Source organism: Nicotiana sylvestris, chromosome 2 (genome assembly GCF_000393655.2).
Source record: "Nicotiana sylvestris chromosome 2, ASM39365v2, whole genome shotgun sequence".
Taxonomy (NCBI): domain Eukaryota; kingdom Viridiplantae; phylum Streptophyta; class Magnoliopsida; order Solanales; family Solanaceae; genus Nicotiana; species Nicotiana sylvestris.
In genome coordinates this window covers 12,930,943-13,003,031 of record NC_091058.1, presented here as the reverse complement: position 1 = coordinate 13,003,031, position 72,089 = coordinate 12,930,943, and the positions used below count along the sequence as shown (strand labels likewise).

The window sequence follows — 72,089 nt, the reverse complement described above, 5'->3', positions numbered from 1 at the left end:
AATTCAGTTTAGGGTTTAAAACCCTAATGCTGATTGCATGGAAAAGCTAAGTTTAGGGTTTAAAACCCTAATGCTGGCTGAATGGAAAAAAGTTCAGTTTAGGGTTTAAACCCTAATGCTGGCTGAATGGAAAAAGTTCAGTTTAGGGTTTAAAACCCTAATGCTGACTAAAGGAAAAATTCAGTTTAGGGTTTAAAACCCTAATGCTGATTGCATGGAAAAGCTCAGTTTAGGGTTTAAAACCCTAATGCTGGCTGAATGGAAAAAGTTCAGTTTAGGGTTTAAAACCCTAATGCTGACTAAAGGAAAAATTCAGTTTAGGGTTTAAAACCCTAATGCTGATTGCATGGAAAAGCTCAGTTTAGGGTTTAAAACCCTAATGCTGGCTGAATGGAAAAAGTTCAGTTTAGGGTTTAAAACCCTAATGCTGACTAAAGGAAAAATTCAGTTTAGGGTTTAAAACCCTAATGCTGACTGCATAGAAAAGCTCAGTTTAGGGTTTAGAACCCTAATGCTGATTGCATGGAAAAGCTCAGTTTAGGGTTTAAAACCCTAATGCTGGCTGAATGGAAAAAAGTTTAGTTTAGGGTTTAAAACCCTAATGCTGACTAAAGGAAAAATTCAGTTTAGGGTTTAAAACCCTAATGCTGATTGCATGGAAAAGCTCAGTTTAGGGTTTAAAACCCTAATGCTGGCTGAATGGAAAAAAGTTCAGTTTAGGGTATAAAACCCTAATGCTGACTAAAGGAAAAATTCAGTTTAGGGTTTAAAACCCTAATGCTGATTGCATGGAAAAGCTCAGTTTAGGGTTTAAAACCCTAATGCTGGCTGAATGGAAAAAGTTCAGTTTAGGGTTTAAAACCCTAATGCTGACTAAAGGAAAAATTCAGTTTAGGGTTTAAAACCCTAATGCTGACTACATAGAAAAGCTCAGTTTAGGGTTTAAAACCCTAATGCTGGCTGAATGAAAAAGTTCACTTTAGGGTTTAAAACTCTAATGCTGACTAAAGGAAAAATTCAGTTTAGGGTTTAAAATCCTAATGCTGATTGCATGGAAAAGCTCAGTTTAGGGTTTAAAACCCTAATGCTGGCTGAATGGAAAAAGTTCAGTTTAGGGTTTAAAACCCTTATGCTGACTAAAGGAAAAATTCAGTTTAGGGTTTAAAACTCTAATGCTGACTGCATAGAAAAGCTCAGTTTAGGGTTTAAAACCCTAATGCTGGCTGAATGGAAAAGCTTAGTTTAGGGTTTAAAACCCTAATGCTGACTAAAGGAAAAATTCAGTTTAGGGTTTAAAACCCTAATGCTGACTGCATAGAAAAGCTCAGTTTAGGGTTTAGAACCCTAATGCTGACTAAAGGAAAAATTCAGTTTAGGGTTTAAAACCCTAATGCTGACTGCATAGAAAAGCTCAGTTTAGGGTTTAAAACCCTAGTGCTGACTAAAGGAAAAATTCAGTTTAGGGTTTAAAACTTTAATGTTGACTGCATAGAAAAGCTCAGTTTAGGGTTTAAAACCCTAATGCTGGCTGAATGAAAAAGTTCAGTTTAGGGTTTAAAACCCTAATGCTGACTAAAGGAAAAATTCAGTTTAGGGTTTAAAACCCTAATGCTGATTGCATGGAAAAGCTCAGTTTTGGGTTTAAAACCCTAATGCTGGCTGAATGGAAAAAGTTCAGTTTAGGGTTTAAACCCTAATGCTGATTGCATGGAAAAGCTCAGTTTAGGGTTTAAAACCCTAATGCTGGCTGAATGGAAAAAGTTCAGTTTAGGGTTTAAAACCCTAAAGCTGACTAAAGGAAAAATTCAGTTTAAGGTTTAAACCTTAATGCTGATTGCATGGAAAAGCTCAGTTTAGGGTTTAAATCCCTAATGCTGGCTGAATGGAAAAAGTTCAGTTTAGGGTTTAAACCCTAATGCTGATTGCATGGAAAAGCTCAGTTTAGGGTTTAAAACCCTAATGCTGGCTGAATTGAAAAAGTTCAGTTTAGGGTTTAAAACCCTAAAGCTGACTAAAGGAAAAATTCAGTTTAAGGTTTAAAACCCTAATGCTGATTGCATGGAAAAGCTCAGTTTAGGGTTAAAAACCCTAATGTTGGCTGAATGGAAAAAGTTCAGTTTAGGGTTTAAAACTCTAATGCTGACTAAAGGAAAAATTCAGTTTAGGATTTAAAACCCTAATGCTGACTGCATAGAAAAGCTCAATTTAGGGTTTAGAACCCTAATGCTGACTAAAGGAAAAATTCAGTTTAGGGTTTAAAACCCTAATGCTGACTGCATAGAAAAGCTCAGTTTAGGGTTTAAAACCCTAGTACTGACTAAAGGAAAAATTCAGTTTAGGGTTTAAAACCCTAATGCTGACTAAAGGAAAAATTCAGTTTAGGATTTAAAACCCTAATGCTGACTGCATAGAAAAGCTCAATTTAGGGTTTAGAACCCTAATGCTGACTAAAGGAAAAATTCAGTTTAGGGTTTAAAACCCTAATGCTGACTGCATAGAAAAGCTCAGTTTAGGGTTTAAAACCCTAGTACTGACTAAAGGAAAAATTCAGTTTAGGGTTTAAAACCCTAATGCTGACTGCATAGAAAAGCTCAATTTAGGGTTTAAAACCCTAATGCTGGCTGAATGAAAAAGTTCAGTTTAGGGTTTAAAACCCTAATGCTGACTAAAGGAAAAATTCAGTTTAGGGTTTAAAACCCTAATGCTGATTGCATGGAAAAGCTCAGTTTAGGGTTTAAAACCCTAATGTTGGCTGAATGAAAAAGTTCAGTTTAGGGTTTAAAACCTTAATGCTGACAAAAGGAAAAAATTAAGTTTAGGGTTTAAAACCCTAATGCTGATTGCATGGAAAAGCTCAGTTTATGGTTTAAAACCCTAATGCTGGCTGAATGGAAAAAAGTTCAGTTTAGGGTTTAAAACCCTAATGCTGACTAAAGGAAAAATTCAGTTTAGGGTTTAAAACCCTAATGCTGATTGCATGGAAAAGCTCAGTTTAGGGTTTAAAACCCTAATGCTGGCTGAATGGAAAAAGTTCAGTTTAGGGTTTAAAACCCTAATGCTGACTAAAGGAAAAATTCAGTATAGGGTTTAAAACCCTAATGCTGATTGCATGGAAAAGCTCAGTTTAGGGTTAAAAACCCTAATGCTGGCTGAATGGAAAAAGTTTAGTTTAGGGTTTAAAACCCTAATGCTGACTAAAGGAAAAATTCAGTTTAGGGTTTAAAACCCTAATGATGACTGCATAGAAAAGCTCAGTTTAGGGTTTAGAACCCTAATGCTGACTAAAGGAAAAATTCAGTTTAGGGTTTAAAACCCTAATGCTGATTGCATGGAAAAGCTCAGTTTAGGGTTTAAAACCCTAATGCTGACTAAAGGAAAAATTCAGTTTAGGGTTTAAAACCCTAATGCTGATTGCATGGAAAAGCTCAGTTTAGGGTTTAAAACCCTAATGCTGGCTGAATGGAAAAAAGTTCAGTTTAGGGTTTAAAACCCTAATGCTGACTAAAGGAAAAATTCAGTTTAGGGTTTAAAACCCTAATGCTGATTGCATGGAAAAGCTCAGTTTAGGGTTTAAAACCCTAATGCTGGCTGAATGGAAAAAGTTCAGTTTAGGGTTTAAAACCCTAATGCTGACTAAAGAAAAAATTCAGTTTAGGGTTTAAAAATCTAATGCTGACTACATAGAAAAGCTCAGTTTAGGGTTTAAAACCCTAATGTTGGCTGAATGAAAAAGTTCAGTTTAGGGTTTAAAACTCTAATGCTGACTAAAGGAAAAATTCAGTTTAGGGTTTAAAACCCTAATGCTGATTGCATGGAAAAGCTCAGTTTAGGGTTTAAAACCCAAATGCTGGCTGAATGGAAAAAGTTCAGTTTAAGGTTTAAAACCCTAATGCTGACTAAAGGAAAAATTCAGTTTAGGGTTTAAAACTCTAATGCTGACTGCATAGAAAAGCTCAGTTTAGGGTTTAAAACCCTAATGTTGGCTGAATGGAAAAGCTTAGTTTACGGTTTAAAACCCTAATGCTGACTAAAGGAAAAATTCAGTTTAGGGTTTAAAACCCTAATGTTGACTGCATAGAAAAGCTCAGTTTAGGGTTTAGAACTCTAATGCTGACTAAAGGAAAAATTCAGTTTATGGTTTAAAACCCTAATGCTGACTGCATAGAAAAGCTCAGTTTAGGGTTTAAAACCCTAGTGCTGACTAAAGGAAAAATTCAGTTTAGGGTTTAAAACTTTAATACTGACTGCATAGAAAAGCTCAGTTTAGGGTTTAAAACCCTAATGCTGGCTGAATGGAAAAAGTTCAGTTTAGGGTTTAAAACCCTAATGCTGACTAAATGAAAAATTCAGTTTAGGGTTTAAAACCCTAATGCTGATTGCATGGAAAAGCTCAGTTTTGGGTTTAAAACCCTAATGCTGGCTGAATGGAAAAAGTTCAGTTTAGGGTTTAAACCCTAATGCTGATTGCATGGAAAAGCTCAGTTTAGGGTTTAAAACCCTAATGCTGGCTGAATGGAAAAGGTTCAGTTTAGGGTTTAAAACCCTAAAGCTGACTAAAGGAAAAATTCAGTTTAAGGTTTAAAACCCTAATGCTAGCTGAATGGAAAAAGTTCAGTTTAGGGTTTAAAATCCTAATGCTGACTAAAGGAAAAATTCAGCTTAGGATTTAAAACCCTAATGTTGACTCCATAGAAAAGCTCAGTTTAGGGTTTAGAACCCTAATGCTGACTAAAGGAAAAATTCAGTTTAGGGTTCAAAACCCTAATGCTGACTGCATAGAAAAGCTCAGTTTAGGGTTTAAAACCCTAGTACTGACTAAAGGAAAAATTCAGTTTAGGGTTTAAAACCCTAATGTTGACTGCATAGAAAAGCTCAATTTAGGGTTTAAACCCCTAATGCTGGCTGAATGAAAAAGTTCAGTTTAGGGTTTAAAACCCTAATGCTGACTAAAGGAAAAATTCAGTTTAGGGTTTAAAACCCTAATGCTGATTGCATGGAAAAGCTCAGTTTAGGGTTTAAAACCCTAATGCTGGCTGAATGGAAAAAGTTCTGTTTAGGGTTTAAAACCCTAATGCTGACTAAAGGAAAAATTCAGTTTAGGGTTTAAAACCCTAATTCTGATTGCATGGAAAAGCTCAGTTTAGGGTTATAAACCCTAATGTTGGCTGAATGGAAAAAGTTCAGTTTAGGGTTTAAAACCCTAATGCTGACTAAAGGAAAAATTCAGTTTAGGATTTAAAACTCTAATGCTGACTGCATGGAAAAGCTCAGTTTAGGGTTTAAAACCCTAATGCTGGCTGAATGGAAAAGCTTAGTTTAGGGTTTAAAACCCTAATGCTGACTAAAGGAAAAATTCAGTTTAGGGTTTAAAACCCTAATGCTGACTGCATAGAAAAGCTCAGTTTAGGGTTTAGAACCCTAATGTTGACTAAAGGAAAAATTCAGTTTAGGATTTAAAACCCTAATGCTGACTGCATAGAAAAGCTTAGTTTAGGGTTTAAAACCCTAGTGCTGACTAAAGGAAAAATTCAGTTTAGGGTTTAAAACTTTAATGCTGACTGCATAGAAAAGCTCAGTTTAGGGTTTAAAACCCTAATGCTGGCTGAATGAAAAAGTTCAGTTTAGGGTTTAAAACCCTAATGCTGACTAAAGGAAAAATTCAGTTTAGGGTTTAAAACCCTAATGCTGATTGCATGGAAAAGCTCAGTTTTGGGTTTAAAACCCTAATGCTGGCTGAATGGAAAAAGTTCAGTTTAGGGTTTAAAACCTTAATGCTGACTAAAGGAAAAATTCAGTTTAGGGTTTAAAACCCTAATGCTGATTGCATGGAAAAGCTCAGTTTAGGGTTTAAAACCCTAATGTTGGCTGAATGGAAAAAAGTTCAGTTTAGGGTTTAAAACTCTAATGCTGACTAAAGGAAAAATTCAGTTTAGGGTTTAAAACCCTAATGCTGATTGCATGGAAAAGCTCAGTTTAGGGTTTAAAACCCTAATGCTGGCTGAATGGAAAAAAGTTCAGTTTAGGGTTTAAAACCCTAATGCTGACTAAAGGAAAAATTCAGTTTAGGGTTTAAAACCCTAATGCTGACTAAAGGAAAAATTCAGTTTAGGGTTTAAAACCCTAATGCTGACTGCATGGAAAAGCTCAGTTTAGGGTTTAAAACCCTAATGCTGGCTGAATGGAAAAAAGTTCAGTTTAGGGTTTAAAACCCTAATGCTGACTAAAGGAAAAATTCAGTTTAGGGTTTAAAACCCTAATGTTGATTGCATGGAAAAGCTCAGTTTAGGGTTTAAAACCATAATGCTGGCTGAATGGAAAAAGTTCAGTTTAGGGTTTAAAACCCTAATGCTGACTAAAGGAAAAATTCACTTTAGGGTTTAAAACCCTAATGCTGACTGCATAGAAAAGCTCACTTTAGGGTATAAAACCCTAATGCTGGCTGAATGGAAAAGCTTAGTTTAGGTTTTAAAACCCTAATGTTGACTAAAGGAAAAATTCAGTTTAGGGTTTAAAACCCTAATGCTGGCTGCATAGAAAAGCTCAGTTTAGGGTTTAAAACCCTAATGCTGGCTGAATGGAAAAGCTCAGTTTAGGGTTTAAAACCCTAATGCTGGCTGAATGAAAAAGTTCAGTTTAGGGTTTAAAACCCTAATGTTGACTAAAGGAAAAATTCAGTTTAGGGTTTAAAACCCTAATGCTGGTTGCATGGAAAAGCTCAGTTTAGGGTTTAAAACCCTAATGCTGGCTGAATGGAAAAATTCAGTTTAGGGTTTAAAACCCTAATGCTGATAACAGGAAAATTCAGTTTAGGGTTTAAAACCCTAATGCTGACTGCATGAAAAAGCTCAGTTTAGGGTTTAAAACCCTAATGCTGGCTGAATGGAAAAATTTAGTTTAGGGTTTAAAACCCTAATGCTGATAACAGGAAAAAGTTCAGTTTAGGGTTTAAAACCCTAATGCTGACTAAAAGGAAAATTCAGTTTAAGATTTAAAACCCTAATGCTGATAACAGGAAAAAGTTCAGTTTAGGGTTTAAAACCCTAATGCTGACTAAAAGAAAAATTCAGTTTAGGTTTTAATACCCTAATGCTGATAACAGGAAAAAGTTCAGTTTAGGGTTTAAAACCCTAATGTTGACTAAAAGGAAAATTCAGTTTAGGGTTTAAAACCCTAATGTTGACTGCATGGAAAAGCTCAGTTTAGGGTTTAAAACCCTAATGCTGGCTGACTGGGGACAAAATTCGAGAACAACAACTGACCTCTTTTTTTTTTAATTTTCTTATTTTAGTAGAAGACAAAAGGGAGTTTCGTGGAAACTTACCTTTCGAGTGAATTCCTTATTGCCAAGATATTTCTTGTACCCATGTACCTTCTTCTTTGGGCGACACCTGCTTTTTGCATGGTTGTCTTGGATTAAACCTGTTTCAACTTTTCAGACAAAGAACAATTGTTAGTTCGGAAATGACGATCGGTTTGGTGACCTTGATCGTTTCCGATTTCTTTGTTGCGTCTTCATTTCTGTTGCGAAGTCTCGCCATTGATTTGATTCATATGTCGAAACCCTTTAGACTGCTCAGGCTTGCATTCCCAGATTCTGTGATGATTTGCCTCGTAAGGCTCTTTTCCTTTTCTCTCCTCTTTTTTGTCCCGTTTTGCTTGGAGGTTCTCAACGGGGATTTTATTGGAGGTATTCTGTGGGGATTTGTACAAAAGGAAGCCCTGTGGGGGAATATTTACAAAGTGGATTCTTTGTGTGGATTTTGTACAATGGGGGATGCTGGGGATTTGTTTCAAAGCGGGCTTTCTAGGATTTGTTGGGGTAAGCTTGTTGGGGAATTTTTACGAAGGGACTCGCTGGGGATGTGCTGGGGAAATTCCAATAGGGATTTTTTTATTTATTTTATATTGGGGGGGGGGGACTCTGTGGGGGATTGTACAAAGGGAGACTCTATGGGGATTCATCCGAAGGCGGACTTGCTGGGGGAAATTTCTCTTTTTCCTCTTTACTTCGAACGTCATCAAACATCACGATTCATCAAGTTTGGACAGACGTACCAACGAAACGGGGTGTTTTCCTTCATGAAACGGAATTCCATGAAAACCAACCTGCCACCTGCCCTTTCCGGTGTATCCTGAACTTGGGGTTAAAACATAAAAGGGATTCGAAGAGAAACAAAGAAAGGAGAGAACAAATTTCAGGAAGGGAGTGTCCCTTTTGGGACGAGAAAGACTTATCTGAGGAAGATAACACTGGCTTTAAAATGACATGACATGCTCTTTGGACTGGACGCCTGACCTTCCATGAACTTGCGTTTCCCTGAACCAGAACGGATCTGTGATTCCAAACCGGTGGAACTTTGCCGAGACCTCCTTGGGGTGGAGTCATTCTTTTCGGCCGACAGCGCCCTTTGCGGGTTTTCGCTGGCTGACCTCTCTCATTTCTTTTCCTGTCATCGCTTGATAGCACTCTTTGTGAGTTTTTACTAAACAAGCTCTCTCATTTTGGTTTCTTTACTCCCATCGCCTCGTGGTGCCCGAAGGTTTTCACCGACGAGACTCTCTCATTTTATCTCTCTCAATTCAGAGTGTGCCGGTCTCCATTTGTGACGCTTATTGGTTTCCCACTATCTTTGGTAATTGATCTGAAGGCTTGTGCTTGGTAAAGAGAGGTAGATGATACTAACTTCTAAACTGCTCGACGTGCCCCGGTTTCAATTTCAGGGTGAATGGGATTTTATTGTTGGTGTGACTGAACCTCAGGGAGAGGCTGCCTACGTATCCTTTCGGAATCAAGTCAAACGTAGTTCAGGCCTCAATCAATGTTTTGTTTTGTTTTTGTTTTTTTTTTGTTTTTTTTTGTAAGCGGCTCAAAGGTTTGTAGAGGGAATTGGGTAGTTTTTGGGGAGTAGTGGGGAATAAAACCTTCGTCATTTCAAATGTGTTAAGACTACTGGAGTATAATTCAAATGTAGTATCTCTTGACTGCATCCGCATTTACTGCTGTTTCGGGGTCATTTCCTTCGATATCACCTAGATACAATGCTCCTTTCGGCAATATCTTCCTTATGATGTATGGGCCTTTCCAATTTGGAGAAAACTTCCCTTTTGCTTCCTCGTGATGCGGCAGAATACGCCTCAGTACCAACTGACCTACTTCGAAATTCCTGGGTCGGACTTTCTTGTTGTAAGAACGGGCCATCCTTCGTTGGTACAACTGTCCGTGACAAACCGCGGCCATTCGCTTTTCATCAATCAAAGTCAATTGCTCTAATCGAGTCTTGACCCACTCGCTGTCTTCTATTTCTGCTTCAACAATGGTTCGAAGCGAAGGGATTTCTACTTCTGCTGGTATCACGGCCTCGGTTCCATAAACCAAAAGATAAGGAGTTGCTCCTACTAACGTGCGTACCGTAGTGCGATACCCCAACAATGCAAATGGCAACTGCTCATGCCACTGTCGGGAACCTTGGATTGTTTTTCTCAAAATCTTCTTGATGTTTTTGTTCGCCGCTTCTACAGCACCATTGGCCTTTAGCCGATAAGGAGTAGAATTCCTATGCGTTATTTTGAATTGCTCGCATACATCTCCCATCAAGTGACTGTTCAAGTTTGTTGCGTTATCCGTAATGATAGTCGCAGGAATACCGAAACGACAGATAAGATTTGAGTGCACAAAATTCACTACGGCTTTTTTAGTGACCGACTTGAGAGTGACGGCCTCTACCCATTTTGTGAAGTAGTCTATGGCAACCAGTATAAATCTGTGTCCATTTGAAGCCTTCGGCTCGATTGGTCCAATGACATCCATGCCCCAGGCGACAAATGGCCAAGGTTCAGACATGGGATGCAGCTCCGTGGGAGGTGCATGAATCAAATCACCGTGCACCTGACACTGATGACACTTCCGAACGAAGCTAAAGCAATCCTTTTCCATGGTTATCCAGTAATAACCTGCTCGAAGGATTTTCTTCGCTAAGACATACCCGTTCATGTGAGGTCCGCACACACCTGCGTGTACTTCGTGCATGATCTTTCTCGCCTCCTCGGCGTCGACACATCTTAGGAGATTGAGGTCCGGGGTCCTCTTGTACAACAATTCACCGCTCAGAAAGAAACCACTTGCATGTCACCTAATGGTTCTCTTTTGATCTCCAGTAGCATGCTCGGGGTATTCCTGCGTCTTCAAGAACCTCTTGATGTCATGGTACCAAGGCTGCGTATTTGATCCCGCCTCGATTACATTGCAGTAACCGTGTCTTTCCTTGATTTGGATTTCCAAAGGATCGACGTGGGCGTTGCCCGGGTAGGGTAGCATTGAAGCCAAAGTAGCAAGTGCATCTGCCAGTTCATTGTGACACCTCGGGATATACCTGAACTCTATTGATGTAAAGCGCTTGCTGAGGTCCTCCACATGCTGTCGGTAAGGGATAAGTTTGACATCCCGAGTTTCCCATTCGCCTTGGACTTGTCGGATAATCAGGTCGAAATTTCCCATAATCAGTAAATCTCCAACATCCTGATCGATTGCCATATGCATGCCCATGATGCAGGCTTCATACTCAGCTGTATTGTTTGTGCAAAAGAAACGCAGTCTGGCTGTGGCGGGGTAATGCTGACCAGAAGGCGAAATCAAAATTGCCCCAATCCCTACACCTTTGGCATTCACGACTCCATCAAAGAACATCTTCCAAACATTAGCGTCCTCCGAGACCACTTCTACAGTGTTTACTTCTTCATCTGGAAAGTAGGTACTCAATGGCTGGTATTCCTCATCGACCGGATTTTCGGCCAAATGATCTGCTAGCGCCTGGGCTTTCATTGTTGTGCGAGTGACATAGACTATGTCGAATGCAGTAAGCAAGATTTGCCACTTGGCCAGTCTTCCAGTAGGCATCGGTTTCTGAAATATATACTTCAAAGGATCCAATCTGCTTATGAGGAACGTAGTGTGGGCTTGGAGATAATGTCTCAGCTTTTAAGCAACCCATGTGAGAGCGCAACATGTCCTTTCCAGCAGAGTGTATTTGGCCTCGTAGCCGGTGAATTTCTTGCTCAAGTAGTAGATTGCTTGCTCTTTCTTTCCGGTTATGTCGTGTTGCCCGAGGACGCAACCGAAAGAGTTCTCCAAGACTGTCAGATACAAGAAAAGTGGCCTCCCTGGTTCTGGAGGGACCAAGACTGGGGGATTCGAAAGGTATTCTTTGACTTTATCAAAGGCTTCTTGACACTCAGTTGTCCATTTAATCGCCGCATCTTTCCTTAACAGCTTGAATATGGGCTCACACGTGCTTGTCAGCTGGGCAATAAACCGACTGATGTAGTTCAACCTGCCCAACAGACTCATCACGTCTTTCTTTGTTCTCGGGGGAGGCAGATCTCTGATGGATTTTATCTTAGTTGGATCTAGCTCGATACCTCTCCTGCTTACGATGAAGCCCAAAAGTTTGCCCGACGGAACTCCGAAAGCACATTTGGTTGGGTTTAGCTTCAAATCATACTTCCTTAGTCTCTCGAAGAATTTCCTCAAGTCTTGGATGTGATTATCCTGCGTCCTGGACTTGACTATCACGTCGTCCACGTACACCTCTATTTCCTGATGCATCATGTCATGAAAAATGGCAGTCATGGCCCTCATGTAAGTAGCCCCAGCATTCTTCAAACCAAATGGCATGACCCGATAACAGTAGGTGCCCCAAGGCGTGGTGAAGGCAGTTTTCTCGGCGTCCTCTTCATCCATCAATACCTGATGATACCCAGCGTAACAATCTACGAAAGACTGTATCTCGTGTTTGGCGCAATTATCAACGAGGATGTGGATGTTGGGCAGTGGGAAATTATCTTTGGGACTTGCTCTATTCAAATCTCGGTAATCTACACATACCCGAGTTTTCCCGTCCTTTTTCGGTACTGGAACCACATTTGCCAACCATGTTGTATATTGGACTACCCGAATCACTCCCGTTTTCAGTTGTTTGGTGATCTCCTCTTTAATCTTGTCACTGACCTCAGTTTTGAACTTTCGTTGCTTTTGTTGAACTGGAGGACAATCAGGATGAATCGGCAATTTATGAACCACTAGATCAACACCTAGACCCGGCATGTCATCATATGACCAAGCAAACACGTCTTTAAATTCAAAAAGAAGTTGAATTATCGCCTCTCGCGTTTTCTTGTCCGTGTGAATGCTTATTTTGGTCTCCCGGATTTCTTCAGGAGTTCCTAAATTAACCGGTTCGGTGTCATTCAGATTTGGCTTAGGTTTATTCTCAAAATGTTCCAACTCTCGGTTTATTTCCCTAAAAGCTTCTTCTTCATCATATTCTGGTTCTGGGTTCATTAATTCGCAGTTAAATAGCTCGTTGTGATCTGGGCGTGAAATCCGCAAGCATGTCATATCTAAAGCCGCATTATTATAACTGAAAGGAAAGATAAAAGGAAAAATAACAAAAATCAGAACAAAAGAAAGAATGGGAAAGCAATGATGATTTTTTTTATTTTCTTTGGAAAGTTGGAAGACAACAATATTTACAACTTAGGAATTCAAAACAACAATTGAAAGGAAGAAAACGTTCAAGTTATGTCCTGGAGACAACTTGTGACACAGGAAAGGTGGCAGGACAGGTCTACCCGGACTTCCGTCTAGTTGGGAATGGCGTGGCCTCCCAGTTTTGAAGTTTGGCGTTCGGCCCCACGTACATCATCTCAGCAGTGCTTGTGCCTTCACCTGGTTGAACCATATGGACCTCGTAGAGCATCTCTCTCATCGCCCACATATCTCCTCGATTTCCTCAGCTGTGAAGACCTCATCATCTTCTTCTTCGGCGTACCTTGGCCTGATGAAAGTTGCATACAAATCCGGCAATGGTCGAGGTAACTTCCAACCCTCATTTTTCCTTTTCTTTGCCCACTCTTTGTCTGCTGGAGTAGGTTTGAAACCTAGTCCAAAAGGTTTCTTGGTGACTGGCAAGGAAATGGGTTCTGTTATTCCCTGAAGGGTTCGTCCGAGCCCTTTCCCTGGCCTAAATCCGTGCCGGATCATCTCTTTGGCCACCATAACCGAGGCGTTAGACAAGAAAGGATGGGGGCAGGGTATTCCCTCTTCGTGCTGCTCTGCCAGTACGATCTCGAAAGCTTGATACACCGTATGTTCGCTCCCTTCTCTTGGTTCAAGATATGGGATAGATGGGTCCCGATAAATAGCATGCTCATCTTCTCCGTGGAGCACGATATCTCGGTCTTCGTACTCGAACTTCACCATCTGGTGAAGAGTGGAAGGCACAGCTCCTGCCGCATGGATCCAAGGTCTGCCAAGGAGAAAATTGTAGGATGTATCCATGTCGAGCACCTGGAAGGTTACTTGAAATTCGACTGGTCCTATGACCAACAACAGGTCTATTTCTCCCATGGTATCTCTCTTGATGTCGTCGAAAGCCCTTACGCAGACATTGTTGGGTCGGATTCTTCCGGTCCCAATTTCCATTCTTTGTAGCGTGGAGAGCGGGCAAATGTCAACGCCTGAGCCCCCATCCAATATTACCCGCTTGACATAATAGTCTTCGCATTTAACTGTTAGATGCAAAGCCTTGTTGTGTGCCGCTCCTTCCGGGGGTAGATCGTTCTTGCTGAAAAAGATTTGGTTGACGGCGAAGAATCTTTCTGTCATCCGCTCTAGTTGTTCTACCGAGGTTTCAACTGGCACATATGCTTCATTCAGGGTCTTCAGTAAGATCTTTTGATGCTCGGTCGACCTCATTAACAATGACAGCATGGACACTTGCTCGGGGTACTTGCGCAGTTGATCTATCACTTCGTAATCCGGCATTTTCATTTGTTGGAAGAACACTTCCGCTTCTTCAACACTTACGGGCTTCTTTGGCGGGAAGCGCCTTTGTGTGGCGTTGTTCAGTTCTTGGGTATTTGAATACCTTCCAATGAAAGTATTTTCTGGAAGTTCTCCCATGACCTCTTTACCTTTGTACATTACCAAAGTCTTTTGATAATTCCACGGTACTGTGGACGGGTTGGTCATTGGCTTTTGTGGCACGCGTCCGATAACCACTGGCTCATTCAGCCGAGGTGGTTGAATCGTCCCCCGGACCACATAGGCCCCTTTTGGCACGTACATAGGTTTTGTCTTTTTGATCCCGAAGTTCTGCGTCTTCTCAGCTCGACCTCGTGGTATGTAAAGAACTCCATCCTTTACCGGTACCACTTTCTTCTCCACCTTCTTTTCAGGCTCGCTCTTTATAGCCTTGGCCTCCTCCCCCTTTTCTGGTTTCTGGTCTGTTTCAGGCCTTTTCCCCGTGTCGACAATGGCGATTATAGCTTTCAGAGCAGGGTCAAATTCTTTGTCTTCGCAAATCATTCCGATCAGCGGCCCATTATTGTGAGCAGGTAACCGATTGTTAGTTACATTCGGGATCTCCTCGTCCCTTAGCACTATTTTCCCTTGCTCTATCAAATTCTCGACCACTTTTTTCAACGACCAACAGTCATTTGTATCATGTCCCTCGGCCCCTGAATGATAGGCGCATCTGACTCCAGCTTTGTAAGAAGGTGACGTCGGGTTTTGCCTTGTTTAAGGGATTGGTTGCAAGAAATCCAACTGGACTAGCTTCGGGAACAAAGTAGAGTATGGTTCACCGATGGGCGTGAAAGTCCGCCTTCGAAGTGGCTCCTGAGGGCGGAAGTTATTCTGGGGAGGTTGTGGGTTATAGTGGTTGCGGTAAGGAGGCTGATTTTTGGGAGGTGGAGCTGGGCCTCGGTTGGCTTATTGCGGCGGATGGGCATAAGGCTGGGCATTCATGACCATATAGGGTTGATGAGCATATGCCAGATTTGAGTGGGGGTAGTAGTGTTGTGGGGTCCTTTCCGGAAAACGGGGCCTGGGATGACGATACTCCCTTGCTTCCGAGGCTGCCATGGTCGTTTCTTCCTTCTTCTTCCCTCTTGCCATTCCTCCGGACCCGCTTTGGACGGCTTGGGAGGTCGCCCTTATGGCGGCTTGACTCAGAATCCTACCTGTTTTCAGACCATTCTCCACCATCTCTCCAATCTTAATTGCTTCTGCAAACGGCTTTCCCATGGCTGACATCATGTTTTGGAAATAGTCAGACTCTTGAGCTTGGAGAAAGGTAGTGACCATTTCCACTTCATCCATGGGAGGCTTCACCCTCGACGCCTGCTCACGCCACTTAATAGCATATTCTCTGAAGCTTTCTGAAGGTTTCTTCTTTAAATTTGACAGAAGAATTTCGGTCTGGTGCAATGTCGATGTTATACTGGAATTGTTTTACAAAATCTCTGGCGAGATCATCCCATATATGCCATCGGGACATTTCCTGGTCCATATACCATTCCGAGGCTATCCCTACTAGACTTTCCCCAAAATATGTCATTAGCAGTTCTTCTTTTCCGCCGGCTCCCCGCAATTGGTTGCAGTATTTCATAAGATGTGCAATGGGGTCACCGTGCCCATCATATTTCTCGAACTTTGGGGTCTTGAAACCCGCTGGCAGGTGCACGTGAGGGAACATGCATAGGTCGGCATAAGAGACGCTCTTCTTCCCGCTCAATCCTTGCATATTCTTAAAACTTTGTTCAAGGCTTCTCATTCTCTTGGCAATCTCATTTTGTTCCGCAATTCTGGGGTTCTGATCCTGCCCGGGTGCAAGCTCGCACTGAGGCGGTGGAGGATTAGTGCTGGTAGCGAACCTAGTTGGTTCCATTGAGAACAATGGTGCTTGGAATGTAAAAGAGGATGAGTCAAAGCTCGGCTTGTACGTGGCAGGCTGTGCCGTAATCGGGCAAGGCGGTGCAGTAAAGATGTTCATGCTTGCATCGGTGGCTGACATTCGGGGATGAGGCAAAGAAGGCGATCCAGCAGAGAAGGCTGAGGTGGCTGGGTACCCGAATGGGGTAGCAGGATAATTTATGGGGACATTAGAAGTCTCACTTGACCTGGAGAATAATTCAGGGAATCTGGGGACGATACTTGGCGGCTCTTTCCCATTATTCCAGTCGTCCAGCATTTCCAACATGCAGAGCCGTAGGATTTTATTTTCCTCCGCAGTTGCGGATTCAGGTGCGAGGACGGCTGAGATCGAGCTCTCCTCGGAAACAGGGATTGTTTGCAACGGAATTTCTGAAGACATTTCCACACTTCCTTTTGACCTGGTGAAGTAAGTGTGAGTACTGCTTCTGGTCCTAACAACAGGTAGTTGAACACTTCTCCTTGACCTCGTGAAGTATGAGTGCGAGGCCAGACTTTCACCAAACCAAACCGTCTTTTCCAAAAACCCTGGAGTACTCAACGACAAACGCACGGTTAATTTGCAGCAAATAACAGATAGTCAATCTCATGTTGGGCATGATGCACCTATACAGTTGAGTGGATTACTACATGTTTGCTAAGAGAGCATGCGTCATTCCGGCATTTTTCCTCTTATTATTTTCCCCTTTTTTTTTCTTTTTTTTTCTTTTATTTTGCAGTAAAATAAATGCGACCGGATCTGATGAGGATTGCCTACGTATCACGATGCCTACGTGAATCAGATCATTACGTAGTTCGAAACACACAAATGAGCGTAGAAAGCATCACACTTTTTATTGTTGAAATGGTCTATTACAAGCTATATTTTGCAAAAGGAAAAACAAACTTTGAAAATAAACCTAGACTCAAAACAGACTAAAATCACTCTTACGGAAAAACAAGTAGAAGATGCTAAGACAGACTTATGAGTACATTATGGTTTTGAGAATTGGTGTCCGCGGGGCATCGTTCGGCCTTGTCGCGGTCCTAGGTGTGAGATCCCTCTCGAGTTGTTCCAGCTCATGCATGGTCTGCTTGACATAACTCATCACTGCCGAGAGGACGGTAACGCTGGTCATGTTCTCACATCGTAGACATCGTCTGGTGATGGCATGGGCAATGGCCTTGATCCTATTTCTGGTTTGCTTCTTCTCTATAAGTAGGCATTTTATCTGATCGCTGCACATCTTGAATACCTGAGCATCCTGAATATGCTGATTCTTCAGTTGCCGTACTTCTAACTTCATTCGGGCCAACAAGTCGTACCAGTATCTGCTCTCAATTTGGAGATCCTTGGCCTGATTAGCTGCTTTGATTTCAAGTGTAGCCATCTCTCTCTTCATTTTAGCAACAGTTTTCTCGTGGTCGCCTTCCAATTGATTTAGGTATCGGCGATGCTTATCTGCTCTTGTATCCCACTGTGCCCTGAGCTCTGCTATGACGTTTTCGGATTTCTCCAAACCATCTTGCCATTCCCTGATTTCACTTTTTAGCCTTTTTATCAGCTGCTCGTCTGATCGACGCCTTGGCTGTTTATCCGCATCCACCCTTATCTGTTTGATCTGGGCTCTGAGCATTTCGTTTTCCTGAATTAACCTGTTCCGCTCTCCCAGATTGGTAGCAACTTGCACGTTGTGCTCATATTTCAAGCTTTCCACTTGTTGCTTCAACCTGCTGATTTCGGCGCAATAGCCTCTTTCCTTCGCTAACCAATCCCACTGCTCTTGCGATGATTCGGTGAAATTCCGGATGTGGGGTCTCTTAGCTGGCCTTTCATGCTCAAGTTCCCTTCTATACCATGCAAGGTAACCTGGCGCCGTCTCTCCTTTGGCTCGATCCCGCACGCAAGTATCTGATTTCAAATATTGACACTCACTCCAGATTTGGCGAATCTTCGCTTCTGGGAATTGTCTGTTAGGACTTATCTCTACTGCTTGAGTGCTAAGATCTTGCTCATGAGGTACTGTCTGGCATCTTCCGAACTGTCTCAAAACTCGGCAGGGTGCGTAAGGTTGAATGCTCTTAAGCCCCATCAGTAAGAAATGAGTTTTAGCTGCCGACATATATAGGATCTCATCAACAGGCAACCATCCTAGCGTCCATTGTATTTGGCTGGCAGTAAGAGCTTGAAAGAACGAGGTCCATGCCAGGACTCCTTTGGGCAAACTGATCTCTTTGGTTCTCGTGTAAAATTCTTCTATGCAAGTCTTTTCCGGGGAACCATGGCTCAAAATCTCGGAATGATGGCAGAGGTGCTCGGTCATCCATATTTGTAGGAGCAAGTTACAACCTTCGAAGAAATTTCCCCCAGCTTTACAAGCTGTAAGAGCTCGAAAGATGTCAGATACCACCATAGGTGCGAGAGTACTGTCATTTTGCGTGAGTAAAGTGCTGACGACCCCGGATATCTTCAAATCAATGTTTCCGTCTTTCCTTGGAAATACCAGAAGGCCCAGGAACATCATCATGAAAGCTACCCGTCTGTGTTTGTCCCACTTCTGACGAACACCTTTGCTGCACAGTTTGTTGATTGGATTATTGAATCCCCCCTCATGACCGTACCTATCATATATGAAGCATGGAGTACAAAATCCGGCTGCCAGATCCGGGTTGTGGACCGTTCTGGGTATCTTCAATGAATCTAGGAACCGATGTACCGTGACAACTCTTGGGGCGACCAAGTATTTTTGCCTCAACGGAAGTTCAGCATTCCCGATGTACCCGGCCATTTCTTCCAAAGTCGGGGTGAGTTCAAAATCAGAGAAATGGAAAACATTGTGCGCCGGGTCCCAGTAGGTAACCAAAGCTCTTATGATATCTCCCCGAGGCTGGATTTCCAACAAACCCACGAGACCTTTCAGATATTTCTTGACCTCATTTTGTCCTTCAACACCTAGATCATTCCACCATAGCCGTAACTTGACAGGGATTTTGGTCATTATTGAAAAATGTTCATTTTGCATCGTGCTCATCCTGCACATTTATTAAGGTGATTTTAACAAAAATGACTTGACTCAAAAATATTTTACAAAGGGGATCAAGTTTTGAACACGACCTTTAAACACTTCGGGGATGAAGATTTTAAGGTTGTGTGGGTCAACTGGTCAAAAATGCTAAACAAGACCCAAAGGTGGTTGTTTATGCAAAGTCAGCCTTCCGGCGTCCCTTTCGGGAACATTCGGCTATTTATGACAAAACAGCATCACCTGACTTATTTATGACTCTTTTAAAATTTGACACATCTTTTCTTTTTTTTTTCTTTTTTTTTATTTATTTATTGATTTTGGCTATTTTAGCAAAAATGGGGTTGAACCCGACGAGGGTTGCCTACGTATCTCACATCCGGTGAGAATCAAACCGGCGTAGTTCGGGATATCGTGAATAGAGAAAGTCAAATAAACCTATAAAACAAGAATATATATTTTATTATTATTATTTTTTTTGAAAAAGAGATAAAGACTAAAGAAATATTTATTTATTTTTTTTAGGAAACATTTGGACTATTAGTCTGAATTTATAAAAGGGGTACTACGAGAGAAATAACATTTTTTGAATTATGAATTTTCCGTTTTTTTTACTTTTAAATAAATACCCCCTTTTTTTCTTTTCTTTTTTTTTGATTTTTTAATAAATCAAACTAGAAGACAAATCTTTTTTTTAGAAAAATTCTGGCGAGGTTTTGACACTACTTGGACATTGGTTTTATTTTTTCCAAAATAAGTAATTATCTCCCTACGCCGCTATTTTTCCCCTTTTTAGAAACCGGTCAGCATGCGGAACTGAAGCAAATAAATGCGCAAAACAAATAGGATGCAGCAGGATGGTCTTTTCATTTTAGGTTGCCTGTCCTAGACAGACCCAACCCCTGTGTTGAGTCTCCTAAGTCAAATGCAACATGATGCAAATAAGCGTTCCTACTAGGTATCCGGCATGAAGTTTCGTTATACTAGGTTTATAACCTGGGTATTTGTTCTAGACTATGTACCCGAGCGGACAACTCGAGTCGAGGAGGGGGCTACGTACCGGGGACCCGCGAGATCGTCCGGCTTTGTAACTTGTCCGACCTTTTTCTTATTTCAGGTATTGACACTAACAGAATAGGGAGTCTCGACCAGCGAGCTTCTCCCCGGAGGTAAGAAGAGAAGGATTTCGGCACAGTTTATATACAGTTCAGATAATATCAAAGCGGTAAAAGTCAACATTTAGCATGTTATGCAAAAACATGTAATAAAGATTAGATAATAAAGCCAAATATAACAATTATTCTAAGCTCGAATTCTTGAACCCTGAACCAGTGGTTCTGGGTCACTAATCCCCAGCAGAGTCGCCAGAGCTGTCACATCTCCTTTTTGCGCGCCCGCCCCCGAAGGGTTAAATGCGCGAGGGAGTTTTTCCAATTTAAGTGACAATATTCGAAATGGGATTATTTATTTAATTCAGAGTCGCCACTTGGGAAAGGTTTGGCTTTTGGTGTCCCAAGTCACCGGTTTATCTTGAATCCCAAATCGAGGAAATTTTCGACTTTTCCAAATGAAGTGTGCGAACCAGAAATTCTAAGTAAGGAATTCTGTTGACCCGAGGGAAGGTGTTAGGCACCCTCGAATCCCGTGGTTCTAGAACGATCGCTTAAATTGTTATAATGGCTAAATATCTGATTAAATACATGTTGTGACTTATGTGCTTTTATTAAATTTAAAACCGCTTTTATTATTATCATTTATTTTTATAGAATTGCAACGTCGTGAAAATGCCTTTCGAACCACGTCACAATCAATGCACCCGTGGTCGTCGACACATTTTGACTCCGTTGAGATTTGGATTCAGGTCACATCAATGTGCACCCGCGTTTGAGAAGGTTTGATTATTAAAGGTCCGCCTAAAGCAACTAGCGTATTGTTATTTTTTGGGAAAAGCCGTAAAATTCGCTAAACAGCCTCTCCGAATTCTAAGTATTTTCATATATATACATTTAGAGGGCCCCACAGCTTGTGCATTTCGTTTGTCGAGGCTCGTCTCAACTTTGTTTAAGAGGATAAACCTATAGCGACTACATTTCTATTGCGTTTGTCTCTAATAAAATGAAAGAACAAGGATTACATGCTGATTACGTGCTCGACCAACTTCGGATCCTTATTTGATTATCTGATTTTATGAGGCGTGAATTGTTGTGTTTTATTTCATGGATGAACAGATTGTTAATTTGTCAGGGGAAATTAATATACAAAAATCAATATGAATGCTAAACTTATGATAAACATTCTCCAGATCCGAGTTTGAAACTTGCTTATTTAAACCTAATCAGGGGAATTAACATATTGAAAACTATTGCTACTAGAGTTTGAACAGGATCTTGTGAACTACCTACCGAGATTCAATAAAATCTAACATCATATCTGGCAAGGTTAAGGGCATTCTGTTCTATGCATACAAAATATTAGTTGAAAGGTTATCTAATTATCTGTATGCCAAAACAAACCATACATGCCTTATCGGACAATCAATTGAGCAAACGAAACCACAATTTAGGACGAACTAAGCTACGATTAAGTACAAGGCTACCTAATGTGCTTCTTTATTGAATTCCCAAACCAGACAAATTACACAAATCTAATAGCATTCATAAAAACTATAATTGCAGTAAACGAAAGATTAAACTCCTGCATATCCTTGATTTCATGCTTTCATCGTTACATCAGATGTAAGTCTTAGTATGTACCTGGATGTTGGATACAACAGAAGAGGCAAGGGGTCATTGGAGCAATAGAAGCAATACCAGACAACAGCAGTAACAGCAGGTACCAATAGAACAAAATCCCAGTGCAAGATACAGTTTAGAGCCAATGGAAAAATGACAGAATGAAGCAAATTCCCAGCAATATGGAATCAGAATTTAAGCAGAATGGATCCATAACTGAACTGACGCTACACACAACTAGTAATCTCAAACAGGACTCAGAAGAAATCAATGTGGAACAGGCAAATCCAGACTAGTGAGAATCAAGACAAAGATGAAAAATGCAGTTCCTCTTTTCTGTGTTATGCCTCTCTCTATCTATTTCTGTCCGTGTGTTTTTTTTTTTTTTAACAAACTCTCTTTCCCTGTTTTCTTATCAATCCCCCCTTGTATCAGTGTATTCCCCTTCCTTTATTATCAATGTCTATCTGTGTGTGTGTCTATGTGTGTATGTGTATGTATTTTGCTCTCTCTTCTCGGATCTCTCTCCTCTTTTTTCTCCCTTTTAAACTGATGGAAGTCCTCCTTTTATAAGCCTCAAATCATCCCTTTAACAGCCTGTTTAGACCATCAGAACACCCTCCCATGTGCTGCCCCTTTTCAGTTTCCACTTAGCTAATTAAGTATAAACCTCCCCCATCATATTCCCTGGCAGTCTTACTTTTGAGTAATATTTATTATTTCTGAAACTAAAGTAGAGTATGGGCAGCAGAATGTAGTCTGACAGCATATGCTGTCAAACTATTTTAATTCAGAAAGGGGGCCTTTATGCACATGTTGTGCACAAGTGCACATGCTATCAATTCAATTTGCAATTACAGACCACACCTTAGATTTCTGAAATCCAATTAATAACTATAAGTAACTAGACTCAGTTCCTAATTAGATTCAGGCAATGCTTAACAGCAGCAGGTCAATTTGTTATTGTTCAGACAGTTAAAACTAATTGGCGACACATGTCGACTCGACTATATTAATCATAACATGTACAATCGTAGCCAAAATCAGACATTTAACAGTATCACACAAGGGGTTCAGATTGCAATGTTAATACAGAATGGCCCTGGGAACTAATTGAACGAACCAATTCAAATTCATTTGATTGTACAGCTTACACATACACATTATCAGTGAACAGAAGAGGGACTTAATCAAACACGTAGGTTCAGGCAAAGTGGACAGGACACAGTTGATAAAATTCAGGGACACAATTAAACAAAACATGAACAGCCCTTTAAACAACACATGGACTAAAAAATAAAGAAAAAGGAAAGCAAAACTCACCTTAAATCCCGAAAAATCAAAGAGCCTTAGCTTGGATTCGAACAGGCCTTTCTTAAGGCTGAACGGATTTTAATCGAAGTGTTTCTCAGATGAGAAACACTTCGATTAAGGTCCGTTAGACCTTAATCTCTGTGGCTTTAAACAAATACGGAACAGGCACGAGGTTTAAACCTAATCTCTTGGTTTAACAGGCACGGAACAAACACGAGGTTAACCCTAATCTCTTGGTTTAAAATAGGCACGGAACAGGCATGAGGACAGGCACGGAACAGGCACGGAACAGGCAAGGAACAAACACGAGGACCCTAGGGTTCAAAACATCCGATCTGGGATTTGTGTTTCCCTGGTCAGATTCGGACCAAACCAAGCATGGTTTGGTCACGAGGGGGTCCGGGGACTATCTGGTATGAAACTGGGGTTAATCAGTGTAAGTTAGGTTCCGACTCGAATCTTCAAATGAAGATTCGAGAAGGTGGGAGGGGGTTCGAGCTAAGTGGTTAACAGATCCATGTTCAGGGTGGTGAGGAGGTTCTATGGTGTTAAGTTGGAGGCCACCGGCGTTCATGTCGCCGGCTTTCATGGTGAAGGTATACAGGGGCAGCTAGGGTTTGGAGGCCTGAGGTTTGGTGAAGACGACCTAAGGCAGGGGGGTTTGGACTAGGGCGCGGGGTGAAGGGTTGTAGGTTTATATAGTTAGTGAATAGATGGATCCTGGCCGTTGGATGAGACACGATGAAGGGCCAGGATCCTTCAACTAACGGGGAACGGTGTCGTTTCAAGGGTAAAGGGTTGGGGTCGGTCCGGGTGAGACGGGTCGGGTCTGTTAGTGGGTACGGGGTGCGAGATCTTGGCCGTTGATCATTCAGAGATCAACGGCTCAGATCAGACTCAACCACTACGACGTCGTTTGGACGTCCTTGAAGTAGGCTGGTCCGGACCGGGGCAAGCACAGGTTTTTGGGCTGGGTTGTTTGGGCTTTGAATTAAAAACGAAAATCAGCCCAAACTGATTTTCAAACCAATTCTGCACTTATCTCTTATTATTATTAATTTTTTATTTTTTTATTTTATTTTAAAAAAAAAAACCTAAGTAAATCAAATTAAAATTAAATAAACACTTAATACAATTATTTGCACACGTATATTAAAATATTCAAAGCAGGTAAAATCAAACAAAACAAAAATCACGGACAAAGATGCCTATTTATGATTTTCCTTTTAATAACCGGATTACGGTTCCAACTACGCATGACACATACATTTTCGTATTTTGTTTTAATAAAAATAAAAATGGACAAAAATCATAAATAATTAACAAGGTGCCACGTAAAATCCGAAAATTGTACAGCAGGACCGTTTGTTATTATTTTTTATTTCTTTTGGAGCGATTGTCGCGTAAGACAAAAATCACGTGCTCACAGGTGAATGTGAGGAATGTGATAGAGTTTCTTGCAAGATTTCACGAGCTAACTAAAAAAGTTTCAGGTTCACGTTATGTCACTTGTAATTCTCATTTTGAGGATGTATCTGAACTTTATTGTCATTTGAAAATGTGTTTAGCTAGTGAGGATGGGCATTTGAGAAAAATGGCTGAGCAAATGCAAGAAAAGTTCAAGAAGTATTGGGGTGAGCCTGAAAAGATGAATAAAATGATTTTTATTGCTTCCGTCTTGGATCCACGTAACAAATTTGAATATGTTGAGGGAGCACTTGAAGAACTTTTTGGGGAGGAAAAAGGGAAGAAAATAAATGCTGAGGTGTATGCTTATATGAATTCTTTGTTTGGAGAGTATCTAAAAAAGTATTCAACCGAATCTTGTCCTCAATCTCCATCTAGTTCTACTTCATCTAACAACATATCTAATACACCTAGTGGGAGTGTTATAAGTGCATCAAAAATTAGGACTAAGCTTAGCTTAAAGAAACAAAAGGAAGACAATGGAAGTGGGGGTGCTAAATCGGAGTTGGATAAATACATTAGTGAAGAACAAGAGCCTTTTAGTGAAGAATTTGATATCTTGAGTTGGTGGAAAACACATGCTCCTAGATTTCCTATTCTTTCGGAGTTGGCTCGTGATGTGTTGGCAATTCCAATTTCTAGTGTGGCGTCGGAATGCGCGTTTAGCACTGGTGGCCGTATTCTTGATTCATTTAGGAGTTCATTGACTACTAAATGTGTGCAAGCTCTTATTTGTGTTCAAGATTGGATTAGAGAAGAGAAGAATCCTATTAGTGTTGAAGAAGACTTGAAGTATCTTGAGGAACTCGAGCTTGGTAAGCTTTAATATTTTGTGTGTATTTTAATTCAAAATAATATATCATGCTTTTTCATTTGTATGACATATTTGGTCGTATTATCTTTAGATATGGAAAATAATGGAAGCACTACTAGCATTGTTTGATGTATAGTTGCAACTTGCATCTTGAGTGGTAAGTTTAATACTCTATTTGTTTGGTGATAATGATATACTTAATAGTTTGTAGTTTTGTTTTATTATCATCAAACTATAATATTCTAACTTATGATTTATATTTTTTTTAGGTTCAAGTGCAATCATGCCCCGTGCTACTGCTCAACGCTCCGATATTTGGGAATACTTTGTGGTGAAAGAAGATAACAGAGAAGTTCGCAAAGTAGAGTGCAAACATTGCTCTCTATGTTTTTGTTGCACTATGTTTAACTGTTTAAGACTTTAAGTGTTAAGACTGTTAAGACTTAAGACTTAAGACTGTTGCAGTTGCAGACTTGCAGTTGCAGTTGGCCAGTTCAGTTGCCATGTGTTTAAGTGTTAAGACTATTTTTGTTGGACTGTATTTTTATTGCACTGTGTTTAAGTGTTAAGTGTTAACTGTTAAGTTGATTGCCAGATCTGGCGTGCAAGTTAGCATCTGCAGTTGTGCAAGTTTGCATCTGCAGTTTAAGTGTTCAGGTGCCATGTGTTTAAGTGTTAAGACTGTTTTTGTTGGACTGTATTTTTATTGCACTGTGTTTAAGTGTTAAGTGTTAACTATTAAGTTGATTGCCAGATCTGGCGTGCAAGTTTGCATCTGCAGTTGTGCTAGATTGTGCCAGATTGTGAAGTTGTTGTCTGCAGAATAATATGTTATTCTTGTTTCAGGCTTTCAGCCACGAGCCATGTGCAGTTGTGCACACTGTGCAGTTGTGCAAACACTTTAGAATTTTGATTGTGCAAACACTGCATTTGTGATTCCTCTTCCAATTGTGCATGTGCAGTTGTGCACTGTTAGGTTAGGCGTTAGCATTTAGCAATTTAGCATTGATTATTCATTGATTGTTAAACCGAAACCGTACCAAAACCGTACCGAACCAAAATAGTAAATACTGAACCGTACCGAAATATTTTGGTATGGTATTTGGTATACCCAATCGATAAACCGAATACCGAAATACTGAACCGAAATTCTTACATACCGAACCGAAATACCGAATGCCCACCCCTAGGTCTAACTCGTTCGGGAAGGTGTTTTGCTCTCGCAGAGTTAAGAAGGGCCAATCCAGTAGCGACAAAGAATCCAGTTACCGAGGAAGAGGCGGAAGAATTTTTAAAAATAATGAAGGCGCAAGATTACTCCATTGTGGAGCAGTTGAGGAAGACCCCGGCACAGATCTCATTGTTATCCTTGTTAATCCATTCAGATGAGCACCGCCGGGTATTGATAAAAATTCTGAACGAAGCCCAAGTTCCGGATAAGATCTCTATGAACCATCTGGAGAAAATAGCAAACAAGATTTTCGAGGTCAACAGGGTTACTTTTTCAAACGATGAGTTGCCCGTGGAGGGTACAGAACATAATAGAGCCCTCTATTTGACCATGAAGTGTGAAGACTCGGTAGTCACTCGAGTACTGATTGATAATGGGTCCAGTGCCAATATCTGTCCTTTGACCACGTTGAATAAACTGAAGGTCGATGCTGACAGAATTCACAAGAATAACATCCATGTTCGATGGTTTGATGGAGGTGGTACAGACACAGTGGGTGACATCGTACTTGAATTAACAATTGGTCCGGTCGAGTTTACCATGGAGTTTCAAGTGTTGGATATGGCAGTGTCATATAATCTTCTGTTGGGGCAACCCTGGATCCACGCCGCCAAAGCAGTGCCTTCTACATTACATCAGATGGTCAAATTCGAGTGGGATAGGCAAGAGATCGTAGTACATAGAAAAGACAATGCAAGCACCGTAAGTGATGCCATCGTACCCTTCATAGAGGCTGACGATGACAAGGGGCCCTAGGTTTACCAGGTCTTTGATACGGTTTCAGTGGACAAAGTTCCCGAGGGTGGAAGCATACCACTTCCCAAAATAGCAGCTGCAACTGTCATGGTAGCCTCGGAGATGTTGAAAAACGGGTTTGTGCCAGGCAAAGGTTTAGGGGTCGATCTTCAGGGTATTGTTCAACCGGTTTCTTTGCCCAAAAATCTAGATACCTTTGGGCTGGGGTTCAAGCCTACAGTGGCGGATGTGAGACGGGCCCACAAGTTGAAGAAAAGAGTCTGGGTCCTTCCCAAGCCAATCCCGCGCCTGTCCAGATCTTTTGTCAGGCCGAGCATCAAAAGGCAATGGCTGTCCAAGGTTACAGGGCCATTGATTGGTGCAGATGGAGACTTAAATGAAGGCTTTGAAAGATTATTTGCCGAAATCAACATGGTAGAAGTTGGGGAGGGGTCCAGCAAGGCGGATGTGCAGTTTGTGGGGCCAAAGGCTAAAATCAACAATTGGATGGCTACTCTTTTTCCCATTCGGAGGGAGTCTTGGTAGTTGGCTCTGATTTTCCTTCCTGTTTTCTAGATTATTCCAGGGTTGTAGTCCAGATTTATTTTTGTTGTGTTCGTCAAAGTGTGAAACCTTGTTATCCCGTAATTCAATAAAATAAAAAAGTTTTTTCTTCATTCCTTATTTTATTTTAATCTTTTTTTTCTTCTTTTCTTTTTCTGTACAATTCTCTTTATAATGGTCTTAATGACATGGCGTACATAAGGAATCCTCAACCCAGTCTTAAAAATCAATCTTATTTTGAAATGATAGTTCAAGAAGTAGATTGTGATTACGAATCAGAATATGATGATGAGGATGAAGCCTTCGAAGAAATTAGTAAGGAGTTAATTCACTTTAAAGAAAAACCCAAACCCAATTTGAATGACATAGAAGCCGTCAATTTAGGGGACACAAACAACATCCGAGAGACTAAAATAAGTGTCCACCTCGAGCCAAAAATCCGGGAGGAGTTAATCAAAGCACTCATTGAGTACAAAGATGTTTTTGCGTGGTCATATGATGACATGCCAGGTTTAAGCACTGATTTAGTGGTCCACAAATTGCCCACTGATCCAGCGTTCCCACCCGTCAAGCAAAAGTTGAGGAAATTCAAAACTGATATGAGTGTGAAGATTAAAGAAGAAGTTACCAAGCAGTTGGACGCAAAGGTTATTCGGGTCACCCGATATCCTGTTTGGTTGGCTAATGTCGTGCTCGTACCGAAGAAGGATGGCAAGATTAGAGTATGCGTCGATTACCGCAATCTTAACAAAGCAAGTCCGAAGGATAACTTCCCACTACCCAATATCCACATTTTGATCGATAATTGTGCCAAGTGCGAGATTGGATCTTTTGTGGATTGCTATGTCGGGTATCATCAGATTCTAATGGATGAAGAAGATGCAGAAAAGACGGCATTCATCACACCCTGGGGAACTTATTGCTACCGGGTAATGCCATTTGGTTTGAAGAATGCTGGGGCAACTTATATGAGGGCAATGACTACTGTGTTTCATGATATGATACACAAGGAGATTGAGGTATACGTAGATGATGTGATCATAAAATCAAAGCATCAGGCCGACCACGTCGAGGATTTGAGGAAATTCTTCCAGAGGCTTCGCAGGTACAACCTCAAGCTTAACCCCGCCAAGTGTGCATTTGGTGTTCCATCCGGAAAGCTATTAGGATTCATAGTCAGTCGGCGAAGCATCGAGTTGGACCCATCAAAGATCAAATCCATACAAGATTTGCCCCCTCCGAGGAACAAGACTGAAGTGATGAGTCTGTTAGGAAGGCTGAACTACATCAGCAGGTTTATTGCTCAACTCATGACAACTTGTGAGCCTATTTTCAAGTTGTTGAGGAAGGACGCTGCGATCAAGTGGACTGATGAGTGTCAAGAAGCGTTTGATAAGATAAAAGGTTACTTGACAAACTCAGCTGTGTTGGTTCCGCTAGAGCCAGAGAGACCTTTGATTCTTTACTTGACAGTCTTGGAAATTCATTTGGTTGTGTACTGGGGCAGCATGACGTCACCGGCAGGAAGGAACAAGCCATCTATTATCTTAGCAAAAAGTTCACAGCTTATGAGGTTAAGTACACTCACCTGGAAAGGACATGTTGCGCCCTAACTTGGGTAGCACAGAAGTTAAAACATTATTTGTCATCCTACACTACTTACCTCATCTCACGCTTGGATCCATTGAAGTATATCTTTCAAAAGCCTATGCCGACAGGAAGGCTTGCAAAATAGCAGATTTTGCTCACAAAGTTTGACATAATCTATGTGACTCGGACTGCGATGAAAGCCCAAGTATTGGCCAATTATTTGGCCGAGAACCCGGTCGATGAAGAGTATGAGATGCTGAGGACTTATTTTCCTGACGAAGAGGTGGTGCATATTGATGAACTAGAACAGGCCGAAAAACCAAGCTGGAAACTTTTCTTTGATGGGGTTGCTAACATGAAAGGAGTCGGAATAGGAACTGTGCTTATTTCTGAAATAGGGCATCACTATCCTGTTACGGCTCAGCTTCATTTTTATTGTACCAACAATATGGCTGAGTACGAAGCATGTATTTGGGTTTAAGGTTAGCTGCATACATGGATGTCCAGGAAGTCTTGGTCTTGGGAGACTCGGACCTTCTGGTATATCAAATTTAAGGAGAATAGGAAACGCGAGATCTGAAACTCATATCATACTGACAATGCTTACATGATCTTTGCCAACGGTTTAGATCAGTGGAGTTCAGGCATATTCCAAGGGTCCATAATGAGGTCGCCGATGCTTTGGCTACCCTAGCATCAATGCTGCACCATCCGGACAAAGCTTATGTCGATCCTTTGCATATTCAAGTCCGAGATCAGCATGCTTACTGTAACATGATTGAAGAAGAACTGGATGGCGAACCATGGTTCCACGATATCAAGGAATACATCAGAATGGGGATATACCCAGTGCAAGCCACGGGGGATCAAAAGAGAACAATTTGACGGTTGGCAAGTGGATTTTTCTTGAATGGAGGGGTTCTGTATAAAAGAACACCAGACCTGGGATTGTTAAGATGCATAGATGCTAGACAAGTTACGTCTGTCATGTCCGAAGTACATTCAGGAGTCTGCGGACCACATATGAGCGGATATGTATTGGCAAAGAAAATTCTCCGAGCGGGATATTATTGGCTCACCATGGAGCGAGATTGTATTAGTTTTGTGCGCAAATGTCATCAGTGCTAGATACACGGAGATTTGATTCATTCTCCGCCATCGGAATTACACACAATGTCAGCACCATGGCCCTTCATCGCTTGGGGCATTGATATCATTGGACCAATTGAGCCAGCAGCATCCAACGGGCATAGGTTCATTCTGTTAGCCATTGATTATTTCACCAAATGGGTTGAGGCCAAAACTTTCAAGTCTGTGACCAAGAAAGCAGTGGTCGATTTTGTTCACTCAAATGTCATCTGTCGATTTGGAATCCCAAAGGTGATCATCACGGATAATGGTGCTAATCTTAACAACAATTTGATGAAAGAGGTATGTCAACAGTTTAAGATTACACACCGCAATTCTACCCCATATCGTCCCAAGGCGAATGTAGCAATTGAGGCAGCCAACAAAAACATAAAGAAGATACTTCGGAAAATGGTAGAAGGTTCGACGCAATGGCACGAAAAATTACCATTTGCGTTGCTGGGTTATTGCACTACTGTCCGTACTACAGTAGGGGCAACTCTTTATTTGTTGGTATATAAAACTGAAGCCATAATACCTGCGAAAGTTGAAATCCCGTCCCTTCGGATTGTCGCTGAAGCTGAGATTGATGATGATGAGTGGGTCAAAACTCGTCTAGAGCAGTTGAACTTGATTGATGAAAAAAGATTGGCAGCTGTGTGTCATGGCCAGTTATATCAAAAGAGAATGGCAAGAACATACAACAAAAATGTGCGTCCCCAGAAGTTTGAAGTGGGCCAGCAAGTGCTGAAACGCATCCTTCCACATCAGGCAAAAGGCAAGTTCGCCCCGAATTGGCAAGGGTCATTCATTGTAACCAGAGTGTTGTCCAATGGTGCTTTATGTTTAACAGACATCAAAGGAAAATGCATCGACATGGCTATCAATTCTGATGCAGTTAAGAGATATTATGTATGATTTCTTTTAATTGTAATTGTTGTTTATTTGCATTTGATATGATATCGGAGAATGAAATGACGGAGGCAATTTGTTCTTCATCCAAACACTTCAACCTTTGCTTCCCCTTTTGAGCCTTATTTATTCTTTCATACCCCTCTTTTGGAATCAGTAATGAAAATGGAAAAAGAAAAAAAATGATAATAAAGACAAAAGAAAGGTCACAAGAAAAAGAAAGGAATGGGAACTACGTTTGACCTGATTCCTCAAAAAGGATACGTAGGCGACTCACGGCTCGGTCATAGTGTAATAAGAATCAAAAATCCCCAAGCAAGAAAAACTGGGGCAAAAGTTGTGTTTATGATTTTGGGAAAGAAAGTTGATTCCAAGAGTTGTAATGTTTTACCTATCAAAATTATTTCTTTAGCCATACACCAGAAACCCATATTGATGTCCAAAAAGACCTCCCGATCAATATCTGAGGAGTGCCAAGTCGGGCAAATGGAAGTCTGGAGTAACACTCTGGTCCCCAGTAGAAAAGAAATGAAATAAGAGAATCCCCAACATAAAATAAATGAAATGAGAGAATCCCTAGCAGAAAAGAAATGAAATGAGAGAATCTTATCAGTAACACCCCAATCCCCAGCTGAAAAGAAATAAAATGAGAGAGTCTTATTGGTGAAAACCTTCACAGGCACCATAAGGCGGCGAAAATTGAGAGAAATAAAATGAGAGAGTCTTATTGGTGAAAACCTTCACAGGCACTATAAGGCTATAGAAGTTGAGAGAAATAAAGTGAGAGAGTCTTATTCGTGAAAACCCCTCGAAGGGCACTATAAGGCGACAAGGAATTAAAAGGGGGCAAACGAGATAAGCTTGATAGAAAGGATCTGTCGAGACATCAAGTAGAATAAAAGATGTTGTTTCGGAAAAGAAGATGGGTTGCGGGACCTTTGAAATGCAAAGTAGGGACATCAGAAAGATTGAGTGATGTAAATAGACTGGGTTGATTAATCCAAAAATACACGACATGACCATTGGGATCGGTTATACCATTCAGATAAGTTATTTTATCTTCAAACAGTTGTTCAGAAAGATTTTTTGTTGTTCTATCTTTCGAAGTCATCATTTTCCATTCTCTTTTTTTATCAATACTAGTTTGTTTTTAAGAAGGATTTTCAGAGCTAACTACCAGTTGCCAACATGGTGCAAGGTAAATGGGGATAAGACATGTAAGGATAATGTGATGGGACGAGAAAGACGTTGCTGTAAGACCAAATGATGAATTGGTCTAAGTTTTCGGGACAGTATGAAGCAAAGGTGGAAAACAACGGTCGAGAAGCTGGGGAATACAAAATCATCAAGAAGGTCGGAAGTTATCGGCCAAGTTTCAAGATGGTCGAACAACGCAGAGCATGGAAAAGAGCGAAAGGGAAAACCGTCCCCAGCAAGAGCATCCCCACGTTTTAAACTAACAAATTCTCTTTGATTTTAAGTAGGGACAGGAAATGTTATTGATGACAGAAAGACATGCCGCAAGAAAGATTGTCAAACTGGGGCAGAAAATTTTCTTTCATTTTTGAAAATTTTCTGAAAGTCAGGTACCCTGGGGAAGAAGGAAGATAACACAAGTTTGTAGAAAAGTGGTGTCCCCAGCAGTTTTCGGAAAAAGGCAAAACAAGTTTTAAAGAAAGCAATTTCGGGAGGAAGATAACACAAGTCTTAAGGGAAGTAGTTCCAGAGGAAGGAAAATACCAGCTTTAAGGGAAGTAGTCTTCGAAGGAGGAAAATAACATATTTTGAATGAAACACCAATGTTATCCCCAGTAGTTTTCAGAGGAATGAAACACCAGTTTTGAAGGAAGCCGTTCTGAAAGAAGTTAATTCAAGTTAGAAGGAAAATGGTTCAGGAGGCAGGAAGGAACAACGGCAATAGAACGCATTTTTAAGAAGTTGTTAAAGTCAGGAGCCCGCCTGAAGAATGGAGGTTGTTATATTTTAAATCATAATTGAAGTCAGGAGCCCGCCTGGAGAATGGAGGTGTTATATTTTTAGGAAGTTGTAGTTGAGGTCAGGAGCCCGCCTGGAGAATGGAGGTGTTATATCTTTTAAGTTGTAGTTGAAGTCAGGAGCCCGCCTGGAGAATGGAGCTATTATATTTTAAGAAGTTGTTGAAGTCAGGAGCCCGCTTGGAGAATGGAGGTGTTATATCTTTAAGTTGTAGTTGAAGTCAGGAGCCCGCCTGGAGAATGGAGGTGTTATATTTTATTAAAGTCAGGAGCCCGCCTGGAGAATGAAGGTATTATCTTGTTAAGTCATAGCAGAAGTCAGGAGCCTGCCCGGAGAGCGGAGGGTTGCAACAAAGATCCCCAGCATAAATTAAAGTTCAGAAGTCGGAAGGAAGGCCACACTAGTCAGAAGAAGGCAGTTCAAGCTTCGAAGGAAAAATAATGCGAAGCTCACAAAAAGGAAATAAGCAGTTCAAGTTCGGCAATCAAGAGAGAATACAAGCCAAGTAAGAAGTAAAGAAACATCGGAGGAAACACAAGGCAATAAGACAGTGAGGCAACAAGGCAACAACAGTCACATGACCAAGTTTGAGAATAAATCTTTGTAATTCATAGACTATAGTTTAGTTTAACTTCTGGTTCTCTTTTAGCATGGTGTAATAAGGAGGTCAGTAAGCAGATAGCAGCAGCAGCAATAGCAGTGACAACAAAACCACAGCTTCATGGTAGTCCCAGCTACCGAAACTTCCCGAACTACATTGACCTGATTCCCTTTTAGCCAGGGATATGTAGGAAACCTTTGAAGCAGAGGTTCGGTCAAATCTTTCAAAAAATGCTTCACACGGAGTAGCCGAATGGGCAAAAATCGCTCGTATCCGCTCACTTTATCTTTGCACGGAAACTCTTCGTGTTTCTGGACAAAGAGGGGCAGCTGTGAGCACGTGATTTTTGCCCTACGAGAACTACTCCCAAAAATTCAAAATAAAATGGTTTTGCGTTGTTTGTGATTTATTTGTATTTTTGTCTGTGCATGTTTATTTCTACTTTAATTAAGAAAAATACAAAAATATGTGTTGCATGTGCATTTAGGATTTAAATTTACAATTAGGAATTAATTAAACAATATTTGGATTTGCGAGAATGAAAATCACAAAAATATGTACTTTGCATTTTTTGGCGTTTAATGTCAAGTTGTGTGATTTTATTTAATTGTGTGTGTTAATTGTTATTAAAAGTTAATTAGTACTTTTATAAATTAATCTAGTCCTATAAGTTAATTTAGGATTTTTGGAATTTTTAGTTTTATTAGTTTAAGAAAAAGAAAAGCAAAATAAAAGAGTGTTAAGTCATATTTGGGCCAAATCAATTTAAAGTCCATCATCCCAAATAATTTTCTTCCCCTTGAAATTGAAACCCGTCCAAGACAGCCCAGATACCCGGCCCATACCCCATCCCCGACCCGGTCTGCCCCATAGCCCAAACGACCACCCCCCTTTCTTCATTTCATTTTCATTTCCAATCCCTAACAAACAAAAAAACCCTAAAACCACCCGCCACCTTCATCTCTCATCTTCAACAAAAACACACACACATAGAGCCAACCATCCAACACTCAAACGACCACCCCAGCAACGCTTGAACCACCAACACGCACACACACAGTCCGTCGACCACCTGAAACAGCCCGCCTCACGTCCACCACGACCACGTCCAGCAGCCACTACCAGCTTCGTCCAAACGACCACCTCCCTTCACGCCAGCCCTACTACCCATGACCACCGTCGACTCCATCAACTCTTCGACCACAGACGAACGACCAACGAACAAAACGATTCCCAACCCATCGACTCACCTTCTCCATAACCACCCTCAAGTCCAAAACGAGACTAGCCATTCGAGGTCGTGCTCAGTCGTACGTCGAGGCAGTGCGTTGAGGTTCCGTTCGAGTCCATGTCTGTTAGTCAAACGTCGAAACAATGTTGTGAACGAAGTTGTGTTTCATCGGAAGTTCAGCATTGTTCGACGTTGGATCGTTAGCATAAAGGTCAGCCATAGCTCGTTCACGGATTTTTGCTTTTTCTTTAGAGTTTCGTTTTCACTGTGTGTAACGGAGCAAGAAAGTGCAGTAGTAAAGGTCATATCTCTTACCTCGAATCTATGCTATTCACGGACCTATTTGTGGTTTCATTTTAATATGTGGGTTCATTTTGATAAATTTTCGCATGAAGTATCCTACTGCATATTCGTTGAAATTATATGTGTGTACGTTTTGACGACTTTCCTACTGTTTTGAGTTTAATTGATGATTGTGTTTAGTGATTTGGATCTACTTGTTTGTTCTGTTAAGTTTGTTCTGATATGAATCTGGCCTTGTTGAATTATCCTAATGTTGTTGATTGGGAGTTAGTTTCATGTGTTTAATTAGTCAATTGTTAGGATTTCTAACTTAGTTGAATTGGTTATAGCTGATGGATTTGGTACAGATTGAAAGGGGTTGAGGTAGGATAGTAGTTCAGGGCATTCAAGAGAGTAGTTTGGGATTTGAGAAGTTTGAAATGGTTAATGAGAGTGGTCTGACAGTAAAGGTACCAATATAACCATTAAACTAGTGTATTGTCCCATAATAGTGGGATGAGAATCGATAATAGTATGAGAGGTTTATTGGGAGTAATTCAAGTAAAAAGTACCCATAAAATATGAATTAATTATTGAAACGGGACATATAGTAGTGGGGAACAAGGGAATTAAATAAAGAAAAGACAAGGGTAGTGGGGAACAAGTGAATTAAAAAGAAAACAAAATATGTAGTAGTGGTTGAGGAATATCATGGGCAGAAATACTTTCTTAATTAGCTTAATGCTCCTAAGAGCTGGAAAGTTAATAAAGTTTGGCTATAAATGAGAGGAGTTTTACACAGTTTAAGGGGGGTCTCTTTTGGAATCAGTTTTTTTTTTAAAAAGGAGTGAGCTAAAGCATGGATATTCTTTGAGAGCTTGAAAAAAAAACAGAGACTTGAAGAGCATAAGAGTGATAAACTGGTTCTTAAAATTGAGGACCTACTGTTCCATTAAAACCTTGTCACGACCCAAACTGGAGGGCCATGACTAGCACCCAACCATACTTGCCGAGCACCAACGTACATTTTATCTAACCTTCTTTATTATCTTTTATGGCTAACGAGATCAATATAAATGGTAGACATAGATCATGGACAGTCAACAATAAAAACTGATGGCATGAACATATATAATATGGGATGACCAGACAATCAAGAAACTATATATAAGGTATGAGCTACCACGCTACCATGAAAGACTATACAACAAAAACTAGCCGACAAGGCATACCAAACTATACATGAGTCGACACCTATCTATGAGCCTCTAAAGGAACATAAGTGCTGCAACATAGCCGGAACATGGCCCGGACATACCCATAATGTCTATAACAAAAATACATACCAAGACCAAGGCAAGTCCGGAGAAGGGATCTCGCCAATCACCGCTAAACTGGACAGCCTACTGTGGTGGGGGAGCTGCACCTGCCTGTCTATCAGGACCTGCAGCACGACATGCAGCGTCCACAAATAAAAGGACGTCAGTACGAATAAAGTACTGAGTATGTAAGGCAGGGAACCATAAATACGATCAGTAATGTAAGCAAGGATAGAGAATATACAACCTGTAACATCTTAGTACCTCTGAGGGCTACTGACATGAAATGCATGATACATATGTATAAATACATAAACCTTTAAAACATTCACCTCTATGGGCATCATCATCATCATATCGTACTCGGCCATAATAGGCTCGGTAAAAAACGTACCCGACCATCATAAGGCTCGGTAGAATCGTACCTGGTCATGTGGAGCTCGGTAAAACCCAACTGATCAGTGGTTGCACAATAGGTGTCGTACCCGGCCAACTATAGCGTGGCTCGGTAGAGTAAAATAGATACATATATATAATGCATGCTCGACTCATGGAATCACATTCTAAACCTTTCGGAGTGACGTAAGGTCGGTATCCTCTGTACACGTTATTAGGACTAACTCTTCACTATGAACCTTATAAGAATCAGGAAGTACCAACAACATTGATAACATAAGAATAAGAGAAGCAACATTAACATCAATCGTTCCATAAGAGGGAAAACAATGTAAGTACTGCTAGCTTCTAAGAGTAGAGTATCTTGGAAGCTCGTTCATTACATTATGTACAATCGGAGTCGTGCAAAAGAAGGAAAGGGATAGCCTCACATACCTTGTATATACTTCCCCAATCTCAAGCTATGCAATTGTCAAAACTCCTTAGTCTACAATAAGAGAAACGATACTATCGTTATCATTTAAGCGTCATAACTATTATGTATCGACCACAACCTATTTTACGATGAAACGGACAGCACCTCCCCTATATATATGACCTCACACCATTCAAAACAGTCACCAAACAGCCCAAACAACATCAATAATAAACGTATTGAGCCTCCCAAAATAGTCCACACACAGCCTAATCACTCCATACATACGACGACCACCGTAGTCGTGTCAAACAACCTGGAAATGTTACGAATAACTACGCAGCCCAACAGCAACGCAAAACAGTCCACAAAACAATAACATTACTACCAAGCCTTTCGATATATATTTCACAAGTTCTAGCTTCAATGGCTTAGCCGCAACTTGGATAATCTTAAATACATATAGAGTAAGAGGTTCCTTACCTTTATACAGAAAGAACAACTCCAATTTGACCTTAAATTTCCATGAAATATCCCTCCAATGCTGCCACAACAACAAAAAAGCGAAACTAGCGATCAATTAGTGTTTTTCGGCACTAGAATCACTTTAGAAGGCTTGAAATCACCTAGGATTGATATTAAGAACATGAGGGAGTATTTACAGAACATAAACCCTTTAAAACAACCTCCCACACGAGCTGGAACGACACAAAAATGAGCAACAACAAGAAGAACAAGAGACTTACTAGCGCCACGGAATTCCCGACACTTGATTTGTGTTGTTTGCCCTTTTTTGGGTCTTGAATCTTGAGAGAACCTTGAGAGGATGTTCCTAGGGTTCTAAGGTCTGAAAATAGTGAGAATAAATGACTTAAAACGGGTTGGAGGCATCCTATATAGGTCCAAATATCTTAAACCGCCTTAGTGGGCCCCATAGAGAGGTGTTTGGCGCAGTCTCGCAAAAATGCAAATATCTCTCTACTCCAAGATCTTATCGATGAACGGTTTAATGAGTTGGAAACTAGACTCATAGATCTTTAATTTGGTTGGTAGATCACCCCGTAATTCCTTGTAAATTAGGAGAAAAGATTAGAAACATTTAACCTAATGTTTAAGTAAAATTATGAACCTAAGTTGAGACAACTTTTGTCGACTTTTGTTTCATAACTCGTTTGACTTCAAGACTTATGATACGGATATTATATGATTAAAATACCTTAATACATGACCTCTTGAGTGTATTAAGCACCGCTAGATTTACCTAAAAATACGAGTTACAACATCCTTGATTCATTTAACTTCTAATACTTGTTAATCACCCTTATACACTCTTGTATCACTTAAGACCAATAAGATTGACTTCTTATCATCTCAAAGATAATTCCTTCTTGGATTTATCTTAACTAATATATGGCATGAACTAACACATGTGGATATGGGTTGTAACAAACCTGAAGTGAAATTCTTGACTTTTAGTTACTAAGTTATATTTTCCAGTTCAGTTTGGTGTACTGAAGGGTTTGAGGTTCACTGGTTGATTTCCTGTTGATTTTGGGGTTCAATTAGTTGCTTGGGGTTATTTGTTGTTGTTGTTTGGTTTCACAACTGGTTCTGGGCGGTGGTCAAGTGTTTATTCTAGTTTAAAACTGGTTTTTGAGTTGTTCTGAATTCCAAGCTGCTGCTGCTGGTTACCTACTGTTGCTGACCCCTTTTCCTCTTCTTATTGTTTTCAAATTTCCAGGTATTTGCTTCTTTCCTGAGGTATTGGTGCTGATTTACAGTGGAAATGCAAAAATGGAAAACGCTTACCTTTCTTGCCTCTTGAACCTTACCTGTTTGGACTCCATGTACTAATGCCTAAATAGTTTAGACAAAATAGCTTAATGTAGTGTAGTTCTGATTTGTATACAACTGTATAATCGGACTAAAATCAGAAATAGACATTTGGACCGATTAGCTGGTAGATTGGTGATAATCACCAACTTTGACGTAGTATGGTTTACTTGTGTAGTTTAAGTTTTGAAAAATTAAAATAGTTCGAAGCATGAAATGAATTCGTGAGTTATGATTTTATCTTGTAGTAACAAGCAGAAAATGAACAATTAATTAGGACATGAACAGTAGTTCAAGGCTATTAATTAGGATATGGGTATCAGTTTAAGGGAAGCATTACGACATTTGTTTTCAATAGTAAGTTCAGTAGTTCAGCTTTAAAATCACGGATATTTGAATATTGATCTAGTAAGGTTCATTTGAATCAATCAATCAGTTGCATCGTATTTTGGCAATACCACGCTTCCAGCACGACTTAAACGACCCCAAACGACCCATTTTCATAATTTGAAGTAATCCCAGTGATCATTTGCTCAATTGGAATCAAGGCGGGGATTGACAGTCCACTTCAGATAGTTTGGGCCTCCGTGCCATCCCAAATGGCCCAGGTTTTGCTCTTGATTACATGTTCATTTGGACCTGGGCCCAGGCATAGGTTTGGCCTGCCCTTTTAAGCATATTCGAATAACTATTCTTTGTATGGTTAAGGGTAAAAAATTCAAATGACTTCTTGAACCCCAAATGTAGTAGTAGTATTAGAACTAATAATAAAATTAGGACTTTTCCTTTTATTTTAGAGACGAACTTAATAGGAAATATAGTCATTATAGGTTTATCCTTTAAAATAAAAATGAGACGAGCCTCGACAAACAAAAATGTAGAAGCTGCGGGGCCCTCTAAATGTATATATTAAATACTTAGATTCCGGGACGGGCCGTTTAGCAAATTTCACGGCCCTTCCCAAAATAATAACACGATAGTCTCTTTAGGTGCGTGTTTAATAATCTACTTTCTTAAAACTTGGGGTGTGCATTTCATGCGACCCAGATCCAAATCCCAAAACATCAAATAAAATATGTTCCAGATTGTGGGTGCATTTCATGTGACGCAGTCCAAGGACATGTTTTAAGCGATGTTCACATCCTTTTGAAATAATAACAATAAAGCGGTAAAAAGTTAAAATTGGCACATTGGTTCATAATGGTATTTAAAATCAGATAAATAAGCCGAATATGACAGTTGAGCGACCGTGCTAGAACCACGGAACTCGGGAATGCCTAACACCTTCTCCCGGGTTAACAGAATTCCTTATCCGGATTTCTGGTTCGCGGACTGTAATACAGAGTCAATCTTTTCCTCGATTCGGGATTCAACCGGTGACTTGGGACACCATAAATCTCCCAAGTGGCGACTCTGAATCTTTAAATAAAATCCCGTTTCGATTTTCCTTTAATTGGAAAAACTCCCTTATACCCTTACGGGGTGTAGGAAAAAGGAGGCGTGACAGCTACCACTAGATTGTTTATGCACCAGAGGTGCAAGTATTATAAGAAAGCTTCAACTTGTGAATGTGAATTATACCTATGTGGAAGGAGGGTTATGAAAGAGATAGAAGATATGATGTGAGACTTTAAGATAAGTAAGGTAAAGGTGGACAACGTACGAGATACTCAAATGCAGAAGGTTGTGAATAGTCCTTACTTCGGATAGAAGACTAGAAGTGCGGGGATTCAATATCCAGCGATGATAGCGGCATCGTCAGTGGCATACCTTCCCGCCTATGGTTACTAGGTATCAAGAGGCCTGGTCAAGAGAGTAAAGAAGAGTTAGAGACGATGTGATCTCTCGCTTAATGTTCCAGAATAACATAAGGAAATCTATGGGGCAAACAAGTTGAAGGAAGGTTGCAAGTAGTATAAATAGATATGTTTAAGTCGCAAGCTAAAGTATGGTAAAGCGACAAGGTTTTAGGAAGATACGAGTAAGGATAAGAAAAGACGAGTGAGAAGGTGACGAGAATGGATAAGTTCTCAGGACTAAGCCCATGAAAACAATAAGAGCCGATGATGTCTCTAAGTTATACAAAGCTTAGTACAGCCTAAATAAACTCAAAGGAGTTTAAGACTAGTAGCATTTAGAAAAGATGGAATGCTACCCTAGTAGTGAAATGAAGGTCTGATTGTGATAGATAAAGGATGACGTTTGGGCCTTTAATTAAGTAATGACTTGAAGAGGATTTCATGAATTGTACGAGATTAAAATATCCATGTAAGGTGAGTCATATTGGGATGCTATAAAATACGGTTATGAAAGTATAGTATCGCCCCTAGGTGGATCACTCTAATTACTCCAGATGTCCCCGATGAGACGTGAGCCCTAGCGGCAATGTTACATAAGAGATCAAGTTAGCAGTAGTAGATGATAGATCAACATTAAGGTGAATCAACAATGGATGGACAAAAGTCACAAAGTATGAGGTGAGAAGTATTAAATGACATAGATTTATACATATGGGATGAGCAACGACTGTAAGCTAGAGTTTGTAGCAGACCTCAGTAATGATAAATTGAGGTGAGAGTTATGGTATATTATGACCTACTTAGATGCAGTAAAGTCATGCAGATAGATAATTGGGTCTATAAAATAAGATATAGCAATATTCGTAAGTTCGACAAAGTACCGAGCGAAGAACTTCAGTATACCTATAGATGCCCAGAGGGACATCTGGTCAAGCTCTGTATATGTTTATAAAGTGAGGCCTAGAGATTGGCTAAAAGCTGGAGGGAAGAGTTACATAGGTACACATATAAGGAAAAAGTCATACAAGCTGCATGACAGAAGGTAGCAACGGTTACGAGATTGGAAGAATTCCGACCACAGGCCGTGGTGTGAGAAAGAGACCTGCAAGTGGATATACCCAAGACTTTGAATTTATTCACAAAATAGATGCTTAGATGGAAAGAAGAGTTCTAAAGTGTTCGGAAGACATAAGTTACGAAAATGATAAGTGCATCCGTCAACATTCGAGGACGAATGTTCCAAAGGGGGGAATGATGTTACACCCCATGTTTTCGTACGTGGAAGTACGCCATAAGTAAATTTATATAAGCTCGGAAATGAAATGTTATATTCTGTATTTTCACATGTTAAAATTCCTTCGTAGTAAGCTAATCGACGTAAATTCCGGAATGAGATTATTTTGGGATTATAAGTATTACGCTATTTCAAACAAGTGATAAGTAAATTTGTGAAGGTGAGCGAGTAAGCAAATCGAAGAAAATGAGTTTCGTCGAAGTTTGACATTTTGGGATAAAATAAGGTCCAAGCTATAATACCCGGTATTTATGAACTAGTACCATACAGGGTACCACATGACCATAATAGTAAGGTGTACAAAACATGTTAAAAGTGAGTAGTATTTTAAGTAATTTGAGATAATTCCTAATTATATAGATAATTGGATAATTATTGATTAATGAGAAATTAACCAACTAATTAAGGAAATAAGTGGGCAATTATTGAATAAGGATTTAATCCTTAACGTGGCAGTCCACAAAGTCACAAAAATATGACTATTAAAGCTCACCTATATATGGCATATTAAGAGTAATAGTGGCTTAGTCCTACAAAGAGTGGGTCATTCTATTTAATAAAGACTTCTAACATAAATCATTAAAATACATGTTATATTTATAATTTGAAGAGACTGGCAATTCAAGCTACCAGTATGCTAAAGTTAGTCCTCCTAGGGGCGGCAATATGGATTATTTATATCCTAAAGGTAGGCCAAGAGATACTAGTGATTATGGTCATTCATATGAAAGGACTAGTTTGCTTGAACATGCAGTACTTGACAAAAGGCATGCTCGGGCACCTATTCTTTTGGAACCCCTTAGAGAGAATATTGTTGATGCCGAGTTTCCTCGAAGAGATGTCATTAACAGCAGTTCATGGGATCACCATTCATTCAATAATCAATCAGTTTCAAAGAACTTTCTTGATTGAAAGCAAACGGATGAAGCTTCAAATACGTATTTAAAATTCTAAGAAATTTTCAATGAAGATATACTGTGTAATCGTAACGGGATTTTGCGATTCTAAAAATGCACGGTACAACCTTTCCCAAGAATATCATACGGATTTTTCCCTACTCCATATATGTTAAGGCCAAGCCCTTCTTTTATTTTGGCATGATCTCGTAATTACATAAGTTTAATAATGAGGCATAAAGAGAAATTCATATTCCTGAATTTATGTACATTTTCTAGTCTCATAAGTTACAGTATCATCCCTTATCGAGACTTCATATTCAATTGAGTATTGTATTCTTCCATTCAAGAGAGTAGAGAGTCTATATATACAGTACTACAATATTTTCACTACCATTGAGCTATAATCGATGGGTAGGCCCTTATTGGGCAACCTCTGATTAGATGGTAAGATATATACCGAGCTTACTATGATCGAGCACTTATGAGCGAGCCCAGTTGGCCGAGATACAGAGCCTAGGATGGCCGAGCGCCTATGAGCGAGCCTACTGCGGCAGAGCAGTTATATATACCGAGCCTTATAAGGCCGAGCATCTATTTTACTTACTATATTGAGAGAGTCGAGTCAGTATCAGCAGGTGAGCATATCTTTAGATTATCTTTGACTCCCAGTTACTTCCAGTTATTATATTATCAGTTCAGTTTCAGCTTTCAGTATATTGCCTTACATACTCGGTATATTATTTCGTACTAACGTTCCTTTTTTGGGGGCGTTGTATTTCATGCGTGCAGGTTCAGACAGACAGACAGGTAGACCTCAGCATTAGGTGTTGACCGAGTTCAGCTTGATCGGTAAGCTCCATGCCTTTCGGAGTTGCGGGGCCTAGAGCTTTATGTACATCTTGTGTATATATGTATATATGTTATGAGTAGGCCGGTGCCTTGTTACGATCATAGTATATCCATCAGAAGAAGCTTGTAGACATATCATGTCAGTTAGTGCAGTATGTTGGGCTTGTAGGCCTTTTACGTATATTTCGTTGGTTTGCTAGGTGTAGTAGTTATGACGGCCTTGTCGGCCCAGTATTATATTGATGTTTAGTCAGCGTTCGCAAATTGTCTTGGAATGTGGCCCATGGCCAAATTATGACATTATATGTTCAAAGTCCCTTAGTCGTAAGTTGGTACGCAAGGATAGGTGAGGAACCGAGTGCCGGTCTCGCCCCCCAGGTTCGGGGTGTGACAGTCTTAGGCCCATTTATATTTTTTAAATTTACTAGCTTTAGTGTACGTTCATTGCACGTATTTTTTGTGTCTATTAATAAATTGTGCATAAAATTTAGAATAAGAATGAATTATATGTATTTAACAATTGACGTCGAGATAAATAATGAAACATTCGTTTAAATTTAAAAATAAATATTACATTGTCAAAATAATTAAACGCAGAGTTATTGAAATCTATTTTTAGAGGGTAAAAAAGGCGAACGATATTTCAATAATCATCTCTCCCTCTATATATATATATAGAGAGAGAAGTGTAAATAGGAAAAAGAATTAAGTTACATGCTTTACGCGTGTACATATATCGATAATCATTAAATTTTTAATACTATATAAACATTACTACATAATGTATATTTGAAATGCAATTGTCGATTGTCTTTTTGAAAGTTTTTCTAAAATTTGATATAAGGTTCTGCATTTATATTTTTATACGTAAAATTCTTTAGATTTAATGGTAGAATTTAAATGGGAATCTGTACCTTTATATAAACCAAACCTAAACTAACGTAAAACAACTCAAAAATAACTATAGATGTAAGAAACCTAACTAAAACAAATTAATTATGAAGTAAATAAAGAAAAAAATTATTTAAGTAAAGTCTTACTCTGTTTTAAATTCCTAAATATTAGGAGTTTTTACATAGTTCAAATAAGGAAAAATTTAATAACCAAAAATTTTGTTGATTTTAAAATAACAAATATTAGGAAAATAAATTAATTACAATTTTGTCCAATAAAAAATCTAATTTTAAGGGGTAAAAAAGGTGAACGATATTTCGTTAATATTTTTAATATAGTATAAATTATAACCTTTTTTTATATTTTTCTTATACTGTATCTCTTATTTATGTCATTATGCTTGTTTTTTTCCTTATTTTTTTAATGCCTTTCCCTAAAAACCCACTATGCAACAGAAGACTCTAATATTTTTGTCATTATGCTTGTTAGCTTCCGCATTCAAAGAAAGCTCGTTTTCTCGCTCGGTGGTGTTTTCTCTCTCTATTCATGAGTTTATACTCTGCGTTCTCCCTAATTTTCTATGTTTTAGTCCAAACAAAGTTTGTAATCTGAAAAGTGCTAGGGGTTAACGGAGCTACGGTTAAACCCTGAAACCTTCTGTTTTAAGGTCGTGGGCTCTTTTTTAAGAAATTAACAGAACATTAGTATTTGTTTGCTGCATAAATCAGAATGCTTCACAGAAATCCTCTGGAAAAAAAAGTAGTTAGAAATAGAAAGAGCAACTTACAGATACAAAATCACCTATTGCCTTTGATGGAAAATCTTTTTTATATGACTTCTCTTTATGCTCTTTTGTGGTGTGTTTTATTTTTTTATTGATGTGGTGATACGGGAAACGGCTTGAGATGCTTTGGCGCGATTTAAGTTGAATTTTGAATATCAGATTTCGCTTAAATGTAATTAGAATTTATTTTGATCAAGCTGAGGTCAATTATTATCGCATAGCACTTTACCAATGGATGAAGAAGTAGTGTTAATAAAGTAGATAATTGATTTGATATCTATATTTTTTTAGCAAATATGCTTCCTTGAATAACAAAAATAGACAATATTGTAAAAGAAATCTACTGCTCTACAATTCACCGTATCTGATTGATTTTTAATCCTTGAGATGGATATATAAGAGTGAATTGGCTTAGTTTGTAGGTAAATTATGAATTATGATACTTACAAAAGGGAGTGGGTGGAAGCTTTCACTCCCTGGAAAAGGGAACCAAAGGAATACCCCGACAACAGTGAGTTTCATTAAAAATTCTGCCCTAATTTCCATTGTACCAAAATTCAATTGGTTATGCTGTTTTAATTGTAAAATTGTGTAGGCCCAGGTTTTTCAAGTGATTATGAGAGTTTCAATCCGAAGCGACAGAGGTTCTATTTACATGCTCAAAATAAGCACTTAGATGTTTATACGAAGATGGCTGCTTTAAAAACTTCCACATCTGTCGTCAGTCTTGAATCATACTCGGGTACTTGTTCATATTAGCTTTATTTGTTTTCTCATATTTGTTGCTTGCTTTGATGTGTTTCTTTTATTGCTTGGAGACTTAGTTGTTTCAATTTTATTTTTGTTGTTCTACCTTCTTTGGTAATCATTTTACGTATTGTTGTTACTTTTATGTTCATTATCAGGAAAAGAGGAGATATTTCAATGTTCTGGAACCATTATAGAAAGTGTTGACACTTCTAGTATAATATTGACCGCTGCGAGTCTCCTTAGGTGCTCTAAGGCTAGAAATTCTATAGCAGGTGACATTAAGGTTAGCTTATTTTTATCACGTTCTCAGATTTTTCTTACTACTTCCTAACCAAATTCATGTTGTTAATCTCTTGATATCTTAGACTCCTTTGAAAGTTATTGCCAACCAAACTCTTGTCAAATTAGTTGATAGTTATAACTATTTATTCAGGTTATTGTGCACCTATTTGATGGAAGAGCATTTGATGGTCATATTGAGGCTTATGACTTTCACTACAATGTTGCTGCTATAAGGATTCAATCAGACACCCCACTTCCAATTGCTTCCCTAGCTCATTTAAATGATTCTATCATGATTCGGCCTAGTCAGCTCAGAGTTACGGAAGAGAAGCCATTTCAACTTCGTCCGCATTCAAACTCATTTCATCTTATTCCTGGAGATTCAGTTATTGCACTTGGTCGTTTCAATAAGAAGCCGTATGATATCATGGCTGCCCCTGGTGAATTCAGGTCAGTGTTTTTATTTGACTTTTAATTTGCTACAATCACTTCCTTCAATATAAAGGAGTGGGAGGAGGGGAAGTTAATGAAGCCTAAAATTGTAATAAAATAGGTTTAATTTTACCTCTAATTTATTCAACAACAAAAACAACATACCCATTGTAGTCCCACAAATGGGGTCTGGGGAGGATAGTGTGTACGCAGACCTTACCCTCGACTCAAAACAAGCATAATCACAGCAGTTTAGATAAGGAAATATGGCAGAGAAGAATCCATGTAAAGAGAAACAATACAACATCAAGAAAATGAGATAACCGAAGCAAAGAAATAACAGGTAGTATCGGAAACCTAAGAATAGAAAATACGAAAATACACTAGTACTATAGATATAGAAAAACAATACATGTACAAAAAAGAATTACACTCAACTACTTACTAACCTATTACCATAATCTTTGACCTCCATACCCTTCTACCAAGGGTCATGCCTCGGCAAGCTGAAGATGTGACATGTCATGCCTAATCACATTTCCCCAATAATTCTTCTGCCTACCTCTACATCTCCTTGGCCCCACCATAACCAACCTCTTACACCTCCTCAATGAGGCATGTGTGCATCTCCTCTTCACATGCCCGAACCATCTCGGCCTCGCTTCCCGCACCTTGTCCACCACGAATATCTTTATTCCTAATCATATATCTCTTCACATCCATCTCTGCATACTCATTTATGCTACTTTCATTTTTTGAACATGAGAAGTCTTGCTGGCCATTGGCCAATACTCCGTCCCCATACAATTTAGTCGGTCTAACAACCACTTTGTAGAACTTATCTTTATCCATTTATTGTATTTGTTTTTGGGTTAGTACACCTGTCTTCCTACGCAAAGAAAGAAGTGTGTATCCTGAAATAACTCCAATCATATACAAAAATACACTAGTACTATAGATATAGAAAAACAATACATGTACAAAAAAGAATTACACTCAATCCTTTATGTGTGTTATTTTCGTATTCAGCAGATGTTATTCAGGTTCATATCTTAGACGCATGCTTAGGGATGTTTGACAGGTAGGACTCAGGCACCCGTCGCGGCCCATCGGTTTGGGTCATGACACGTACTGTGCTCAGAGCTCTAGAAAAGGGGAAGTTGTATGCAAAATTCTCTAAATGTTAATTCTGATTAAACACTGTAGCTTTCCTTGGGCATATCATTTCGGGTGAAGGCATCCGGGTGGATACACAAAAGATTGAGGCAGTGAAGATTTGGCCTAGACCCACAACACCGACGGAGGTTCGTAGCTTCCTCGGTTTAGCAGGTTATTATAGGAGATTTGTAGAGGGATTTTCTTCCCTTTCAGCACCTTTGAAAAAGTTGACTTAGAATGGAGCAAAGTTTCAATGGACTTATGCTTGCGAACGGAGTTTCCAGGCATTAAAGGACAGATTAAAGTCAGCACTGGTTCTAACACTTCTAGAAGGGACCGATAGTTACGTTATCTATTGTGATGCTTCAGGCGTTGGGTTGGGTTGTGTGCTGATGCAACATGGTAAGGTTGTGGCTTATGCTTCTAGACAAATAAGAAAGCACGAGAAGAACTACCCGACCCACGATTTAGAGTTAGCCACGGTGATTCATGCACTAAAAATGTGGAGGCACTACTTGTATGGCATTGATGTTGATATCTATACGGATCATAAGAGCCTCTAGTACATCTTCAAGCAAAAGGAATTGAATCTACGTCAAAGGAGATAGTTGGAGCTACTTAAAGACTATGACGTTGATATTTTATACTATCCGGGGAAGGAGAACGTCGTAGCCGATGCCCTCAGTTGTAGATCTATGGGTAGCCTGTCGTATTTACAACTAGAAAAGAGGGGAATAGCCCATGAGGTTCATCAGCTAGCTAGTCTTGGAGTTCGGTTACTAGACTCAGGTGATATTAGAATTACTATTCAGGATACGACAACATCCTCTTTAGTAACTGAAGTGAAGGAACGCCAGTACGAGGATCCAGTGTTAGTTCATTACAGGGATACCACCCTTCAGAAGGAGAAGACAACGTTTGAAATTACAGAAGATGGGGTCCTCAAATATCAAGGGCGATTATGTGTGCCTAATGTTGCAGGGCTGCGTCGGCAGGTTATGGGATAAACTCACTATTCTCGTTATTCTATCCATCCAGGAGCGACAAAGATGTATCATGATATCAGGAAAGTATATTGGTGGGACGGAATAAAAAAGGATATAGAAGAATTTGTTGCTCAGTGTCCTAACTTTCAGAAGATTAAGATTGAGCATCAAAACCCGGTGGATTATTGTAGGCTGTGGAGATTTCGACTTGGAAATGGGAAATAATCAATATGGATTTCATCATAGGCTTACCTCATACCGAGCATAAGTTTGATTCGATATGGGTGATTGTTGATAGGCTTACAAAGTCAGCCCATTTTCTGCCCGTTAGAACTACATATTCCTCAGAGGATTATGTAATGCTTTATATTAAGGAGATAATACGACTGCATAGTGTCCCTGTATCTATTATCTGGGATAGAGGAGCTCAATTTACATCTAACTTCTGAAACTTACTAACCTATTACCACAATCTTTGACCTCCATACCCTTCTATCAAGGGTCATGCCTTGGCAAGCTGAAGATGTGACATGTCCTGCCTAATCACCTGTCACCAATAATTCTTCTGCCTACCTCTACATCTCCTTGGCCCCACCATAGCCAACCTCTTACACCTCCTCACTGAGGCATGTGTGCATCTCCTCTTCACATGTCCGAACCATCTCGGCCTCGCTTCCCGCATCTTGTCCACCACAGAGGCCACTCCCACCTTATCCCGAATATCTTCATTCCTAATCATATATCTCTTCACATCCATCTCTGCAGACTCATTTATGCTAATTCATTTTTTGAACATGAGAATTTAATCTTTGGGTTAGTACACCTGTCTTCCTACGCAAAGAAAGAAGTGTGTATCCTGAAATAACTCCAATCATATACAAAATACCAATAAATAAAAAAGAAAAAGAAAACGTTCTCATAAATTTAATTGCTTAATGAACCTTTGAGATGTAATAGATTTTTATCTTTAAGTGTGAGGCCTAGTATCAAATTTTGTATTAAAATTTTATTCACATGAATGCAGTCAATTCAAGAAATTAAGTCAATAACTTCAATGTTGACAATGCTTCTGATTGATGCATGTGCTAGTAAATAATTTACTAGATAATGGCAAAATATCTTTTCTTTTTGAGTACAAATATTTGGGATAATTAGTGGTTTATGTGTTTGTTAAGATGGGTTAGACCATGAAAATCAGGGGTTTAAGATGACGTTGTCACTTTTTGGTCAATTATGAGATGCAGAATGGGCGTAGCATTGTGATCCTGTCTATGAATTGGATAAGGTAGTTGTTTCTTGCTGGAGGATTTGTTTAGTTTTCATTGGAGTCCGTGAGTTGTAACAAGACTTAGTTAACTATTAGATCATTCTACCCTCTTTTCAAGTTGGACCTTTTTTTTTCCTCTTTAGAATTTCTGTTTTAGCTTTAGCATTTGAAATTTAATTATCTTTGGAGTTGTCCTTGATGTTTTTCCTTATTCTACTTCTCGTCCATTGTTTTCTTTTTTGAATGCGTTCTTCTGATTGTAGGTACATGCATTATGAGATTTTCAACTTTTAATGAAAATTGTTCAGCACAAAAATACTCGTGAATGTTGATTTTTCATTGTATTCACTATCTTAAAAATAATTATGACTTATGTAACATAGTGGCTAAACTAGGCAGTCCTAATTTACATGGGCTCTGTAGGTTGTTGGTTCTTAAACTATTTCTTTTGCCTTTGAATATGCCTTGCTATCAACTAGTATCATGCATTTTGAGGGCTTAAGTTGATATTGTTGAGTTTCTCAAATTGTAATTCTTACCTCCCTATGTGTCTAGAAATTCAACATTTGCATTTTGTTCATCAGTAGATGATTTATGTGCTATGCACCTATTCTGCAATTGCATGTACTTAGTAACTTAGAGAAAGGGATCTGAATGTAGACTATGCCATCGTGGTTCAATATGCAACACATTAATAATTTTGGTCAGTTTTTCTACTGGTGTATATTTTAACTGAGGATCTCCAATACATCCAGTTTGCAAATTGGAATCATTTTTGTTGATAGACAAGTTTAAGCTAGTTATTGAGAGGGTATCCCTGAAGCCTTGTTTATTTTCTTATGGTTAAAATGCAAAGGGGGTATGGTGGGTTATGGGTGGTAAGAACATGTTTTTCTCATATACCTAAGTAAGCTGTTTTGTTAACATAATGTGTTGATTTTTAGAACACACGGGCACTCACAAATACACATTGCTTATGGCATACATGATTACCATGTTGGTTATTGTGACTTTCCACCTCAATTCTTTTTCTGGCTGATCCTTGTAGCATTGATCGCTGCGACTACGACTACTTCGAGTGTAAAGAGCTTTTCATGGCAACTTGCAGAATTACAAGAGTAGCTCCTTCACACTTTCTGTTTTAGAAAAACTCTCTTTCACACTTATCTCTTACTTTGGTGGTTTTGTCACTTTGTTTATTTTGCTTCTAAATATATTCTTAATCAATGACAAATATATACATATTTTCTCTATCTATTGTGTGTGTGATTTTTTGTAGAAAGATAGCAAATTTAGGGCTTTTCGTTTTCATTCTTTGTTATAGTGTGGTATTGGCGGCCCACTTATCAATCGCTATGGAGAAATCATCGGTATCATGAAAAATGGGTACAAATTTTTGACTGCTACTTAGTATTGGCAATAGGTCTGAAAAAGTATCTAAAAATATCAAATTTAGATATTTGTACCCTGTCGAAGTAAGGAACCATGGCATATATGTTTGGAATAGATTCCATTTTGAGAGAGTTGAAAAAGCACTATCTCGTTGAAAGGTTCTATACATCTGCCCTTTCTCAACGCATTTCTTTAGACAAAGACTCCGTTTTTTCCTCTTTTCGGATGATAAATCTTTCTCAGAACATGGAGTGTGAATCAAACCCATGTTTGAATTGAAATTGAGATACTGATGCAAGTTCTTCCCTTCTGAATCAGATAGATTCATATCTGAAAGAGGTTGACAATAAGTTCTTTCAAAATTGACTATTTGCCCCTCTGTTAGAGGTGTTCCAGAAATGTCTGCGATCGAGTAAATAGCTCTACGAACGAATGGATCGGATCGACTTGGAAAATGGAAAGATTTGTACAAGTTATACGTTTCGTCACCACTTTGTGGAAAATCGTTAGGTATGAATATGTTAGATACCTGTGACTCGATTGGTGAAATAGTATCTCTCCCCCAAAAAGCATGTAATATGCTGGAGGAACATATGTGGTGGTACCATTTTTCTTTCTGCAATTGCATGTAATATGCTTGAATTTCATCTCTTCAATATTTTTAAAGCATGCAGTGTCACAAATAGGGGTGGCAAAATGGTTAAAAGGAAACAGTTAACCACCCATATTATCCACTAAAAAATGGGCTGGATAATGAACTTTTTAAAAACGGGTCAAATATGGATAAGAACCATATTATCCATTTAGAAAAATGGATAATCAATGGGTCTAAAAGCCTCAAATTGGGGGTTCCTTAAGTTAGGGAGACTAAGTATTGTCCCAAAAGTGATCATATGCAAGAAGTCATGGATAATATGGTTACTCATATTATCCGCCGGTTAACCCATCTTTTATCCGTATTAAATATGAGTCGGGTCGGATAATTTATCCAATTTTTTCATTACCCGTTTTTGACCCGAACCATATCTGACCCGACCCGCATGTTTGCCACTCCTAGTCACAAATTGTATAATGGACCAGTTGACATATCGAATATTTCTATGAGATATCATACATTGAACGTATTCTGTAGTTATGTAGGTTCTCTACTTTTTGTATTCGGCTTATATACGGATGTTTTTTTCACATTAATAAAGTTATTTATATTATCCTTTATCAAAAAAAATTGTTTTCCTTATTAAAGAAAGAAACATGTTTTGTAGCCTAGCTTTTATTTTCTAGAATAAACCTGCAAGTGACTAGAAAATTTTGCAAAAGCAATTAATTATTACCTTTATTTATGTAATTTTTTTTCGAGGTTTGTTTGTGCCTTTCTCATATCCATAGTGGATCTCTGTTTCTTGGTGTGTTTGTCTTTCTACTAAAATTTTAAGTTATTCCACTTATAATTTATCTTTTGAATGTTGTACACTCTTAAACAAAGAATTCTTGCTACTTGATAATCTGCTTGTACATGCCAACTATAATGAAGAAAAAATATTGAGGGAGTTTAGGCTTATAAAAAAATCTAATCACACAAATACCTGGTACTAATCTTAAATTTTTGTTCTATCATAGGCAACCACGTCGGCCGCGGCTCGGGATGGAGGTAACTAATCTCTATGCAGTTGACTTAGAAATTCTGGAAAGAATTATTTCAAAGTTCCCTGAAGTCATGGAAGGCATCATTGTTGAAGAGGTATGCTTTCTATTGCAGTTTTTTTTTCTTGTTTGTGGAAAACCGTTGTTCTTTGAATGGTATTGTGTCCCACTATTTCATAGTTGTCAAAGAAAGTAGGCACATTATAGCACCAGGGTAGAATAGTAGGCCAGGCATGGGTGCAAGGCATTCTGATGGATGTGAGGTGTCCGTTTGTATAAGATGTGATTAAGAAAAACAATGGCACGCCTTAGTCCCAAGCAAGTTGCGGTCGATTATATGAATCCTCACTGACCATGTTACGCATGTGCATAAAGAAAAACACTTAATTTTAATTTGTGAATGCTGAAATTTTAAAGAGGCAACAAATGCAAGATAGGGATAATGCTTGCAAAAAGATTAGTATCAACACGATTTTCATATCGGATGTAAGAGGCGTGTAAAAGAATGGCAAACACCATCAACTATAGTAAGTAGTTACAATTCATTTACCAATCTCCAGCTTCTATTTTATGAAGTTGCTTTAGCGTTACTAGAAGATCATTCGAAAAGTTTCACATATATCATGTATATATTAGGGAAGAGCAATAAAGTAGCATTTATTTTTTTCATGGGCAGCCAAATTTATATGAAGTGCTACAATTAATATATCAAAACATTTCGATTTGTTACATTTGGATGGGGAGCTTGTCTCTTTTTAGGCCATCCTTTTGTTGGGAAACAAGTCTACCACTCATATGATACAATAATTTCTGCGTCATATAAACATAGTACTGCATTTGTGCCATTATTACTTCTTGGTCAAAAGTTATTCTAGACTTTGAGCATACTGGCGTATAACATATTTGGATAAACAACAACTACATACCCAGTATAATCCCTCAGGTGGGGTCTGGGGAGGTTAGTGTGTACGCAGACCTTACACCTGGAGAGGTAGAGAGGCTGTTTCCGATAGACCCTCGGCTAAGGCTGTATTGTGGTCTGGGCTCGGCCCGGGACCGCGGGCCAAACGGGCCGGTTCAAGCGGGCCCGGTCTCTAGTGGTAAGGCTGTATTGTGGTCCGGGCCCGGGCCAAACGGGCTTGGGCTTGAGGCGGGCCGGGCTGAGGCGGTCCCGGGCCAAACTGTCCCGGGCTTCACGGTCCCAATGTGTGGAACCGGCCCACGGTGGTCCTAAGCCCACATGGTCCCGGGCTAAATGGCCCGGGCCCACGGGCCTAACGGGCTTTTTTCGCTCCAGGCTATTTTTTTTTTATTTTTTTTTATCTAAGGCACTTTCTTGTAAACTATATATGTATATACTAGTATAAATTGCTTATATATAGCTATATAAATATATATAATATATATAGTATGTATATACCTTATATATATGTATGTATATATATATATATATATAGTTTGTATGTATTAGATATATATATATAGTTTATATGTATTAGATATATAATATATATACTATATCAAATTTAAACACAAAATAAATTGCAAAGAAATATTCAAGGGAATGTCTTTTATATTTTACTTTTACGACATTAACAAAGAATGACAATATCTTTCTTAGTCTTCCTCCCCCCAATGGAATGAGCACAACAAGGTACTAATACCACCATTAAAAGGAAAAAAAACTAAGGAAGATGTGCCAAATACAAGTTACATGTTAGTCTATGTATTATCTCTAACAAATCTCACAAATCCTTCAAGGTCCGGAGGAATTTTCGTTGGTGGTGGTGGAAAAGAAGCTTGTTCATCACCGCTTCCGGGCGAAGCAACATCCTGCGCAAGTTCCGCTAGCATTTCTTCATAAGCTTCATCTATCTCCGGTTGTGATTCTGCAAGTCCAAAATTTCTTCTTTCCGAACGGATCCAATCTCTCAAGAGTACTGATTTTTCCAAGCTCTCCCTCATAGACGCTCTATGATCACCGATTTGAAGTTTCGCTTGACTGAATGCGCTCTCCGATGCCACTGTTGAAGCTTGAACACTTAAAATATCTCGAGTCATCCTTGAAAGAACCGGATAGTGTTTTTGTTTGTCCTTCCACCATTCCAAAACATCGAAGGAGCCGTCGAGATTCTCTGATTCAAGTCCCTGCGACAAATAAATTTGAAGCTCATTTAGTTGTGAACTATCACCAAAATTATCACCTTGAGAACCCCTGAACTCCGTCCAAGAACTAAGGGCTTTTAGGCCCGCAGTTCTTTTAGATGCTTGCGAACTAGACGAAGTAGGAGTTGGAACATTTGGTCTAGCTTGATCTAAGGCAAGTTGATAAGCATTATAAATTGTTTGAGCATTTATTTTAATTGAGGCTTTTGCATCTCCAAGCGTAGCAAATTCCTCAGCTGAAAGTGATAAAGCGTTATAAATTTTTGAATACCAAAAGTGAGGACCTCCTAATTTCATTGTAGGATTTAACAATGCTAAAACACCAAAAATAAGGGGGATAGGGAAAAAATATTTTTTAAACTTAGCTTTCATAGAATTAATAGCTTCTTGATAAATTACTCCACCCTCTGAAAATTGAGTAAATAAATCTACAAGTGCTGCAATATAAACTATACAATTAGAAATAGTAGGATAATATTGGCCAGATGATTCATTTGTAGCAATATGAAATTGTTCTAAAAAGTCTACAAGCATTTTAACATTACTCCAATCTTGATTTGTAAGGTGCTCATCATCATCATCATCACCATCACCATCACCTACACGAGCATTATACGTTGCGCTTATTGGGTTCCTATATTCATATGCAACAACTAAACTTCCATACATGTAATTCCATCTAGTTGGACAAGGTTTAGGAACCTTTCTTTCTCTAAGGCCAAATTCATCACATTTTTTAAAATAGTCTCTAAGTCTATTTCTACGGTTTGAATAAAAAAGCCAATTAAGAGCCATTTTAACCTTTTCAATTTCTACATGTAAAACTTTCATACCAGCACCGACGATTAAATGGTAAATATGACAAATACATCTAACATGAAAAATATTACTAAATGCAGGATTTAGTGTAGTTGTAAGCAGCCTATAGCGTTAGTGTTACTAGAAGCATTATCCATTGAAACCGACATAATTTTATCTCTAATGCAAAAATATCTACAAATATCTGCAACTGTGTTAGCAATAAACTTACCTGTGTGGCGTGAATTAATTATTCTATAAGCAATAATGCGCTTTTGCATTATCCACTCCTCATCTATCCAATGACTTGTAACAGTTAGATAATCACAGTCATTACCACTTCTACCAATATCAGTAGTAATAGCAATGCGACAATCTATATGAGTAAATAAATAGCGCAAATATTGTTCATATTCATATTTATAAATATCGCTCTTTACGGTTGCGCGAGGTCATCCTTTATAAGTAGGATTAAAAACTTTTCTAATATAATGCACAAAATGAGAGTTAGAAGGAAAACTATAAGGTAAGCACATAACAATAACCATTTTTGTCAATTCTTCACGATTTTTATTTGGATCATAATATAAAATGCCACTAGTAACAGTGTTAATTCCCGGTTGAACTAGATTTGAACCTGTACTAGGGTTAACCGTAGTATCTACACTTGTCCCCTCTTGCGCAGTTTTCATTTGTAAAAATCTAGCTTTATCTCTAGGGTGTTTCAATATGTGTCTAGTCAAACTACCCGTACCGCTACGGTCTCCAGTAAATTTATGAACTAGTTGAGACCCCCAAGTTTTACACTTAGCCTTATTTTGTTCTCTTAGTTGAGTAAAAAGTGCCAAACAAGAGATGTTTCAGGCCGTTTAGCAGGTTGTCTATTAAAAGTAGGGGTTATTACAGGAAGGTCAGGCGGGACATCATTTGGGTTATTAACAGGACTAGTAGGTGTATCATCTAAATCCGGTTGCGTTTCATCTAAATCATCATTTTCCTCATCATTTTCAAAGATAGTTTCATTAGGATAAAGAACATTCATAACTTCTTCATTTAATTGTTGACCTGGTGTAACATCGTGGCAAAATTGACTATCGAAAAATTGAAAACAAGGGTTACCACTATCAAGAATAACAGGTGGAGGAGGTCGGGTAACAGGTTTGGGTCGGGGAGCCGGGGGAAGAGTAGTAGCTTGACTACTAGATTCACCAATTTTAGATTTTCCCTTACCGTTACCACCAAAAAAAAATTTCAAAGAAAATGCCATATTAATTATAATTATACTAAATAAAACTAACAAAACTATCATATTAAAACTTAAGAGTTGGAACGAGTTTACCGAATTGACGAACAACTTCTTGAAAATTGAATATCGTTGAAGACTTGAAGACTTCAATTCACCAACTTCACAATTTTTCACGAAATTGCAATAAAAAAGTAAGCAATTATAGAAGAAAATTAGAGAGAGATTGATGAATTTGTGAGTAAAAATGAAAGAATGTGGGGGGTATTTATAGTTGAGAATTGGGAAAAAGTATAATTATAAAAAGTTTGGTGGCCAAATGGCTATTTTTTAAAGTGCCAAACGGTTGAATTTTGATGGCCAACGGCTAGATTTTAAAAATATGACCGCTGGTCATTTTTTTTAAAAAAAAAAAATAACCGTTGGGGCCCGTTGGGCCCGGTTGAACCGGCCCAGGCCCGCCTGCCGGTCCCGGGCTTAACGGTCCAGGGCTCACGGGCTATTTGGGTTGGACCGGCCCGCTACGGGCTTATGCACCACTAACCCGGGTTACTAAGGCACTAATACGGGTTAGTGGTGCATATGCCCGTAACGGGCCGGTCCAACCCAAATAGCCCGTGAGCCTGGGACCATTAAGCCCGGGACCGGCAGGCGGGCCTGGGCCGGTTCAACCGGGCCCCAACGGCTATTTTGTTTTTAAAAAAAATGACCAGCGGTCAGATTTTTAAAATCTAGCCGTTGACCATCAAAATTCAACCGTTTGGCACTTTAAAAAATAGCCATTTGGCCCCCAAACTTTGTTTTAACCCCAAACTTTTTATAATTACACTTTTTCCCAATTCTCAACTATAAATTCCCCCCCCATTCTTTCATTTTTACTCACAAATTCATCAATCTCTCTCTAATTTTCTTCTATAATTGCTTAGTTTATTATTGCAATTTCGTGAAACATTGTGAAGTTGGTGAATTGAAGTATTCAAGTCTTCAACGATATTCAATTTTCAAGAAGTTGTTCGTCAATTCGGTAAACTCGTTCCAACTCTTAAGTTTTAATATTATAGTTTTGTTAGTTTTATTTAGTATAATTATAATTAATATGACATTTTCTTTGATTTTTTTTTTTTGGTAAGGGTAAGGAAAATCTAAAATTGGTGAATCTAGTAGCCAAGCTACTACTCTTCCCCCGGCTCCCCGACCCAGACCTGTTACCCGTCCTCCTCCACCTGTTATTCTTGATAGTGATAACCCTTGTTTTCAATTTTCCGATAGTCAATTTTGCCATGATGTTGCACTAGGTCAACAATTAAATGAAGAAGTTATGAATGCTCTTTATCCTAATGAAACTATCTTTGAAAATGATGATTTAGATGAAACGCAACCGGATTTAGATGATACACCTACTAGTCCTGTTAATAACCCAAATGATGCCCCGCCAGACCCTCCGGTAATAACCCCTACTTTTAATAGACAACCTGCTAAACAGCTTGAAACATCTCTTCTTTGGCACTTTTTTACTCAACTAAGAGAACAAAATAAGGCTAAGTGTAAAACTTGTGGGTCTCAACTAGTTCATAAATTTACTGGAGACCGTAGCGGTACGGGTAGTTTGACTAGACACATATTGAAACACCCTAGAGATAAAGCTAGATTTTTACAAATGAAAGCTGCGCAAGAGGGGACAAGTGTAGATACTACGGTTAACCCTAGTACAGGTTCAAATCTAGTTCAACCGGGAATTAACACTGTTACCAGTGACATTTTATATTATGATCCAAATAAAGATCGTGAAGAATTGACAAAAATGGTTACTGTTATGTGCTTACCCTATAGTTTTCCTTCTAACCCTTATTTTGTGCATTATATTAGAAGAGTTTTTAATCCTACTTATAAAGGATGGCCTCGCGCAACCGTAAAGAGCGATATTTATAAATATGAATATGAACAATATTTGCGCTATTTATTTACTCATATAGATTGTCGCATTGCTATTACTACTGATATTGATAGAAGAGGTAATGATTGTGATTATCTAACTGTTACAAGTCATTGGATAGATGAGGAGTGGATAATGCAAAAGCGCATTATTGCTTATAGAATAATTAATTCACACCACACAGGTAAGTTTATTGCTAACACAGTTGTAGATATTTTTGCATTAGAGATAAAATTATGTCGTTTTCAATGGATAATGCTTCTAGTAACGCTATAGGCTTGCTTGCAACTACACTAAATCCTGCATTTAGTAATACTTTTCATGTTAGATGTATTTGTCATATTTACCATTTAATCGTCGGTGCTGGTATGAAAGTTTTAAATGTAGAAATTGAAAAGGTTAAAATGGCTCTTAATTGGCTTTTTTATTCAAACCGTAGAAGTAGACTTAGAGACTATTTTAAAAAATGTGATGAATTTGGCCTTAGAGAAAGAAAGGTTCCTAAACCTTGTCCAACTAGATGGAATTACATGTATGAAAGTTTAGTAGTTGCATATGAATATAGGAACCCAATAAGCGCAACGTATAATGCTCGTGTAGGTGATGGTGATGATGATGAGCACCTTACAAATCAAGATTGGAGTAATGTTAAAATGCTTGTAGACTTTTTAGAACAATTTCATATTGCTACAAATGAATTATCTGGCCAATATTATCCTACTATTTCTAACTGTTTAGTTTATATTGCAGCACTTGTAGATTTATTTACTTAATTTTGAGAGAGTGGAGTAAGTTATCAAGAAGCTATTAATTATATGAAAGCTAAGTTTAAAAAATACTTTTTCCTATCCCCCTATTTTTGGTGTTGCTGCATTGTTAAATCCTACAATGAAATTAGGAGGTCCTCACTTTTGGTATTCAAAAATTTATAACGCTTTATCACTTTCAGCTGAGGAATTTGCTACGCTTGGAGATGCAAAAACCTCAATTAAAATAAATGCTCAAACAATTTATAATGCTTATCAACTTGCCTTAGATCAAGCTAGACCAAATGTTCCAACTCCTACTTCGTCTAGTTCGCAAGCATCTAAAAGAACTGTGGGCCTAAAAGCCCTTAGTTCTTGGGGTTCTCAAGGTGATAATTTTGGTGATAGTTCACAACTAAATGAGCTTCAAGTTTATTTGTCGCAGGGACTTGAATCAGAGAATCCCGACGGCTCCTTCGATGTTTTGGAATGGTGGAAGGACAAACAAAAACACTATTCGGTTCTTTCAAGGATGACTCGAGATATTTTAAGTGTTCAAGCTTCAACAGTGGCATCGGAGAGCGCATTCAGTCAAGCGAGACTTCAAATCGGTGATCATAGAGCGTCTATGAGGGAGAACTTGGAAAAATCAGTACTCTTGAGAGATTGGATCCGTTCGGAAAGAAGAAATTTTGGACTTGCAGAATCACAACCGGAGATAGATGAAGCTTATGAAGAAATGCTAGCGGAACTTGCGCAGGATGCTGCTTCGCCCGGAAGCGGTGATGAACAAGCTTCTTTTCCACCACCACCAACGGAAATTCCTCCGGAACTTGAAAGATTTATGAGATTTGTTAGAGATAATACATAAACTAACATGTAACTTGTATTTTGGCACATCTTTCTTAGTTTTTTTTCCTTTTTAATGGTGGTATTAGTACCTTGTTGTGCTCATTCCATTGGGGGGGAGGAAGACTAAGAAAGATATTGTCATTCTTTGTTAATGTCGTAATAGTAAAATATATAAGACATTCCCTTGAATATTTCTTTGCAATTTATTTTGTGTTTAAATTTGATATAGTATATATATTATATATCTAATACATACAAACTATACATATATATATATATATAAGGCAATTTATACTAGTATATACATATATAGTTTACAAGAAAGTGCCTTAGATAAAAAAAAATAACCCGCAACGAAAAAAGCCCGTTAGGCCCGCGGGCCCGACTCATTTAGCCCGGGACCATGTGGGCTTAGGACCACCGTGGGCCGGTTCCACACATTGGGACCGTTTGGCCCGGGACCGCCTCAAGCCCAGACCCGTTTGGCCCGGGTCCGGACCACAATACAGCCTTACCCTCGGCTCAAGAAAAGGTGGAAAGGAAGAAAAGGGAAAAAGAAGAAGAAGAAGAAAGAAGGGGAAGAAAGAAAGAAGAGGGAGACAAAAGACGATAGGAAAAAGGGGAGAAAAAGTAGCATCAAATAGTAACAATTAGGGAGCAACAATTTTCAAAAACAATGGATGTGGTTGATGAGTATCAGATATAATAACAAACTAGAAGAAAGTATCTTTCAACCAACAACAAGAATATTACTACTACCACTGGGTATTACATATTTGAATATGTTCTAAATTATGAATGTCAGTTGTTCTCCTAAACCTTTTAGGAATATCGTAGTAATGTTGGTCGATGAAGTCTGATATTTCAAGATTGACTACATCTAGTGATGTTATTTGCAATACTGCTAATTAACATCGTGACTCACAGAACCCTCCAAGTTATTGGCAGTCAAACTGGAGTTACAAAATGAAATGGATGAGAAGCAGGGAACAATGGAACGAGTAGTTATGCAGAATTAAATTAGTATATTCTTAAACTCATGTTAGGATCTGTTTGAAAATGAATTTTAGTTATGAAAATGCAACAAAAACAAAATCATGTATTTTAATTACTAAGGTAATGAAATACCTGATGATGAAGAAAAAAGGGAATTGACAACGGTGTTGAAGAAAATAGGATAAGAGAAAAGAGTAAGCTATTTGCTGGGCCTATGACAAGCAACTATAATGGAGAAGCATGATACTTCTTGTGAAGGGAGGGGAAAAGCAGGGTGTTTTAAGGCATCTATCATCAAAATTTCCTTCGCCAACTTGATTATGTGCTGTTTATTGAATTGTCCTATCTCTCATGGCATCTCGTTTTGATGTTCAAACACAGGGAAAATGTCATTTATGTGTCTGCACTTCCAATGACCCACTAACTGTTTATAATAATGTTGAAAAACATCCATGAGGTCTTTAAGAAGAGTGCCTTAAAGACTCACCTAACGTTTTTTTCTAAGAGCCTAGGCAAACACTCAATAGGATGTGTCTAGCATTAAGCTGATTGAGCATAGATGATTGGGCCTTGCCGTGCCTTCTGACCAAGGTACACCTTTGTAAACTAAAGGTACACCTTTGTGAACTATCTTTTTGATGTTCTCATGTTAGTACACAAAGGATTTAGTTAATGCATGCACAGTTAAGATATCTGATTGCTTAACTCCAGATTAATGTGAAAATATATATGGTAGTCAACTCCCAGCAGACGCATTCGTATTTTTTCCTTGCCGAGAGTCTATCAGAAACAACCACTCTACATGCACAAGGTAGGGGTAAGGTCTGCGTACACACTACCCTCCCCAGACCCCAACCCCATTGTGGGATTACACGGTGTATGTTGTTGTTGTTGTTGTACACTAATAGGGACACAACCCCTTATCCTTGGCTGATGGCTACTGGAAAAAATGGTGAATAAAAATTGGTGAATTGACAAGTTGTTTTAGGCAACTTTGCCGAGGTGATTTTTGCCCTCTTTTCCCTGTTGCCTATGATAAAATGTGACAAGCTTGGATCAATTTTTGGTTGATGAATACTTGTCGTATGATACCAGCCACTTAGACCTTGGCATTATTCTCATGAATCTGGTTATTTTACTCATAAAAAGAAAACAAGTTGTTAAATCCACGGGCTCAGGATTAGTGGTTATGAAGTTTTTGGTTGGTTATGATCGAGCCTGTAGTTTTAGTGTTAGTCATCAAACTTGAGGAGTCATTATGTCTCTTAGAGATCCGATGAAAGAAACAAAATTACTTGTAGCCTCTTTTTTCAATGTTGTATTTTAATATTATCTAAAGGTGCTCTTCTGTCACCATTGGCTCCGGCGTCCTCCTCTAACTGGACAACTTCCATGTCAACCTCATTTCAATTTTTGTTTTGTTTTTAAGCCTATTGGCCGACATTGCCACATTGGCATTAAGACTTAATAAAATTATTCATATATGCCTACTTTCTTTAGTCGTTCACTGATACCTAACAGTTGAAAGAGAACCGGACTTTTAAGGTTCTGTGCCCAGAGTGTTGTTTCAAGTTGCATTCATTCAAATAGTATTTCATTAGAAACTTATAGCCTGTTAGGCCAAACTGGAAAAATCAGCTTATTTTGAGAAGTACTTTTGAAAAAAGTGCTTTTGAAAAAAGTACTTTTGGAGAGAATCAGTTTGTGTTTGGCTAATCAGTCTGAAAAGCACTTTTGAGAAATAATTTGTGTTGGCCAAACTTTTTAGAAAGTGCTTTTAAGTGTCAAATTACGAATAAGGACATGAATAGATTTACTTAATAATTAATATTATAAGTAAATAAATAATATCAAAATTTTGTTATTACATGCAATAATTAAAAAAAATCATTTTATTTAAGTAAAATATGAAAATAAAATTAAAAAGTACTTAATTCTTTTAATATAAGTTAAATATATTAAAATTCCTTCAACAAATATAAAAACATTCACCCCTAAAGTCACTATATATTAGAAGTTTCCTAAAAATAAGAAGAAATATTTATAAATTAATATCCTAAGTATTATGTTTAAGGGTTATTTTGGTATATACTATATTTTGTTAAGGGTATTTTAGGTAAGAAGAAAAGCCAAAACTGCTTCTGCTTCTGCTTTTGGAAAGAAACTACTTTTTTCTGCTTCTCTGAAACTGCTTCTGCTTCTTCCCAAAAGCACTTTTTTTTCCCAAATAAGCTTGGCCAAACACCTCAAATTAGGTAAAAAAAGTGCTTTTGGGAAAAAAAACACTTTTTTTGTCTTGAGAAGCTTGGCCAAACAGGCTATTAATGTGAAAACTGAATTTCCTTGAGGATATTTGAAGGCAGAAATAAATTGCCATTACTGTTCATGATCGATATGTATATTTATTAGCCTACAGAATGTCTTTTAGTGGTAATGAATATTTTTTAACCTGTTAATTGTAACTTTATCATTATTTGGTTGCTACTTATCTTCATCCGCTAAATGCATATGCTTGTTCATCATTTACTTTGCTTTCATGATAAATTCATGTTTGTCCTGTCGTTGGTGGACTTAATGTATCTCAGAGTTAGTTTACAACTTTACCACATTCAAAATTTTGTCGATGCAGTGATGCATTAATCACTAGGATATTTTTAATTCTATAATTTTGATGTTCTTGGAGAAAATGGGGATACAAGTCATTTGTCTTTGATTTAATCCTAAGTGGCCGGATTTGAAGTTCATTGAGGCAAAATATATTCATGATGCATTGCATCTATTCTTTTCTCTTTTTTGCTTTTTAATATGTTTGGTGGCCTTAATGTAATTCATTCTTTTCAAGTGGTTGATTTACCAATTAAAGTAAACAACATAGTTCATTTTTTTTAGCACAGGCTATGAACTTCTGTTTAGTTACTATTCAACCATGTATGTGGTTAGTTTTGAATTAACTAAATTATTTTTATTAATTGCTGGATAATTTGATGAACTGTCTAATAGGTCATACCTGGTGGTTCTGCTGAGTTTGCTGGGCTAAAACACAACGATGTCATAATTCAATTTGGTGGCAGAAAAGTTCGAAGTTTCTTGGAGGTATAATGTTTTTCTCTTCTTTTCATTTGCAGTAGCTCTTACCTCTAATGTCAGAAAGGCGCAGAGTTGGGCTAAAATTTTAAAAATTGCTTATAGTAGTTTCTATATGCTGAATTTCAACTACTAGACATCTGGCCGCTCTACCAGTTGATTGGTAAACCAGGTCAAGTTATTCTGTGTTTTTATATGCCCATGTCTCATCGTTACTAGGTAAGCTATCTATCTTAGGAACATAGAAAATGTATAAATTCTGGAAGACACTTGTTCTAATATGTGTGTTCGTTTGTCTTTTTTATATGATCCCTAGGACATAAACGTCCCTTCATTATATTTGCATTAGCTATTTGGTCATGAAGATAGTTGCCATTTGGTCATGTTAAAGGGTCCTAGGTTCACCCACTCAATCCCTCTTATTATTTGGATCAGATTGGGTAGACATTTTCCTCAAGGTTATGAGAAAATATGCATGTAAAAAGTATCCAAATTGGTAGTCCAGGCTATGGCTTAAGGGAATTCAGATCCGAGATCAGCCCTGCCTGGCCTGGCTTTTTTATCAGGTCTAATCGATGCTATTACTAGATGTTTATTGGGTTTTCGTTTTGGACCTTAATGGTAGCCTATGTGCTACTCTGCCGAGAACCCTCCTATTCTTCTAGTTGATCAATACAATGTAGCATTCAAGTAAACGTACTGAGATATATACATGCATACACACAAATACTATCAACACTAACAAGGAGAAAACATGCATACAATAAGAATTGCAATATCCTATTGGTATTAATTAGCTTTTTCTTTTCTTATTCAAATTGTCTTTAGCTATTTCATGACATGTGGAAGCATGTGGGAGAATCAGTGGAGTTAGTTGTGATAAGAGCGAGTGCTGATGTTCCTTTGCATCTTACCATGGTGGTGGAGGAGGCCACATCAGATAAATTATACAGGTATCTGATGTTTATTTATCTAAACCGGAAACATCGTTTTATTCATGGAGCTGCTATGTTTCTCATTTAATTTTATTTACCTTCGTTCTCAATGTCTTAAACGTTCACTTTTTCAGCTGGCCATTTTGGGAGGTATGATGACATTCGAGAAGAGTAACATCTAAGGGTTGCAGGTAATGGGAATATAATATAATGGTGGTTGGACTTCTGATATGCATCGCTATTTTAATTGATTTGTGCTGACTTTTACGTTTCTCTTCTGCTATCATTATCACAATTTGTTTGTTGTTAAACCTGATTCTCAATACTCATACTAGACAAAGAAGGGTGATTTATTTTATATAAATTTCAAAGGCGTTAGATGTCCGTGGGATTGACTTTTTCCATTTTCCTATCCCATTAAGTACCTTGTTACATCTAGTGGTTAAGTCTTGTTTTTGCTCAGACTTCGTAAACTTTGTAGCCTCCCTGCCTTTAGTCCAATTGTTGTCCTTCAATGTCATACTATCAGTATGTTATGAAGATGCAACTAATTTTCCATGATTTAGAAGTTATTTAAAATATATGACCTGAGAGAGAGTAAGTAAATTGTTGGCACTACATATAAAAGGAGGAAATAATCTTCCTAGAGCAGCTGTAATACAAATAAAAGAAACTATCGTAGCCATTTCACACACACACGCACACCCCATCTGATAAGCAATAGAGAGACAACTTTGTTCTTGGACAACAAAGAGCAAGTTACACTTTTAGCAGGGGTTGGTTTGTCAGTCTATATGGCATTTATGTGTTGAAGTGCCTTTTTGTTTGGTGTGGGGGAATTTTTTTTTTTTTTTGTGTGTGTGTGTGGGGGGGGGGGGGGGGAGAGCTTATATTGGACTGTTCCAGGCAATTTAGCAAGTTGTGCTAACTTTCGAGGTGATTGAGTTTATAACATTGTGCTGATTTATTTGATCGCTTTACTCGAGGAGTAATAATGCTACTATTTCCATAATATTTTTGGTGATATTTGCAGGTAGTTGAGTAGCAGATAAAGTAGTGAGCAGCTTTGCCCCTGATGACTGACTTTTGTGAAACACTTCTTGGAGCTGTAAAAAACTTTGGCAGTTTCACTGTGTTGGATTGCAGTTGGATGTTCTCCAAGCATTTTGTTGCATTAGGATGGCTAGATAGAGAGTTATTAAGTAAATTAGGATGGCTAGGTTTTTTGCTATGTTCTCCGAATCACTTTTCTAGAAGAGGTTTCTTACCCTTAGATGCTATGGACTTGTCAGTAAAGAAACATTCTTCTACTACCTCTGTGCTTTGGGCATTATGACGTTGAATTTCTTTGGATCTCCATATGTGAAAGGTTCTCAATTGCCAAATTCAGACAAACTGAGTTTGTTAGATTTATTGTTTTGATAAATTGATTTTTGGGGGTTTGTTCTTCATGATATTTATTATTTCAAACTTATGATTCAAATTTGAGCTCATTTAGAGTAGATTTGAGTATTGAATCGTGTTGAATTGTTGAAATTCAAAGAACATGTTTTTGACTTTGGGCATTTTGCGCTTCAGACTAAAACGTTAAGTACATGCAAAATATTGACTGCCCCTCAAACTAAAATATGTTAAAGTGCACTTAAGATGTACTTAAGCATATGCGTCTGATGTATGGATGCACTAAATAGTTATCATCTGAAGTCACAATATATAACTGTAACTTCCCAACTTCGGACAAAATTTATAATTTCAGACGAGGATTATTTGAAATTGTGTCCGGAGTGAGTAAAATTTAAAAAAATAAATATTGGGTACAGCTTAAGCAGTTGCCCAAAATCGGGTATTTGAGCACTTTCCCCTTTATTACTGTTCTCTTCGTCCAAAAAAATAACAGAATTTTCTAAGTTGGATTAATTTCGATTGAGAAAATTGGGTGCATTTGCATCTATACCCGCTTTTTGGGTCACCTTTAACTTGTGCCTGCTTTGTAAAAAAAATTGCAAGCGTACCCACTTTTTCGCGTAACTTCAGCATACGGGGTTGAAGTAGCAAAGACAATCACGCAAAACTTCAGCATTCTAGTAGACGGGACTGAAGTAGCAAGTGTGCTGAACCAAGTGTGCTGAAGTTTTTGTTTGTAATTGCTGAACTTAAGCATAGTAGCTGAAGTTTTGTTCTCTATTTGCTGAAGTTTTTGTTTGTAATTGCTGAAGTTTTTGTTTTTGTAACTGGCGAACTTTAGCTCTAGAGTTGAAGTTTTTGTTTTGTAATTGGCGAACTTCAGCTCTAGAGCTGAAGTTTTTGTTTTGTAACTGGCGAACTTCAGCTTTAGAGCTGAAGTTTTTGTTTTTGTAACTGGTTTTATAACTGGCGAACTTCAGCTCTAGAGCTGAAGTTTTTGTTTTGTACTTGTCGAACTTCAGCTCTAGAGCTGAAGTTTTTGTTTGTAACTGGCGAACTTCAGCTCTAGAGCTCTAGGGGGCATGTTGTACCCACACGAAGTAACTTAAAGCAACGTTAACAGGAACCAAGAAACATCATTATCAATCCAATCGACAACTGAAATCTCCAATTTCCGCCAGACCCAATTTACCAAACAACAATATAAAATTAATAATTAATTTCTCTTGTCCCATTTTCACATCAAAATTGTGCATAAGATTCAAGTTGCAAAACCAAGATAGAACCTTTACAGCTGAGGGTGTCGGCGAAAAGGAAAAAATGATTGAAAATTTATAGGACTCACCGGAGAAATAAGAAGAAGGAGATAGGGATGAACCTTACTTCTAGAAAAAGAAAAGATAAAACTTTGAGGAGGAGAAGGAGGAGGAGAAATGGGGCTGAAGTTGTTTGCAAAATGGGTACAAGTTAAAACTTTTTAAAAAAATGGGTATACGTCAAATGGGGGCGACCAAATAAGGTGCCCCGTGCAATTTTTACAAAAAATCGGTATAGATCATATAATCATAATATTTCCTCAAACCATAGTTTGCAGTGAGAAATATGTATAAAATATACATAAAGAAAAATAACTATACCTCACTATCAAATAGAAAGAATTACAAGAAAATACGCATGACTTCACATCATAACAAAAGATGGCCAATGTTTTTAAGTTTTATCCTACATAGCCCATTGAAAGCACTAGCAAATTCAAAATTTGTGTTCTTATAACGATTGTCTCTAAAAGCTATGGAGTTAAATATGTATTCTTACAACAATTGCTTTCACTGTCTCTTCTTCTTACATATGCTTCAAGGGGCCGTGTATTTTCTGCTTCTCCCCCTGTGTCACCTGATTGCAATGTAAAAAAATTGAAAAGTAGAAGTCACCATTGAAGGTCATTCAAAGTTTTGCTTTCTAAAATATGATTTTTTGAGTTTGTTAGTTGTTTGGATTGTGTGTTGTTCCAATTGATTGCAAATATCCAAAGGAGTTCAAGATTAAATTTGAAGTGATGTGGAGTAGATTTGAGCAAGATTTGAGTTAAATTTCAGAAAAGACGTAAGGAAGAAGACGAAGTCAGTTTTTTGTATAATTTTGTATAATCTTGTATAATAGTGTATATGAGGGTATAAACACATCTTATACACTATTATACACTTTTATACACATTTATACAAACGTATGTAGACGAGCTTCTTCCACGATTTTTAGTTGCAATTCTTGTTCAAAACTAGTCCAAATCTCCATTAAATGACTTCAAATTTTATATACAACCTCCTTATACTATTTCTAACAAGTTTAAATGATACCCACTCCAAAATTCTCATGAAATCAAATTTGGAATTTTGAACCCACATATTTAAGCTTGTTAAAAATCAAGTTTTCACTATCCAAGTGGATTTGGTTTGTTGAACTAATATTTGAGTCACAGTTACTGATTTGAAAGTTAACTTAAAAGCTTGAGCAATCTTTTTCAAAAATTAAATAGTAATTTCGAGAATCTATTGGAGTTGAATGTTGAGTATTTGCCTATTATTTTGGGCTAGTTGATTGTAAATTGAAATATGAGCTATAAAATTGAAAAGTAGGGAGCTCAGTTGTTCTTATGTGAAATTTTCCCTATCAAATAAGTTTGTATAATTCTTACTAACCATATTACTCACGTGTAGGAGTGTCAAATGGGTAGGTTGGGTTTATTTGGGCGGGTAAAAATAGACTGAGTCAATAATGACTTGACCAGTGCAAAAGTTACTTAGGCTGAGGTGGTTTGGATCAAGATGAACTAAAAATTGGATCATACTAAATATAAGACTTCTTCTTTTGTTATGCTTATATATAATATATTAAACAAAAAATAATTATTTTCAAAATATCAAACAAGAATTTTATTGTTGTTATAAAATAAAAGCAATTTAGTAAAACATGAACAAGAAATAAAAGCAATTTAGTAAAACATGAACAAAAATAAAGATAGAGAAAAGGAAGAGATTTTCTTCTTCAATTGTGTGTATTTTCCTATCTATTACAAGGTCTTTATATAGGCATAAAAAGTGAAGAAAATATGTCATGGAATATGTCATTGAACATACAAAATATGTCATTGAATATGTCATTAAGCATTTGAGATGAAAATCATGGAAGAAGAGTAGACATCCACCATAATGTGATATTTATCATAACACTCCCCCTTGGATGTCCATAGATAATGTGCCTCGTTAAAACCTTACTAAGAAAAAACCCTGTAGGGAAAAAATCTTAGTGAAGGAAAAAGAGTACACATATCTGCAATACGCTTTATTTGCTGCTTCGTTAAAAACCTTACCAGTAAAATCCAGTGGGACAAAACCTAGGCTAAGGGAAAAAGAGTACAGCACGTATCTTACTCCCCCTCATGAAAACATCACTTTATTTTCCGAAGACGACGCATTCCAATCTTCTGTCTCAACTTCTCAAATGTTGAGGTTGGTAATGCCTTAGTGAACAGATCAGCCAAATTTTCACATGAATGAATCTGTTGAACATTAATTTCACCATTTTGTTGAAGATCATGCGTAAAAAAGAACTTTGGTGAAATGTGCTTTGTTCTGTCTCCTTTGATGTATCCTTCTTTCAGTTGAGCAATGCATGCAGCATTGTCTTCATATAGTATAGTTGGATTATCTGTTTTCATAAGAAAACCACACATTCCTGAATATGCTGAGTCATTGATCTCAACCAAACACATTCCCGACTAGCCTCATGAAAGACTATTATCTCAGCATGATTTGAATATGTGGCAACTATTGTTTGTTTCATTGAACGCCATAATATAGCAGTACCTCCATATGTAAACAAATAGCCTGTTTGAGATCGGGCTTTATGTGGATCAGACAAATAACCTGCATCGGCATAGCCAATCATTTCTGACTTGAATTCATTAGAATAAAACAATCTCATATCTATGGTTCCCCGAAGATATCTAAATATATGCTTAACACCATTCCAATGTCTTCTTGTTGGAGAGGAGCTGAATCTTGCTAATAAGCTCACTACAAAAGCAATATCTGGTCGAGTATTGTTGGCAAGATACATCAGTGCCCCAATTGCACTAAGATATGGAGTTTCATCACCAACGAGCTCTTCATCAT

The 72,089-nt window shown here is 38.4% G+C and overlaps 1 protein-coding gene across 6 annotated transcripts; it reads left to right on the top strand.

The window, feature by feature from the left end:
- The first annotated feature begins 45,534 nt into the window (after positions 1-45,534).
- LOC104222278 (putative protease Do-like 14) lies at positions 45,535-68,001 on the top strand. 6 transcript variants are annotated; one of them, XM_070167710.1, is made up of 10 exons: positions 45,535-45,735; positions 46,275-46,363; positions 46,448-46,594; positions 46,758-46,885; positions 47,036-47,334; positions 53,737-53,857; positions 65,495-65,587; positions 66,407-66,531; positions 66,648-66,704; positions 67,547-68,001. In XM_070167710.1, exons 2-9 carry the CDS (start codon positions 46,282-46,284, stop codon positions 66,667-66,669), a joined length of 1,017 nt encoding a protein of 338 aa, XP_070023811.1. In that variant the 5' UTR covers positions 45,535-45,735; positions 46,275-46,281; the 3' UTR covers positions 66,670-66,704; positions 67,547-68,001. The 6 variants fall into 6 exon arrangements, with proteins under 6 accessions (XP_070023811.1, XP_070023810.1, XP_070023813.1 ...); XM_070167709.1 differs by having other exon boundaries at positions 46,268-46,363; XM_070167712.1 differs by having other exon boundaries at positions 45,544-45,592; positions 46,268-46,363.
- The last annotated feature ends 4,088 nt before the right edge of the window (positions 68,002-72,089 follow it).

Excerpts from the sequence above, each read along its gene's own strand:
- LOC104222278 (XM_070167710.1), top strand. The coding sequence starts at position 46,282 with ATGAATTATGATACTTACAAAAGGGAGTGGGTGGAAGCTTTCACTCCC. Across the intron at positions 65,588-66,406 it reads AAGTTCGAAGTTTCTTGGAG|CTATTTCATGACATGTGGAA; the intron begins GTATAATGTTTT and ends AATTGTCTTTAG. Across the intron at positions 66,532-66,647 it reads ACATCAGATAAATTATACAG|CTGGCCATTTTGGGAGGTAT; the intron begins GTATCTGATGTT and ends TCACTTTTTCAG.